This window comes from Coffea eugenioides, unplaced genomic scaffold, assembly GCF_003713205.1.
Source record: "Coffea eugenioides isolate CCC68of unplaced genomic scaffold, Ceug_1.0 ScVebR1_197;HRSCAF=806, whole genome shotgun sequence".
Lineage (NCBI taxonomy): Eukaryota > Viridiplantae > Streptophyta > Magnoliopsida > Gentianales > Rubiaceae > Coffea > Coffea eugenioides.
In genome coordinates this window covers 1-53079 of record NW_020862423.1, presented here as the reverse complement: position 1 = coordinate 53079, position 53079 = coordinate 1, and the positions used below count along the sequence as shown (strand labels likewise).

The 53079-nt window shown below is 39.7% G+C and overlaps 4 protein-coding genes across 4 annotated transcripts; all 4 read right to left on the bottom strand.

Moving 5' to 3' along the window:
- Positions 1-27747: 27747 nt before the first annotated feature.
- On the bottom strand, positions 27748-39247 carry LOC113756101 (protein NYNRIN-like). Its single transcript, XM_027299895.1, has 2 exons — positions 38498-39247; positions 27748-27993 (listed from the first exon to the last, which is right to left on the bottom strand). The coding sequence occupies exons 1-2, from the start codon at positions 39245-39247 to the stop codon at positions 27748-27750; spliced, it is 996 nt and encodes a 331-aa protein (XP_027155696.1).
- Positions 39248-39354: 107 nt separating this feature from the next.
- On the bottom strand, positions 39355-39969 carry LOC113756100. Its single transcript, XM_027299894.1, has one exon. The coding sequence runs from the start codon at positions 39967-39969 to the stop codon at positions 39355-39357; it is 615 nt and encodes a 204-aa protein (XP_027155695.1).
- Positions 39970-42087: 2118 nt separating this feature from the next.
- LOC113756103 lies at positions 42088-43887 on the bottom strand. The gene has a single exon (XM_027299898.1). It carries the CDS (start codon positions 43885-43887, stop codon positions 42088-42090), a length of 1800 nt encoding a protein of 599 aa, XP_027155699.1.
- Positions 43888-46781: 2894 nt separating this feature from the next.
- LOC113756102 (asparagine synthetase [glutamine-hydrolyzing]-like) lies at positions 46782-49888 on the bottom strand. Its single transcript, XM_027299897.1, has 12 exons — positions 49729-49888; positions 49511-49606; positions 49285-49426; positions 48993-49183; positions 48687-48848; positions 48522-48602; positions 48178-48399; positions 47958-48092; positions 47796-47876; positions 47619-47705; positions 47419-47526; positions 46782-47304 (listed from the first exon to the last, which is right to left on the bottom strand). Exons 3-12 carry the CDS (start codon positions 49394-49396, stop codon positions 47059-47061), a joined length of 1425 nt encoding a protein of 474 aa, XP_027155698.1. The 5' UTR covers positions 49397-49426; positions 49511-49606; positions 49729-49888; the 3' UTR covers positions 46782-47058.
- Between the last annotated feature and the right edge of the window lie 3191 nt (positions 49889-53079).

Sequence of the window (53079 nt, the reverse complement as noted above, 5' to 3'; positions counted from 1 at the left end):
TTCCTAGTCGCCCGACCGAGTCCGCTTCTGGCTCGAGATGACCGGTAACAAGGGGCAATGGCCAGTTCAGCCCAAAAGGCTTACATTCATGCGCAAGTAGCGATAAAGTACACACTCGCCTAAAAAACTCGTTTTAACAATCATTGAAAGCAAAATCAATAATAACAAGACACTGATATGCAAGCACGATATGTAAGAAAACAGTTCCAAAAGTAACTTTGAAAACAGTTCAAAAGTAAATAATGCAAGAAATGGTTCATAAATAATTTTAGAAATAGTTTGAGGTCACTCACCTCAATGGCTCAGCAATCATCCATCATACACTCAATGCAATCAAGTCCTTTCAAAGTTCGGACAGCACTTCCCCTGAATTTGCTTACTTTTCCAGCCATCATGGCTTCATTATTTCCTCATTCCATCCCAAAGGTACACACACAACAACAAGGTCATCCAACAGCCATTCAGCAAGCTCCAAGTAGTACCAATCAAGCTAGGGAAAAGTCCGGAAATGAAAGTTAAACGCAAAACCAGAAAAATAGTTTTGACGTCATTTTGCGGTAATGGTGCCAAAAGCACTACGATGGTCGGATGAAGATGCAAGACCCACCGTTTCGAAGCTAAGAGACAGGGCTACAACAATGTAGAAGGCCACTCAGTCCAAATCCTAGCACGACTAGGTCAAATATGCAGAATACCCAAACCAGAACCGTAATTGCAGGTTTGCAAATCACACAATGCTGTAATCAGTACAACTCAGTCTATACAGGTCCAAATGCGTTGATTCCAAAGGCATGCGGTAGCTAAGACATCAAGCTACATTTCATCAGAAGAAATCAACATCCAAATCCAAAGAAATTCCAGTCAAAACAGACGATTACAAGCGCAGTTCGCACATTCTGATCAACCCAGAACAGCAACAGTAAAATCAATATATCTCATTCTACACTACTCCAATTGCCCTGAAATTTTACAGGAACCTCAAACACATCAATACCTACAACTTTCATGTTTTAAGCAAAGGCCAATTCGGCCTCTAACCATATGATCCAAAACCGGACAGAAAGGGGGTTACGAAACCCTAACTTTTCACAAATTCCTTCCAAACCCAAAATTGGTTGCAATTACCAATCATTTACATCCACTAGAGTCATAACCCCTCATTACCAACCATCATAGATAACCACAACCTCATGATCACATTAAACCAGAAAATTCATCAATAAAATAAAAACTTCACCAATTCATTCCAAACCAAGAAATAAACCACAATTTTCAACACTATAGCCACCATTAGGCACAAATTAAACATCATTAGGTGTAAGAGGAAGTGTAATCATCACTTACCTAGTAAACAAGAGAGAGGGAGTTGTAGAACACCTTAGCTTCCTTAAAAAACTTCACCAAACAACTTACTAGGACCTAATGGAAGACTTTTATGGAGTAGAAACTAGTTGATGAAATTGGTTTGGAAGATTGAGCTAAATGGAAGCTTGAAAATTGGAGAAATCTTCTTCCTTCTTGAGCTTAAGAGAGTCGGCCACCAAGGAGTGAAAAATGGTGATTTTTAGTCAATTTTTGAGATATTTAACTGAAGGGTAAAAAGTCAAAAAGTCCAACCAATGAGAAAGTGCCACTTGGCACTCTATTAAATGCATTTCTATCCTTTAAGTCTCTCTCACATCAATCAAATCACCTCCTCTTCTTATCTCTTAACACCCGATAAATTTCACTCAGTATCCGGAACTTAATCTTATTGGCCGAATTTTTCCGAACTTTTCGCACTAGTGGGTCCCACGTCCTTTCTATATCCTTAATTTTTCAAAAACGACCCAATGCTAGAAAAATCATCTAAAAACTATAATTACTCATAAAATCCACCAAGAAAATTTTCCTAAGCCAGAAAATGCAGAAAACATGCCATGAAAGGGGAAAAACCCTAGAAAATATTAGGGGAATTTACGGGTTCTCACACTCATACTTTTCGGGGCGTCACAATCTCCCCTCCTTAAAAGAATGTCGTCCTCGACATTCCATCTTGTACCAATCAAGTCAAGACATCCCGTAAAAATCTCTCAAGAGTCAAATCAAACCCACAGTCCGGCATCCTAAACTTCAAGCCTAGGATATCTCATTCTACACTACTCCAATTGCCCTGAAATTTTACAGGAACCTCAAACACATCAATACCTACAACTTTCATGTTTTAAGCAAAGGCCAATTCTGTGACAGCCCCACCTCCCCCTTAGGCGAACCAGAGGGTTCGGCGGACCGCCTGCCCAGCTCTCGCCGGGACTCAAAATTCAAAACAATAAAACTAGATAAACCCACAAGCGTACTATTCACAATATATCTAACGCCAAAAGAGTTCTAAATTACATCTTCAAAATATCAGCTCTAATATACTATAACCACAACCAGCAGAAGATTTAGACCCTGAAAAGGAGGGTTCATTATACAAATCACCAAAACAAAAACAGTACAAACATCCCAACTGTTGTTACCCAATCAAACGAAAATTTTCCTAGCCAGAAAATGCAGAAAACATGCCATGAAAGGGGAAAAACCCTAGAAAATATTAGGGGCGGAAGGAAAGGGGCGTCATATGCTTAGTAAGTAAACAGGGGCAAAAGCGTACTCCAATTGCCCTGAAATTTTACAGGAACCTCAAACACATCAATACCTACAACTTTCATGTTTTAAGCAAAGGCCAATTCTGTGACAGCCCCACCTCCCCCTTAGGCGAACCAGAGGGTTCGGCGGACCGCCTGCCCAGCTCTCGCCGGGACTCAAAATTCAAAACAATAAAACTAGAACCCACAAGCGTACTATTCACAATATATCTAACGCCAAAAGAGTTCTAATTACATCTTCAAAATATCACTCTAATATACTATAACCACAACCAGCAGAAGATAGACCCTAAGGAGGGTTCTTATACAAACACCAAAACAAAAACAAACAAACATCCCAACTGTCCGACTGTTACAATCAAACCTAACTATGCTAGTGTATGTGCCAAAAGTCCCCGCGTCGGCCCCTTGCTAAGGAAAACAAAAGGAAAGGGGTAAGCTATATGCTTAGTAAGTAAACAGGGGCAAAAGCGTAAATCTCACATATTCACAATTACCCAGTAAGAGTAAAGCAAAAGCAGAAAAATAACATCACATAATAAGGATACGGGTTGCTCCAAAGCCAATTCATGTGCCATGTATGATCTCCTGCCGACACTCCGTCGACCACAAATAATGGTCCGTAAAACTCCACTTGTTCTCCCACCGTACACCTTATCACCCTCTCTGGCCAGTCACCTCACAAACTTGCCCGGGCGAACGAAATCACAAACTTGAGCTTGAGTCACAAGCTCGGGTCACAAACTTGGTCACCTTCTCGGTGAACCGGATTCACAAAATTGGTTCATAACATGAACCTACAAACTTGGTGACCTCAGGCTAAGTTGGACTGACTTCGACCAAGCCCTAACCGGCTCGAATAGTCCAAACAGGTCTTAGATCGGGCCCACGAACTCACAAACTTTGCAAACTTCACAAACTTTACTCGAAAGTCGCCCCGAGCCACAAGCTCAAGGGTTTTGGTTCCAAAAGGTTCATATACATATGCCAAGTACAATTATACATTCAAATTAGGGTTTAGGTCGAGTGCGATAAAGTACACCCTCGGCTAAGTACCCTTTTCACATATCTCAAACACATAGCAAAGAAAACACACCAAACTGGCCTGAATACTTACTCAGAAACTGAAATAGCAAAAGTACGAAGTCGGATCGAAATGAACAGCTAGTAGTGGGCCCCACCAGTTCCGCCCAACTCACCACCGTCTGAAATAGAAGATTTTACCACATTATATCACAAACGGCTACTAACAGATCCAAAACAAGCAAAACGGCAAAAATCGGCACACGCGCTCGCGCGGAACGGCAAACGGAAACGGCCAAATCGGCCATCTCAAGCCGTTTTGATCAAAGGTTAGGCTAGGAATATCGGATCAAGGTGAACGAGACACCGTTTCGAAGCTATGAGGAAGGCCTATGATTTTCATGAAGACGCCTTAAACTAGATCCGAATCAACACAAGTCGAAATCATGGAAAACGGTACCAGAAGTTTGCACTTTGAATGACAGACAGGGTCTGTTTACTGGACCATAACTTCTAGTTCACAAGTCCAAATCAGGAAATTCCAAAGGCATTAGAAAGCTGAGACATAAGGCTAAAACTTTGATGTTTTGGCCAAGACCTGAATCCACTCAGAACAGAACGAAAATTGAGTGCCAAAGTACCCGTCAGAACTGTCCAGATACAAGGCAGTTCTGACGATCAATCTTGTTTTGGTCATAACGGAAGCTACGGAACTCGGATTTCGACGTACTTTATACCGTTTCGAAGCTGAGACCAAGATATACATTTCTTACGAAGGAGTTGACACCCAGATCATACGGGATCAAAACGGAAAACCCACGGTCAGAAGCTGAAATTCAAAACGTACACAAACTAATGTCTAAAACAGGCCTGAGTGTTCTGTCTATAACTCAGAATACGCTAATCCGTTTGACCTGAAATTTTACAGGAATATTCAGGACTTAAGGGGCTACAATGTTGAAGAAGGCAACTTTGTCCAGTTTTGAAGGTAACAAGGTCAAAAATGCAAGACACTATACCAGAATCGCAAAACAGGGTCACAAACCGTATTCTAATACAAACATCATAACTCAGCCTGCACAAGGCCAAATCAAGAAATTCCAAAGCCATCCGAAAGCTTAGAAACAGGGATACATTTCATCAGAAGACCTCAACACCCAAATCCAAAACAATTCCAGGCAAAACAACCCATTTCAGACGCAGTTCTAACATCCTGATGAACCCAGAACAGCAATAGTAATTTCGGCTTATCTCATTCTACACTACTCCGATTGACCTGAAATTTTGTAGGTACCTCTAAAATGTCATTCTCTACAACTTTCATGTTTTAATCCAAGGTAAATTCGGCCTATAACATAGGGCTACAAAACCGGACAGAAAGGGGAACAAAATTTCCAGATTCTGGAATTTTTGGTCTTCAATGAAACTTTCTCAAATTTCTTGTTCCAATCACTACCAAAGCCCCTTATATAACCTTATATACAACATATACTAACTATACAACAAGTTTAGGCAGAAAATTATTAAACCCTAACTTGCATATCTCATCCAATAATCATCACAACTACTTGCACATCTTGAAATCAAGCCAAAACTTACGCTAAATAACATCTTAAAGCAAGATTTAAAAGATCAAGGACCATGATCAGAATTAGTACCTCAAAAACAAAGCTTGGAAGAGTGATACTCCACTTCCTTTGAAAATTTCTAGTTCCTCTAGCTTCCCAACTCACAATTAGCACTATAACCGGTTTGGAAATTTGATTTGTCACTTGGATTGCTAAGATTCAAGAAGAAGAAAGTTGTTCTTGTTCTCTCTTTTCTCTCTCTCTTTGGTCGGCTATGGAGCAGAAATAATGAAGGGAAAGTGCAGAAAATTGGTTTAAGAAGGTTAGTTACTCACTTGGCCAAGAAACTCTAGGATGGCGACAAGTGTCGCCACCTCCACCTTTCATTTTTCTCTTTCTTTCCTTGCTATTTCTAGCCTCTAATTTTCGGTCAAACAAGCTGACAATTAAGAGGATATTTTGCTCAAATATCAATAAACTTGTATGGTAAGAAAGTGGTGGTCAATTGGTGCGTTCAATCGGTAGTGCGTGGGACCCGCCGGTTCGCGCCGTTTTTTTTTAAAAACACACGTACTAGGGTTTTTACTTCCCATTCACTAACTTTATATCATTGCTCCTAATCACATATTATTTCCCACTTAAAAGTCACTTTTAATCACCAAATTTGATCCTTGCTCCATACCGAAAATTCATCCGGCGGAAAATTGCGAAAACCCTAATTTTGCTCCAATCTTGAAAACGAAGAGTGAAACCCTACTTTCTAGGTTTATCTGCACTTATTGTGGAATAATTGGGTAGGAGGATTTAATAAATAACAATTTTCAAATAAAAGGCATTTTTGAGGAAAAACATAAGAAATTTGCGGGTCCTCACAAATTCGGCCTCTAACCATATGATCCAAAACCGGACAGAAAGGGGGTTACGAAACCCTAACTTTTCACAAATTCCTTCCAAACCCAAAATTGGTTGCAATTACCAATCATTTACATCCACTAGAGTCATAACCCCTCATTACCAACCATCATAGATAACCACAACCTCATGATCACATTAAACCAGAAAATTCATCAATAAAATAAAAACTTCACCAATTCATTCCAAACCAAGAAATAAACCACAAATTTCAACACTATAGCCACCATTAGGCACAAATTAAACATCATTAGGTGTAAGAGGAAGTGTAATCATCACTTACCTAGTAAACAAGAGAGAGGGAGTTGTAGAACACCTTAGCTTCCTTAAAAAACTTCACCAAACAACTTACTAGCACCTAATGGAAGACTTTTATGGAGTAGAAACTAGTTGATGAAATTGGTTTGGAAGATTGAGCTAAATGGAAGCTTGAAAATTGGAGAAATCTTCTTCCTTCTTGAGCTTAAGAGAGTCGGCCACCAAGGAGTGAAAAATGGTGATTTTTAGTCAATTTTTGAGATATTTAACTGAAGGGTAAAAAGTCAAAAAGTCCAACCAATGAGAAAGTGCCACTTGGCACTCTATTAAATGCATTTCTATCCTTTAAGTCTCTCTCACATCAATCAAATCACCTCCTCTTCTTATCTCTTAACACCCGATAAATTTCACTCAGTATCCGGAACTTAATCTTATTGGCCGAATTTTTCCGAACTTTTCGCACTAGTGGGTCCCACGTCCTTTCTATATCCTTAATTTTTCAAAAACGACCCAATGCTAGAAAAATCATCTAAAAACTATAATTACTCATAAAATCCACCAAGAAAATTTTCCTAAGCCAGAAAATGCAGAAAACATGCCATGAAAGGGGAAAAACCCTAGAAAATATTAGGGGAATTTACGGGTTCTCACACTCATACTTTTCGGGGCGTCACAATCTCCCCTCCTCAAAAGAATGTCGTCCTCGACATTCCATCTTGTACCAATCAAGTCAAGACATCCCGTAAAAATCTCTCAAGAGTCAAATCAAACCCACAGTCCGGCATCCTAAACTTCAAGCCTAGGATACACTACAGAGATCTGAAGCCTAAGCTCTGATACCAACTGTGACGGCCCCACCTCCCCCTAAGGCGAACCAGAGGGTTCGGCGGGCCGCCTGCCCGGCTCTCGCCGGGACTCAGTCGTTCACTACAGTCCTCTATTAAATACAAGATAAAGTCTCAAATAAAAATCAAATATTCCAACATTTATATATCAAAAGCGAAGCGTCCACGCTTCCGCAGCGCCACTCTGATCCTTGATCACAATTATTATACAGGAGGAAGTCCAAATCTTGACTATTACACATCCAATCAATTCTAAACGTTCAATACAATCCCGATATGAATGATTACACAAAAGGAATCCAAATTCAATCCATACATGAGATAATCCATGAAAAAACACTACAAGCCCTTCCTTCGCCTTGAGCCCTGTGGAGGGGAATAAAACATTTTTGGGGTGAGCTAGAAGCTCAGCGAGTAACCAGTAAAATCAGTTATCAAATCAGTTTCACAATCGTTCATTTCAATAATGTCATTTCAATATCAATAATTCAAGAAACATTTACAATGGAAAGCGATAGTAACATTCATGAAAAGGATACGTTCGTTCTCCTGTCATTTCATTTCATTTGGTTTCATTCGTGCATTCATTCACCCCGTCCCTGGCTTTTGGTCAGGCTCCACCAACCTACAAGGTAATACTCGAGTATACCGAAACGTTCACCCAAGTTCCTAGTCGCCCGACCGAGTCCGCTTCTGGCTCGAGACGACCGGTAACAAGGGGCAATGGCCAGTTCAGCCCAAAAGGCTTACATTCATGCGCAAGTAGCATTTAATCATTAATCATTGAAAATTGAAGGTCGAGTGCGATAAAGTACACACTCGCCTAAAAAACTCGTTTTAACAATCATTGAAAGCAAAATCAATAATAACAAGACACTGATATGCAAGCACGCATGATATGTAAGAAAACAGTTCCAAAAGTAACTTTGAAAACAGTTCAAAAGTAAATAATGCGAGAAATGGTTCATAAATAATTTTAGAAATAGTTTGAGGTCACTCACCTCAATGGCTCAGCAATCATCCATCATACACTCAATGCAATCAAGTCCTTTCAAAGTTCGGACAGCACTTCCCCTGAATTTGCTTACTTTTCCAGCCATCATGGCTTCATTATTTCCTCATTCCATCCCAAAGGTACACACACAACAACAAGGTCATCCAACAGCCATTCAGCAAGCTCCAAGTAGTACCAATCAAGCTAGGGAAAAGTCCGGAAATGAAAGTTAAACGCAAAACCAGAAAAACAGTTTTGACGTCATTTTGCGGTAATGGTGCCAAAAGCACTACGATGGTCGGATGAAGATGCAAGACCCACCGTTTCGAAGCTAAGAGACAGGGCTACAACAATGTAGAAGGCCACTCAGTCCAAATCCTAGCACGACTAGGTCAAATATGCAGAATACCCAAACCAGAACCGTAATTGCAGGTTTGCAAATCACACAATGCTGTAATCAGTACAACTCAGTCTATACAGGTCCAAATGCGTTGATTCCAAAGGCATGCGGTAGCTAAGACATCAAGCTACATTTCATCAGAAGACATCAACATCCAAATCCAAAGAAATTCCAGTCAAAACAGACGATTACAAGCGCAGTTCGCACATTCTGATCAACCCAGAACAGCAACAGTAAAATCAATATATCTCATTCTACACTACTCCAATTGCCCTGAAATTTTACAGGAACCTCAAACACATCAATACCTACAACTTTCATGTTTTACGAAAAGGCCAATTCGGCCTCTAACCATATGATCCAAAACCGGACAGAAAGGGGGTTACGAAACCCTAACTTTTCACAAATTCCTTCCAAACCCAAAATTGGTTGCAATTACCAATCATTTACATCCACTAGAGTCATAACCCCTCATTACCAACCATCATAGATAACCACAACCTCATGATCACATTAAACCAGAAAATTCATCAATAAAATAAAAACTTCACCAATTCATTCCAAACCAAGAAATAAACCACAATTTTCAACACTATAGCCACCATTAGGCACAAATTAAACATCATTAGGTGTAAGAGGAAGTGTAATCATCACTTACCTAGTAAACAAGAGAGAGGGAGTTGTAGAACACCTTAGCTTCCTTAAAAAACTTCACCAAACAACTTACTAGCACCTAATGGAAGACTTTTATGGAGTAGAAACTAGTTGATGAAATTGGTTTGGAAGATTGAGCTAAATGGAAGCTTGAAAATTGGAGAAATCTTCTTCCTTCTTGAGCTTAAGAGAGTCGGCCACCAAGGAGTGAAAATGGTGATTTTTAGTCAATTTTTGAGATATTTAACTGAAGGGTAAAAAGTCAAAAAGTCCAACCAATGAGAAAGTGCCACTTGGCACTCTATTAAATGCATTTCTATCCTTTAAGTCTCTCTCACATCAATCAAATCACCTCCTCTTCTTATCTCTTAACACCCGATAAATTTCACTCAGTATCCGGAACTTAATCTTATTGGCCGAATTTTTCCGAACTTTTCGCACTAGTGGGTCCCACGTCCTTTCTATATCCTTAATTTTTCAAAAACGACCCAATGCTAGAAAAATCATCTAAAAACTATAATTACTCATAAAATCCACCAAGAAAATTTTCCTAAGCCAGAAAATGCAGAAAACATGCCATGAAAGGGGAAAAACCCTAGAAAATATTAGGGGAATTTACGGGTTCTCACACTCATACTTTTCGGGGCGTCACAATCTCCCCTCCTCAAAAGAATGTCGTCCTCGACATTCCATCTTGTACCAATCAAGTCAAGACATCCCGTAAAAATCTCTCAAGAGTCAAATCAAACCCACAGTCGGCATCCTAAACTTCAAGCCTAGGATACACTACAGAGATCTGAAACCTAAGCTCTGATACCAACTGTGACGGCCCCACCTCCCCCTAAGGCGAACCAGAGGGTTCGGCGGGCCGCCTGCCCGGCTCTCGCCGGGACTCAGTCGTTCACTACAGTCCTCTATTAAATACAAGATAAAGTCTCAAATAAAAATCAAATATTCCAACATTTATATATCAAAAGCGAAGCGTCCACGCTTCCGCAGCGCCACTCTGATCCTTGATCACAATTATTATACAGGAGGAAGTCCAAATCTTGACTATTACACATCCAATCAATTCTAAACGTTCAATACAATCCCGATATGAATGATTACACAAAAGGAATCCAAATTCAATCCATACATGAGATAATCCACGAAAAAACACTACAAGCCCTTCCTTCGCCTTGAGCCCTGTGGAGGGGAATAAAACATTTTTGGGGTGAGCTAGAAGCTCAGCGAGTAACCAGTAAAATCAGTTATCAAATCAGTTTCACAATCGTTCATTTCAATAATGTCATTTCAATATCAATAATTCAAGAAACATTTACAATGGAAAGCGATAGTAACATTCATGAAAAGGATACGTTCGTTCTCCTGTCATTTCATTTCATTTGGTTTCATTCGTGCATTCATTCACCCCGTCCCTGGCTTTTGGTCAGGCTCCACCAACCTACAAGGTAATACTCGAGTATACCGAAACGTTCACCCAAGTTCCTAGTCGCCCGACCGAGTCCGCTTCTGGCTCGAGACGACCGGTAACAAGGGGCAATGGCCAGTTCAGCCCAAAAGGCTTACATTCATGCGCAAGTAGCATTTAATCATTAATCATTGAAAATTTCATATTTATTTAGGTCGAGTGCGATAAAGTACACACTCGCCTAAAAAACTCGTTTTAACAATCATTGAAAGCAAAATCAATAATAACAAGACACTGATATGCAAGCACGCATGATATGTAAGAAAACAGTTCCAAAAGTAACTTTGAAAACAGTTCAAAAGTAAATAATGCAAGAAATGGTTCATAAATAATTTTAGAAATAGTTTGAGGTCACTCACCTCAATGGCTCAGCAATCATCCATCATACACTCAATGCAATCAAGTCCTTTCAAAGTTCGGACAGCACTTCCCCTGAATTTGCTTACTTTTCCAGCCATCATGGCTTCATTATTTCCTCATTCCATCCCAAAGGTACACACACAACAACAAGGTCATCCAACAGCCATTCAGCAAGCTCCAAGTAGTACCAATCAAGCTAGGGAAAAGTCCGGAAATGAAAGTTAAACGCAAAACCAGAAAAACAGTTTTGACGTCATTTTGCGGTAATGGTGCCAAAAGCACTACGATGGTCGGATGAAGATGCAAGACCCACCGTTTCGAAGCTAAGAGACAGGGCTACAACAATGTAGAAGGCCACTCAGTCCAAATCCTAGCACGACTAGGTCAAATATGCAGAATACCCAAACCAGAACCGTAATTGCAGGTTTGCAAATCACACAATGCTGTAATCAGTACAACTCAGTCTATACAGGTCCAAATGCATTGATTCCAAAGGCATGCGGTAGCTAAGACATCAAGCTACATTTCATCAGAAGACATCAACATCCAAATCCAAAGAAATTCCAGTCAAAACAGACGATTACAAGCGCAGTTCGCACATTCTGATCAACCCAGAACAGCAACAGTAAAATCAATATATCTCATTCTACACTACTCCAATTGCCCTGAAATTTTACAGGAACCTCAAACACATCAATACCTACAACTTTCATGTTTTAAGCAAAGGCCAATTCGGCCTCTAACCATATGATCCAAAACCGGACAGAAAGGGGGTTACGAAACCCTAACTTTTCACAAATTCCTTCCAAACCCAAAATTGGTTGCAATTACCAATCATTTACATCCACTAGAGTCATAACCCCTCATTACCAACCATCATAGATAACCACAACCTCATGATCACATTAAACCAGAAAATTCATCAATAAAATAAAAACTTCACCAATTCATTCCAAACCAAGAAATAAACCACAATTTTCAACACTATAGCCACCATTAGGCACAAATTAAACATCATTAGGTGTAAGAGGAAGTGTAATCATCACTTACCTAGTAAACAAGAGAGAGGGAGTTGTAGAACACCTTAGCTTCCTTAAAAAACTTCACCAAACAACTTACTAGCACCTAATGGAAGACTTTTATGGAGTAGAAACTAGTTGATGAAATTGGTTTGGAAGATTGAGCTAAATGGAAGCTTGAAAATTGGAGAAATCTTCTTCCTTCTTGAGCTTAAGAGAGTCGGCCACCAAGGAGTGAAAATGGTGATTTTTAGTCAATTTTTGAGATATTTAACTGAAGGGTAAAAAGTCAAAAAGTCCAACCAATGAGAAAGTGCCACTTGGCACTCTATTAAATGCATTTCTATCCTTTAAGTCTCTCTCACATCAATCAAATCACCTCCTCTTCTTATCTCTTAACACCCGATAAATTTCACTCAGTATCCGGAACTTAATCTTATTGGCCGAATTTTTCCGAACTTTTCGCACTAGTGGGTCCCACGTCCTTTCTATATCCTTAATTTTTCAAAAACGACCCAATGCTAGAAAAATCATCTAAAAACTATAATTACTCATAAAATCCACCAAGAAAATTTTCCTAAGCCAGAAAATGCAGAAAACATGCCATGAAAGGGGAAAAACCCTAGAAAATATTAGGGGAATTTACGGGTTCTCACACTCATACTTTTCGGGGCGTCACAATCTCCCCTCCTCAAAAGAATGTCGTCCTCGACATTCCATCTTGTACCAATCAAGTCAAGACATCCCGTAAAAATCTCTCAAGAGTCAAATCAAACCCACAGTCCGGCATCCTAAACTTCAAGCCTAGGATACACTACAGAGATCTGAAGCCTAAGCTCTGATACCAACTGTGACGGCCCCACCTCCCCCTAAGGCGAACCAGAGGGTTCGGCGGGCCGCCTGCCCGGCTCTCGCCGGGACTCAGTCGTTCACTACAGTCCTCTATTAAATACAAGATAAAGTCTCAAATAAAAATCAAATATTCCAACATTTATATATCAAAAGCGAAGCGTCCACGCTTCCGCAGCGCCACTCTGATCCTTGATCACAATTATTATACAGGAGGAAGTCCAAATCTTGACTATTACACATCCAATCAATTCTAAACGTTCAATACAATCCCGATATGAATGATTACACAAAAGGAATCCAAATTCAATCCATACATGAGATAATCCACGAAAAAACACTACAAGCCCTTCCTTCGCCTTGAGCCCTGTGGAGGGGAATAAAACATTTTTGGGGTGAGCTAGAAGCTCAGCGAGTAACCAGTAAAATCAGTTATCAAATCAGTTTCACAATCGTTCATTTCAATAATGTCATTTCAATATCAATAATTCAAGAAACATTTACAATGGAAAGCGATAGTAACATTCATGAAAAGGATACGTTCGTTCTCCTGTCATTTCATTTCATTTGGTTTCATTCGTGCATTCATTCACCCCGTCCCTGGCTTTTGGTCAGGCTCCACCAACCTACAAGGTAATACTCGAGTATACCGAAACGTTCACCCAAGTTCCTAGTCGCCCGACCGAGTCCGCTTCTGGCTCGAGACGACCGGTAACAGGGGGCAATGGCCAGTTCAGCCCAAAAGGCTTACATTCATGCGCAAGTAGCATTTAATCATTAATCATTGAAAATTTCATATTTATTTAGGTCGAGTGCGATAAAGTACACACTCGCCTAAAAAACTCGTTTTAACAATCATTGAAAGCAAAATCAATAATAACAAGACACTGATATGCAAGCACGCATGATATGTAAGAAAACAGTTCCAAAAGTAACTTTGAAAACAGTTCAAAAGTAAATAATGCAAGAAATGGTTCATAAATAATTTTAGAAATAGTTTGAGGTCACTCACCTCAATGGCTCAGCAATCATCCATCATACACTCAATGCAATCAAGTCCTTTCAAAGTTCGGACAGCACTTCCCCTGAATTTGCTTACTTTTCCAGCCATCATGGCTTCATTATTTCCTCATTCCATCCCAAAGGTACACACACAACAACAAGGTCATCCAACAGCCATTCAGCAAGCTCCAAGTAGTACCAATCAAGCTAGGGAAAAGTCCGGAAATGAAAGTTAAACGCAAAACCAGAAAAACAGTTTTGACGTCATTTTGCGGTAATGGTGCCAAAAGCACTACGATGGTCGGATGAAGATGCAAGACCCACCGTTTCGAAGCTAAGAGACAGGGCTACAACAATGTAGAAGGCCACTCAGTCCAAATCCTAGCACGACTAGGTCAAATATGCAGAATACCCAAACCAGAACCGTAATTGCAGGTTTGCAAATCACACAATGCTGTAATCAGTACAACTCAGTCTATACAGGTCCAAATGCATTGATTCCAAAGGCATGCGGTAGCTAAGACATCAAGCTACATTTCATCAGAAGACATCAACATCCAAATCCAAAGAAATTCCAGTCAAAACAGACGATTACAAGCGCAGTTCGCACATTCTGATCAACCCAGAACAGCAACAGTAAAATCAATATATCTCATTCTACACTACTCCAATTGCCCTGAAATTTTATAGGAACCTCAATCACATCAATACCTACAAAATTCATGTTTTAAGAAAAGGCCAATTCGGCCTCTAACCATATGATCCAAAACCGGACAGAAAGGGGGTTACGAAACCCTAACTTTTCACAAATTCCTTCCAAACACAAAATTGGTTGCAATTACCAATCATTTACATCCACTAGAGTCATAACCCCTCATTACCAACCATCATACATAACCACAACCTCATGATCACATTAAACCAGAAAATTCATCAATAAAATAAAAACTTCACCAATTCATTTCAAACCAAGAAATAAACCACAATTTTCAACACTATAGCCACCATTAGGCACAAATTAAACATCATTAGGTGTAAGAGGAAGTGTAATCATCACTTACCTAGTAAACAAGAGAGAGGGAGTTGTAGAACACCTTAGCTTCCTTAAAAAACTTCACCAAACAACTTATTAGCACCTAATGGAAGACTTTTATGGAGTAGAAACTAGTTGATGAAATTGGTTTGGAAGATTGAGCTAAATGGAAGCTTGAAAATTGGAGAAATCTTCTTCCTTCTTGAGCTTAAGAGAGTCGGCCACCAAGGAGTGAAAATGGTGATTTTTAGTCAATTTTTGAGATATTTAACTGAAGGGTAAAAAGTCAAAAAGTCCAACCAATGAGAAAGTGCCACTTGGCACTCTATTAAATGCATTTCTATCCTTTAAGTCTCTCTCACATCAATCAAATCACCTCCTCTTCTTATCTCTTAACACCCGATAAATTTCACTCAGTATCCGGAACTTAATCTTATTGGCCGAATTTTTCCGAACTTTTCGCACTAGTGGGTCCCACTTCCTTTCTATATCCTTAATTTTTCAAAAATGACCCAATGCTAGAAAAATCATCTAGAAACTATAATTACTCATAAAATCCTCCAAGAAAATTTTTCTAAGCCAGAAAATGCAGAAAACATGCCATGAAAGGGGAAAAACCCTAGAAAATATTAGGGGAATTTACGGGTTCTCACACTCATACTTTTCGGGGCGTCACAATCTCCCCTCCTTAAAAGAATGTCGTCCTCGACATTCCATCTTGTACCAATCAAGTCAAGACATCCCGTAAAAATCTCTCAAGAGTCAAATCAAACCCACAGTCCGGCATCCTAAACTTCAAGCCTATGATACACTACAGAGATCTGAAACCTAAGCTCTGATACCAACTGTGACGGCCCCACCTCCCCCTAAGGCGAACCAGAGGGTTCGGCGGGCCGCCTGTCCGGCTCTCGCCGGGACTCAGTCGTTCACTACAGTCCTCTATTAAATACAAGATAAAGTCTCAAATAAAAATCAAATATTCCAACATTTATATATCAAAAGCGAAGCGTCCACGCTTCCGCAGCGCCACTCTGATCCTTGATCACAATTATTATACAGGAGGAAGTCCAAATCTTGACTATTACACATCCAATCAATTCTAAACGTTCAATACAATCCCGATATGAATGATTACACAAAAGGAATCCAAATTTAATCCATACATGAGATAATCCACGAAAAAACACTACAAGCCCTTCCTTCGCCTTGAGCCCTGTGGAGGGGAATAAAACATTTTTGGGGTGAGCTAGAAGCTCAGCGGAGTAACCAGGTAAAATCAGTTATCAAATCAGTTCACAATCGTTCATTTCAATATTGTCATTTCAATATCAATTAATTCAAGAAAACATTTAAATGGAAAGGATAGTAACATTCATGAAAAGGATACGTCGTTTCCTGTCATGTTCATTCTTTGGTTTCATTCGTGCATCATTCACCCCCGTCCCTGGCTTTTGGTCAGGCTTCCACCAACCTACAAGGGTAAATTTACTCGAGATACGAAACGTTTTCACCCAAGCTTTCCTAGTCGCCCGGACCGAGTCCGCTTCTGGCTCGAGACGACCGGTAACAAGGGGCAATGGCCAGTTCAGCCCAAAAGGCTTACATTCATGCGCAAGTAGCATTTAATCATTAATCATTGAAAATTTCATATTTATTTAGGTCGAGTGCGATAAAGTCCACACTCGCCTAAAAAACTCGTTTTAACAATCATTGAAAGCAAAATCAATAATAACAAGACACTGATATGCAAGCACGCATGATATGTAAGAAAACAGTTCCAAAAGTAACTTTGAAAACAGTTCAAAAGTAAATAATGCAAGAAATGGTTCATAAATAATTTTAGAAATAGTTTGAGGTCACTCACCTCAATGGCTCAGCAATCATCCATCATACACTCAATGCAATCAAGTCCTTTCAAAGTTCGGACAGCACTTCCCCTGAATTTGCTTAATTTTCCAGCCATCATGGCTTCATTATTTCCTCATTCCATCCCAAAGGTACACACACAACAACAAGGTCATCCAGCAGCCATTCAGCAAGCTCCAAGTAGTACCAATCAAGCTAGGGAAAAGTCCGGAAATGAAAGTTAAACGAAAAACCAGAAAAATAGTTTTGACGTCATTTTGCGGTAATGGTGCCAAAAGCACTACGATGGTCGGATGAAGATGCAAGACCCACCGTTTCGAAGCTAAGAGACAGGGCTACAACAATGTAGAAGGCCACTCAGTCCAAATCCTAGCACGACTAGGTCAAATATGCAGAATACCCAAACCAGAACCGTAATTGCAGGTTTGCAAATCACACAATGCTGTAATCAGTACAACTCAGTCTATACAGGTCCAAATGCATTGATTCCAAAGGCATGCGGTAGCTAAGACATCAAGCTACATTTATTCAGAAGAAATCAACATCAAAATCCAAAGAAATTCCAGTCAAAACAGACGATTACAAGCGCAAGTTTCGCACATTCTGATCAACCCAGACAGCAACAGTTAAAATCATTATATTCATTCTACACAACTCCAATTGCCCTGAATTTAACAGGAAACCTCAATCACATCAATACCTTTACAAAATTTCATGTTTTAAGAAAAGGCCAATTCGGCCTCTAACCATATGATTCCAAAAACCGGACAGAAAGGGGTTACGAAACCCTAACTTTTCACAAATTCCTTCAAAACCAAAATTGGTTGCAATTACCAATCATTAACATCCACTAGAGTCATAACCTATTACCAAACCATCATAGAGATAACCACAACCTCAATGATCACATTAACCAGAAAATTCATTCAATAAAATAAAAACTTCAACCAATTCATTCCAAACCAGAAATAAACCCACAATTTTCAAACACTATAGCACCATTAGGGCACAAATTAAACATCATTGTGTAAGAGGAAGTGTAATCATTCACTTACCTAGTAAAACAAAGAGAGAGGGGTTGTAGAACACCTTAACTTCTTTAAAAAACTTCACCAAAACAACTTACTAGCACCTAATGGAAAGACTTTTAGGCAGTAGAAAACTAGTTGATGAAATTGGTTGGGAAAGGATTGAGCTAAAATGGAAGCTTGGAAAATTGAAGAAATCTTCTTCCTTCTTGAGCTTAGAGAGTCGGCCACCAAGGAGTGAAAAATGTGATTTTTAGTCCATTTTTGAGATATTTTACTGAAGGGTAAAAAAGTCAAAAAGTCAACCAATGAGAAAGTGCCACTTGGCACTCTATTAAATGCATTTCTATCTTTAAGTCTCTCTCACATCAATCAATCACCTCCTCTTTCTTATCTCTTACACCGATAAATTTCACTCAGTATCCGGAACTTAATCTTATTGGCGAAATTTTCCGAACTTTTCGCACTAGTGGGTCCCACTTCCCTTTCTATTATCCTTATTTTCAAAAAACGACCCAATGCTAGAAAAATCACTAAACTATAATTACTCTAAATCCTCCAAGAAATTTTCTAAGCCAGAAAATGCCAGAAACATGCCATGAAAGGGGAAAAACCCTAGAAAATATTAGGGAATTACGGGTTCTCACACTCATACTTTTCGGGGCGTCACAATCTCCCCTCCTTAAAAGAATGTCGTCCTCGACATTCCATTCTTGTACCAATCAAGTCAAGAACATCCCGTTAAAAAATCTCTCAAGAGTCAAATCAAACCACAGTCGGCATCCTAAACTTCAAGCCTAGGATACACTACAGAGATCTGAAGCCTAAGCTCTGATACCAACTGTGACGGCCCCACCTCCCCCTAAGGCGAACCAGAGGGTTCGGCGGGCCGCCTGCCCGGCTCTCGCCGGGACTCAGTCGTTCACTACAGTCCTCTATTAAATACAAGATAAAGTCTCAAATAAAAATCAAATATTCCAACATTTATATATCAAAAGCGAAGCGTCCACGCTTCCGCAGCGCCACTCTGATCCTTGATCACAATTATTATACAGGAGGAAGTCCAAATCTTGACTATTACACATCCAATCAATTCTAAACGTTCAATACAATCCCGATATGAATGATTACACAAAAGGAATCCAAATTCAATCCATACATGAGATAATCCACGAAAAAACACTACAAGCCCTTCATTCGCCTTGAGCCCTGTGGAGGGGAATAAAACATTTTTGGGGTGAGCTAGAAGCTCAGCGAGTAACCAGTAAAATCAGTTATCAAATCAGTTTCACAATCGTTCATTTCAATAATGTCATTTCAATATCAATAATTCAAGAAACATTTACAATGGAAAGCGATAGTAACATTCATGAAAAGGATACGTTCGTTCTCCTGTCATTTCATTTCATTTGGTTTCATTCGTGCATTCATTCACCCCGTCCCTGGCTTTTGGTCAGGCTCCACCAACCTACAAGGTAATACTCGAGTATACCGAAACGTTCACCCAAGTTCCTAGTCGCCCGACCGAGTCCGCTTCTGGCTCGAGACGACCGGTAACAAGGGGCAATGGCCAGTTCAGCCCAAAAGGCTTACATTCATGCGCAAGTAGCATTTAATCATTAATCATTGAAAATTTCATATTTATTTAGGTCGAGTGCGATAAAGTACACACTCGCCTAAAAAACTCGTTTTAACAATCATTGAAAGCAAAATCAATAATAACAAGACACTGATATGCAAGCACGCATGATATGTAAGAAAACAGTTCCAAAAGTAACTTTGAAAACAGTTCAAAAGTAAATAATGCAAGAAATGGTTCATAAATAATTTTAGAAATAGTTTGAGGTCACTCACCTCAATGGCTCAGCAATCATCCATCATACACTCAATGCAATCAAGTCCTTTCAAAGTTCGGACAGCACTTCCCCTGAATTTGCTTACATTTCCAGCCATCATGGCTTCATTATTTCCTCATTCCATCCCAAAGGTACACACACAACAACAAGGTCATCCAGCAGCCATTCAGCAAGCTCCAAGTAGTACCAATCAAGCTAGGGAAAAGTCCGGAAATGAAAGTTAAACGAAAAACCAGAAAAATAGTTTAGACGTCATTTTGCGGTAATGGTGCCAAAAGCACTACGATGGTCGGATGAAGATGCAAGACCCACCGTTTCGAAGCTAAGAGACAGGGCTACAACAATGTAGAAGGCCACTCAGTCCAAATCCTAGCACGACTAGGTCAAATATGCAGAATACCCAAACCAGAACCGTAATTGCAGGTTTGCAAATCACACAATGCTGTAATCAGTACAACTCAGTCTATACAGGTCCAAATGCATTGATTCCAAAGGCATGCGGTAGCTAAGACATCAAGCTACATTTCATCAGAAGACATCAACATCCAAATCCAAAGAAATTCCAGTCAAAACAGACGATTACAAGCGCAGTTCGCACATTCTGATCAACCCAGAACAGCAACAGTAAAATCAATATATCTCATTCTACACTACTCCAATTGCCCTGAAATTTTACAGGAACCTCAAACACATCAATACCTACAACTTTCATGTTTTAAGAAAAGGCCAATTCGGCCTCTAACCATATGATCCAAAACCGGACAGAAAGGGGGTTACGAAACCCTAACTTTTCACAAATTCCTTCCAAACCCAAAATTGGTTGCAATTACCAATCATTTACATCCACTAGAGTCATAACCCCTCATTACCAACCATCATAGATAACCACAACCTCATGATCACATTAAACCAGAAAATTCATCAATAAAATAAAAACTTCACCAATTCATTCCAAACCAAGAAATAAACCACAATTTTCAACACTATAGCCACCATTAGGCACAAATTAAACATCATTAGGTGTAAGAGGAAGTGTAATCATCACTTACCTAGTAAACAAGAGAGAGGGAGTTGTAGAACACCTTAGCTTCCTTAAAAAACTTCACCAAACAACTTACTAGCACCTAATGGAAGACTTTTATGGAGTAGAAACTAGTTGATGAAATTGGTTTGGAAGATTGAGCTAAATGGAAGCTTGAAAATTGGAGAAATCTTCTTCCTTCTTGAGCTTAAGAGAGTCGGCCACCAAGGAGTGAAAATGGTGATTTTTAGTCAATTTTTGAGATATTTAACTGAAGGGTAAAAAGTCAAAAAGTCCAACCAATGAGAAAGTGCCACTTGGCACTCTATTAAATGCATTTCTATCCTTTAAGTCTCTCTCACATCAATCAAATCACCTCCTCTTCTTATCTCTTAACACCCGATAAATTTCACTCAGTATCCGGAACTTAATCTTATTGGCCGAATTTTTCCGAACTTTTCGCACTAGTGGGTCCCACGTCCTTTCTATATCCTTAATTTTTCAAAAACGACCCAATGCTAGAAAAATCATCTAAAAACTATAATTACTCATAAAATCCACCAAGAAAATTTTCCTAAGCCAGAAAATGCAGAAAACATGCCATGAAAGGGGAAAAACCCTAGAAAATATTAGGGGAATTTACGGGTTCTCACACTCATACTTTTCGGGGCGTCACAATCTCCCCTCCTCAAAAGAATGTCGTCCTCGACATTCCATCTTGTACCAATCAAGTCAAGACATCCCGTAAAAATCTCTCAAGAGTCAAATCAAACCCACAGTCCGGCATCCTAAACTTCAAGCCTAGGATACACTACAGAGATCTGAAGCCTAAGCTCTGATACCAACTGTGACGGCCCCACCTCCCCCTAAGGCGAACCAGAGGGTTCGGCGGGCCGCCTGCCCGGCTCTCGCCGGGACTCAGTCGTTCACTACAGTCCTCTATTAAATACAAGATAAAGTCTCAAATAAAAATCAAATATTCCAACATTTATATATCAAAAGCGAAGCGTCCACGCTTCCGCAGCGCCACTCTGATCCTTGATCACAATTATTATACAGGAGGAAGTCCAAATCTTGACTATTACACATCCAATCAATTCTAAACGTTCAATACAATCCCGATATGAATGATTACACAAAAGGAATCCAAATTCAATCCATACATGAGATAATCCACGAAAAAATACTACAAGCCCTTCCTTCGCCTTGAGCCCTGTGGAGGGGAATAAAACATTTTTGGGGTGAGCTAGAAGCTCAGCGAGTAACCAGTAAAATCAGTTATCAAATCAGTTTCACAATCGTTCATTTCAATAATGTCATTTCAATATCAATAATTCAAGAAACATTTACAATGGAAAGCGATAGTAACATTCATGAAAAGGATACGTTCGTTCTCCTGTCATTTCATTTCATTTGGTTTCATTCGTGCATTCATTCACCCCGTCCCTGGCTTTTGGTCAGGCTCCACCAACCTACAAGGTAATACTCGAGTATACCGAAACGTTCACCCAAGTTCCTAGTCGCCCGACCGAGTCCGCTTCTGGCTCGAGACGACCGGTAACAAGGGGCAATGGCCAGTTCAGCCCAAAAGGCTTACATTCATGCGCAAGTAGCATTTAATCATTAATCATTGAAAATTTCATATTTATTTAGGTCGAGTGCGATAAAGTACACACTCGCCTAAAAAACTCGTTTTAACAATCATTGAAAGCAAAATCAATAATAACAAGACACTGATATGCAAGCACGCATGATATGTAAGAAAACAGTTCCAAAAGTAACTTTGAAAACAGTTCAAAAGTAAATAATGCAAGAAATGGTTCATAAATAATTTTAGAAATAGTTTGAGGTCACTCACCTCAATGGCTCAGCAATCATCCATCATACACTCAATGCAATCAAGTCCTTTCAAAGTTCGGACAGCACTTCCCCTGAATTTGCTTACTTTTCCAGCCATCATGGCTTCATTATTTCCTCATTCCATCCCAAAGGTACACACACAACAACAAGGTCATCCAACAGCCATTCAGCAAGCTCCAAGTAGTACCAATCAAGCTAGGGAAAAGTCCGGAAATGAAAGTTAAACGCAAAACCAGAAAAACAGTTTTGACGTCATTTTGCGGTAATGGTGCCAAAAGCACTACGATGGTCGGATGAAGATGCAAGACCCACCGTTTCGAAGCTAAGAGACAGGGCTACAACAATGTAGAAGGCCACTCAGTCCAAATCCTAGCACGACTAGGTCAAATATGCAGAATACCCAAACCAGAACCGTAATTGCAGGTTTGCAAATCACACAATGCTGTAATCAGTACAACTCAGTCTATACAGGTCCAAATGCATTGATTCCAAAGGCATGCGGTAGCTAAGACATCAAGCTACATTTCATCAGAAGACATCAACATCCAAATCCAAAGAAATTCCAGTCAAAACAGACGATTACAAGCGCAGTTCGCACATTCTGATCAACCCAGAACAGCAACAGTAAAATCAATATATCTCATTCTACACTACTCCAATTGCCCTGAAATTTTACAGGAACCTCAATCACATCAATACCTACAAAATTTCATGTTTTAAGAAAAGGCCAATTCGGCCTCTAACCATATGATCCAAAACCGGACAGAAAGGGGGTTACGAAACCCTAACTTTTCACAAATTCCTTCCAAACCCAAAATTGGTTGCAATTACCAATCATTTACATCCACTAGAGTCATAACCCCTCATTACCAACCATCATAGATAACCACAACCTCATGATCACATTAAACCAGAAAATTCATCAATAAAATAAAAACTTCACCAATTCATTCCAAACCAAGAAATAAACCACAATTTTCAACACTATAGCCACCATTAGGCACAAATTAAACATCATTAGGTGTAAGAGGAAGTGTAATCATCACTTACCTAGTAAACAAGAGAGAGGGAGTTGTAGAACACCTTAGCTTCCTTAAAAAACTTCACCAAACAACTTACTAGCACCTAATGGAAGACTTTTATGGAGTAGAAACTAGTTGATGAAATTGGTTTGGAAGATTGAGCTAAATGGAAGCTTGAAAATTGGAGAAATCTTCTTCCTTCTTGAGCTTAAGAGAGTCGGCCACCAAGGAGTGAAAATGGTGATTTTTAGTCAATTTTTGAGATATTTAACTGAAGGGTAAAAAGTCAAAAAGTCCAACCAATGAGAAAGTGCCACTTGGCACTCTATTAAATGCATTTCTATCCTTTAAGTCTCTCTCACATCAATCAAATCACCTCCTCTTCTTATCTCTTAACACCCGATAAATTTCACTCAGTATCCGGAACTTAATCTTATTGGCCGAATTTTTCCGAACTTTTCGCACTAGTGGGTCCCACTTCCTTTCTATATCCTTAATTTTTCAAAAACGACCCAATGCTAGAAAAATCATCTAAAAACTATAATTACTCATAAAATCCACCAAGAAAATTTTCCTAAGCCAGAAAATGCAGAAAACATGCCATGAAAGGGGAAAAACCCTAGAAAATATTAGGGGAATTTACGGGTTCTCACACTCATACTTTTCGGGGCGTCACAATCTCCCCTCCTCAAAAGAATGTCGTCCTCGACATTCCATCTTGTACCAATCAAGTCAAGACATCCCGTAAAAATCTCTCAAGAGTCAAATCAAACCCACAGTCCGGCATCCTAAACTTCAAGCCTAGGATACACTACAGAGATCTGAAGCCTAAGCTCTGATACCAACTGTGACGGCCCCACCTCCCCCTAAGGCGAACCAGAGGGTTCGGCGGGCCGCCTGCCCGGCTCTCGCCGGGACTCAGTCGTTCACTACAGTCCTCTATTAAATACAAGATAAAGTCTCAAATAAAAATCAAATATTCCAACATTTATTTATCAAAAGCGAAGCGTCCACGCTTCCGCAGCGCCACTCTGATCCTTGATCACAATTATTATACAGGAGGAAGTCCAAATCTTGACTATTACACATCCAATCAATTCTAAACGTTCAATACAATCCCGATATGAATGATTACACAAAAGGAATCCAAATTCAATCCATACATGAGATAATCCACGAAAAAACACTACAAGCCCTTCCTTCGCCTTGAGCCCTGTGGAGGGGAATAAAACATTTTTGGGGTGAGCTAGAAGCTCAGCGAGTAACCAGTAAAATCAGTTATCAAATCAGTTTCACAATCGTTCATTTCAATAATGTCATTTCAATATCAATAATTCAAGAAACATTTACAATGGAAAGCGATAGTAACATTCATGAAAAGGATACGTTCGTTCTCCTGTCATTTCATTTCATTTGGTTTCATTCGTGCATTCATTCACCCCGTCCCTGGCTTTTGGTCAGGCTCCACCAACCTACAAGGTAATACTCGAGTATACCGAAACGTTCACCCAAGTTCCTAGTCGCCCGACCGAGTCCGCTTCTGGCTCGAGACGACCGGTAACAAGGGGCAATGGCCAGTTCAGCCCAAAAGGCTTACATTCATGCGCAAGTAGCATTTAATCATTAATCATTGAAAATTTCATATTTATTTAGGTCGAGTGCGATAAAGTACACACTCGCCTAAAAAACTCGTTTTAACAATCATTGAAAGAAAAATCAATAATAACAAGACACTGATATGCAAGCACGCATGATATGTAAGAAAACAGTTCCAAAAGTAACTTTGAAAACAGTTCAAAAGTAAATAATGCAAGAAATGGTTCATAAATAATTTTCGAAATAGTTTGAGGTCACTCACCTCAATGGCTCAGCAATCATCCATCATACACTCAATGCAATCAAGTCCTTTCAAAGTTCGGACAGCACTTCCCCTGAATTTGCTTACTTTTCTAGCCATCATGGCTTCATTATTTCCTCATTCCATCCCAAAGGTACACACACAACAACAAGGTCATCCAACAGCCATTCAGCAAGCTCCAAGTAGTACCAATCAAGCTAGGGAAAAGTCCGGAAATGAAAGTTAAACGCAAAACCAGAAAAACAGTTTTGACGTCATTTTGCGGTAATGGTGCCAAAAGCACTACGATGGTCGGATGAAGATGCAAGACCCACCGTTTCGAAGCTAAGAGACAGGGCTACAACAATGTAGAAGGCCACTCAGTCCAAATCCTAGCACAACTAGGTCAAATATGCAGAATACCCAAACCAGAACCGTAATTGCAGGTTTGCAAATCACACAATGCTGTAATCAGTACAACTCAGTCTATACAGGTCCAAATGCATTGATTCCAAAGGCATGCGGTAGCTAAGACATCAAGATACATTTCATCAGAAGACATCAACATCCAAATCCAAAGAAATTCCAGTCAAAACAGACGATTACAAGCGCAGTTCGCACATTCTGATCAACCCAGAACAGCAACAGTAAAATCAAAATATCTCATTCTACACTACTCCAATTTCCCTGAAAATTTACAGGAACCTCAAACACATCAATACCTAAAACTTTCATGTTTTAAGCAAACCCCAATTCGGCCTCTAACCATATGATCCAAAACCGGACAGAAAGGGGGTTACGAAACCCTAACTTTTCACAAATTCCTTCCAAACCCAAAATTGGTTGCAATTACCAATCATTTACATCCACTAGAGTCATAACCCCTCATTACCAACCATCATAGATAACCACAACCTCATCATCACATTAAACCAGAAAATTCATCAATAAAATAAAAACTTCACCAATTCATTCCAAACCAAGAAATAAACCACAATTTTCAACACTATAGCCACCATTAGGCACAAATTAAACATCATTAGGTGTAAGAGGAAGTGTAATCATCACTTACCTAGTAAATAAGAGAGAGGGAGTTGTAGAACACCTTAGCTTCCTTAAAAAACTTCACCAAACAACTTACTAGCACCTAATGGAAGACTTTTATGGAGTAGAAACTAGTTGATGAAATTGGTTTGGAAGATTGAGCTAAATGGAAGCTTGAAAATTGGAGAAATCTTCTTCCTTCTTGAGCTTAAGAGAGTCGGCCACCAAGGAGTGAAAATGGTGATTTTTAGTCAATTTTTGAGATATTTAACTGAAGGGTAAAAAGTCAAAAAGTCCAACCAATGAGAAAGTGCCACTTGGCACTCTATTAAATGCATTTCTATCCTTTAAGTCTCTCTCACATCAATCAAATCACCTCCTCTTCTTATCTCTTAACACCCGATAAATTTCACTCAGTATCCGGAACTTAATCTTATTGGCCGAATTTTTCCGAACTTTTCGCACTAGTGGGTCCCACGTCCTTTCTATATCCTTAATTTTTCAAAAACGACCCAATGCTAGAAAAATCATCTAAAAACTATAATTACTCATAAAATCCACCAAGAAAATTTTCCTAAGCCAGAAAATGCAGAAAACATGCCATGAAAGGGGAAAAACCCTGGAAAATATTAAGGGAATTTACGGGTTCTCACACTCATACTTTTCGGGGCGTCACAGGATGTCACACGGATATTTCCAAAGGTTATCTTCTTACGTTCCAACCTAGGATTCCACTCACCAACGGCTCCTCACATTTCCCACTCCTTGACCATTAACCCAGATATTTGAGCCTTCCGACTTAGGGCATCTGCTACTATGTTAGCCTTACCCGGATGGTAGTTGATTGTGTAGTCATTGTCTTCTAAGAATTCCATCCATCGGCGTTGTCTCATATTCAACTCCTTTTGGGAGAAGAGATACTTAAGGCTCTTATGGTCGGAATAGACCTCAAAGGTTACCCCATACAGGTAGTGTTTCCACTTTTTCAGAGCAAAGACAACTGCAGCTAGCTCCAAGTCATGGGTGGGATAGTTTTGCTCGTGGGTTTTCAATTTCCTAGAGGCAAAGGCTATCACATTCTTATTTTGCATCAATACACACTCCAAGCCTTCCCTCGAAGCATCAGTATAAACAGTGAAACTTTCCTTCCCATTAGGCAAGACCAGAATAGGGGCCATGGATAACCTTCGCTTCAATTCCTGAAACTATCCTCACACCGGGCATCCCACAGAAACCGACCACTTTTCTTTGTCAAATTGGTTAAAGGACTGGCAAGTTTCGAGAAATCCTTAATAAACCGACGGTAATAACCTACCAACCCTAAGAAGCTTCGAATCTCGGTGGGACTTTCAGACCTCTTCCACTCAGTCACTGCCTCCACCTTCGCCGGGTCTACAGCAATTCCCTCTTTCGAAATCACATGCCTCGAGAAAGAAGCCTTCTCCAGTAAAAATTCACACTTACTAAATTTGGCATATAACTGATGATCTCTTAGGGTTTGTAAGACCAACTCCAAGTGTTGCACATGCTCCTCTCGAGTTTTTGAGTAGACCAAAATGTCATCGCTAAACACAACGACAAATCGATCTAGATAGGGTTTGAAAACCCGATGCATTAAGTCCATAAAGGCGGCAGGGGCATTGGTCAGTCCAAATGGCATAACGGTAAATTTGAAATGCCCATACCTAGAATTGAAGGCAATTTTAGGCACATATTCCTTCCGGATCAACAATTGGTAGTACCCTTATCGGAGGTCTAGCTTTGAAAATACCATTGCACCTTGCAACTGATCAAACAACTCATCAATGTGGGGTAGTGGGTATTTATTCTTAATTGTCACGTTATTCAATCCTTGATAGTCTATACACAATCTCAAGGTCCTGTCCTTCTTCTTGACAAAGAGAATGGGTGCCCCCCAAGGAGATCCACTCTCACGGATAAACCCTCGCTCCAACAGATCTTGCAACTGCAACCTCAACTCCTTGAGTTCAGCAGGTGCCATTCAATATGGGATTTTAGAGATAGGTGACGTCCCCGGTAATAGGTTAATCTCAAATTCTATCTCTCGCTCCGGAGGTAGATTTACTAATTCGTCAGGAAACACATCCGGATATTCACCCACTACAGGTACATTTTCTATATTCAATTTATTGGTGGGAGTGTTAATAAGGAAAGCTAGGAACCCTTGTGCCCCTTTACTCAATAGTTTCCTAGCTCGAATACCCGAAATTAATGTGGATGAGACTAGACTACCCCTCACATCTAACTTTAAGGTCGCTTCCCTCGGTATACGAAATTTCACTGGTCCCCCGTAGGTGTCGCGCCCCATTTTTTTAAAAAATAAATAAATGGTTTAAAAAGTGAATTTTTGATTTGAAAAATGAATAAAGAGCATGGGTCTAAATGGGACTTGAAAATGCGACGTTTTGACCCAAAATAATAGTTTTAAAAAGGGTTTTTGAAATAAAAATCGGAGTCGCCACTTGGTATTGAGTTAAGGTGTACCAAGTCATCTAAAAAATGAAATTTTTAAAGAAAAAATAGAAAAACCCTTTTTAAACGACTCCAAATCTATGAAAATCAGAGAAAAAGATTCGGGAGTCACATTTGAAGAAAGGGAAGGCAAGGATAAAAATCCAAGGCACCCTTTCAACCTAGCCAAGGCTAGTTGCGTGTTTTAGTCAAAGATTTTCTTATTTTAGCCTAAAGATTTATCACATTTTGATGTACTATATGAATGCAAGCCCTAGACCTAGGAGGGTGTCGGGGGGTCGAAATGTATCTTCAAAGCTTATTTGGTACCAATCACATTAATTGTGACGCCCAATGAAGACTCTTCGAAGAAGCCACGAATAATGCAAAAATATGAGACTCTAAGAAAAGAAAAGAAATAAAATAATTATACAAATATACATGTCTTAAAGGAGTGCATCGGGTATGGGGGACTAATGTTCGTGACTCAATTTTCCCTTTAATAGAGGGAATACGAGCGTGCTAAGGTTAGGAAGCCAAACTTGTCCATATCCCATTTTCAAGGGGTTATCCCTAATCTAATCAAACAAATGTACTATCCTAATTCTAATTCTTAAATGAAATGCAAATCTAATGTTATGTTTCATACAAAAGGGGCAAGTAAGATACATATAAGAAAAAATACGGGATAGGGGATATAAATAGAAGAGAATATGGGGATAAAGGATAAGAAAGTGTCATGCAATATGGTAAAAACCCTACAAGGTGAAAGACATGCATGAAATGTAGTGATTCACACAAACATGATCTAACGCGTAGACGGTCCCTAAAGGTCTAGCATTGGACTAGCCCATGTCCATGAATTCCTACTAGCATTGGACTAGTGGAAATCGAGAAAAGGGTCTCAACTAGCGTTGGACTAGCGAGAAATCGTAAAAGGGACCACGACTAGCGTTGGACTAGTGTGGTGACGACATGTATTTATTATAGTCTAATAAATCAGATAAAGCATAATGAGGCAAATAACACATAAATCACATAAAGCACATAGCACATAGCACATAGGCATGATATCTAGATGCAAGACCCTAAGAAAGCGAGTAACACGTAACACATGGGCATGCAAAAACACACAAGGCAAATAAAGCAAATAAAGCCCTAACTATTACATTTGGGGGGCCCCTACTACAATCTAACGGGGGTAAATGAAAATAAACCTAACTATTACAACTTGGCATTTAAATGCCTTTTAAATAATCAAAATGAACTAAAATAAATATACGAAATTAAGATGACTAAAGCGAATAAATAAATAAAAAAAATGAAAACATTCAAAAGGCATGCAATTAAACACATAAATCACATAAGTACACATAGGGTCAAATAAAGTAAAAATAAGGGATAGAGTGTACCTCCCTTGCGTTGGGGCCCTAATGGAGTGAAATTACTTATTTACCCTCCAAAAAAAGAAGAAAAGGGTCAAGGCATCACTTTGATTAACAAATAATCACATAACTATGAAACTTGACCATTAAAAGCATTTAAATAAACCAAACAGTCCATATTCACAAAATGGGGATCCAATTGAAAGGAAAAGGAAGGTTTTGAGGGATCAATTTGATTAATCTTTTCAATTGCTTGGGCCATAGTGGAACAAGGGGAGACTTGAGGGCTGAGGTGTAGTTTTGAAAAGCTTTTCCATGCATGCAAACAACGAAGAAATGAAAAGAGTTTCTGCACCATTCTAGCAATAACCTTCTTTCCCTTTTCATCGTGCACGCGAATTCACCAAAACCAGAATTCTACCTATCCATCATCGACTAAACATGCAACTTCATTGCAGGATTGAAACAAAGAATCGGAGCTGACCATCAGGGGTAAAAAAAATTAAACAGCAAAAGAAGGAAGGAGAAAAAGTGCCGCAAGGCTTCTGCAATCAGCTTCCTATGCTTTGAAGCTTCGGCAACCGAGGGGGAGTTGGGTATTTTTTCAACCAAACATCAAAGCTTTGGGCTACATAGCTACCATAATCCAAACAAGCAACAACATAGAAAGAACTATGCAAACTCTTAAAACTTTCATGCAAGCTTACGGATGAAGTGGCTGCAACCAAAAAAAACTTGCTGCACTTTCCGTCTCCAACGCAGATTTCTTAATTACAACTTTGATTAGATATTTTTCAAAACCAACCCTACAACTTTAGGCTAAGCAACTACATAAACACCACCATCCAAACAAGCAGAAAACTTAGGAAGAGATCATGCAAAAATTCTGGAAAAATATACAAAAAAAGTTCGGCAATTTGATTGTTCATTTTCCAGCAAGTGTTCGAACATGATTCAAGTGTTTTAAACATGCAAACTCAACTCACTCATCCAATTTTCTCTCATCAAGTAGATGAGGAGACCCACTTGGTGGGATGTTACGGAAGAGGAGACAGCAAAACAGGAGCATGAAATGCAACTTTTCTCATTTTTCAAACAAGAATTCCAGATTTCCATTTTAACAACATCCAATGATAAAGCATTGTATGGGCAAGATTGAGGCAAATAAAGATGACTTAAAGCTCAATGTTATAGCTTTCTACCCGTGTTGTTAATTATCATCCAAATGCAATGGTCTACACCCAACAAACTCACCCATACGACTGGACAACATGAAGACAGCTTGGGGTGAATGCATACACGGTATACCTATCAAGCTACAAGCGAACCAATGAATTTTTGGTTGTGCGCCTTCTGGGCATAACTCACATCCATCCAAAGGATTCTAACAGTCAACAGGTGAGTTAAAGAAAACATGGAGCAAAATGAACCCACGAAATGATAGCAACAAACAAAGGAATCAGCGCAAGCAAGACTGCATTTTCCTAAACAATTTGAACTGGACATTTCCAGACTACAGAACCATAAGCATGAAAGTTAGTCTTCCCTAAACCCATTGCCAAAATACCAGATTGAGCATGCACAACAAAAGGTAAATTTTGAGTTAGGAATAAGCGACTTGCAGATCCGGATGCATTAATGAACTTTCTACTGAGTTCGTTTCTAACTAAGAGAAAAGCAATATAATCTGTACAGAAAAAGGTCCTATGGTCCACAATGACACAAGACTCGGATGCGGTGGTATGAAACCAAGATCTGAAACAACGAACATGAAAAAGAAAGAGCCGAAGGAAACGGGAGATGAAAACAGAAACCAAATACTGAAGCATATAATTCTGGGTATGTGTAAGCAGAGAAAGATGAAAAGAAAAATGGTTACCTTGAAGATCTTAACTTGAGGAAAATGGAGACCCGCGAGCTTGGAAGATGATCACTTCTCATGGAAATCAAAAGGAACCTGCTACTGGTTCTGATGGAGGCAACGCAAAATCTGGAATTTTTCTGGTTTTTTTAGTAGCTTCCTTTGCCCAGATTTTCCCTTTTTTCTCCCGAAATTTTTTTCCAAATCCCCCTCTTGCTCTCCGCTTTTCTCTCTACCACCGTTCTCTCGTTTCTCTCTCGCTCGCCTCCCAGAAATTTTTCCCTTGCCGTTCCTCTTTCCAGCCGTTCTCCCCTTTTTTATCAGTCGTCCCCTCCTTTCCAAGAAAACGCCCCGTAGCCTTCTGTTTTTTTTTTCTCAACTCCCCAGCCGCCAACTAGCCTCCCCCTCTCTCTTTCTTGCCATCTGTTTTCTTTCACTACTCCCCTAGATCCTTACGTGCTCCTTCCTCCCCTTTGTTTCTCAGCCGTTATTCTTTTTCTCCTCCCTTGAACGTAGCTCTCTGTCTTTTTTTCTTTTCGTCTATCCCCTCATTTTCAACCCTAGCCACCACACCCTTGCCTTTTCTTTTTGTTTTTCTTTTCCTTTAAATCTTAGGCCTCCAAGTGTCTAACATCTAATCCCTTAAGTGCTTAATTGTCCAATACATAAAGGGGACACTTGTCCTAATGCATGCCCCCCACTTGCCATTTTTATTATCTTTCTTTTTTCCTTTTTTCCTTTTTGTTCCTATTTTCTTTTTTTTTCGAAAATTTAGTGCAAAAAAACTCTTAACTCAATTAAAATAAAACAAGAGACACGAATCAAAAAATAAAATAAAATAAAATAAAATAAAAACCTAAAATCGAAACAACTAAAATAAAATAAAATTAATTAAATGAATAAAGTTTGAAATCAAAATTTGGTGTCTACAGTTTGCCCCTCTTTGTCTGAGTTTTGGAAAAACTTGAGACAAAGAAGTAGACACCAAAATACTTACCTGTGTTATTTGGCTGCGAACGTCTCGAACGATGGACGCTTTAGAAATGGGGACTGACCCTTTTGACAAAATTTTGAAATGGGACTGTCCCAAACAAGAAATTTAAAACGGGACTGACCCGAATGAGAAATTTAAAATCGGGACTGACCCGAACAGGAAATTTAAAATCGGGACTGAACCGAAACAGGAAATTTAAACGGGACTGACCCGAATTTAAAATCGGGACTGACCCGAATTTTAAAATCGGATGACCCGAATGAGAAATTTAAAATCGGGATTCACCCGGGACAGAAAATTTAAAATCGGGACTGACCCGAGGCGGGAAATTTAAAATCGGGACTGACCCGAACAGAAAATTTAAAAACGGGACTGACCCGAGACAGGAAATTTAAAAATCGGGAATTACCCGAGACAAGAAATTTAAAATCGGGACGGACCCGAGACAGGAAATTTAAAATCGGAAAAATCGGGACTGACCCAAGACAAAGAAATTTAAAATCGAGACTGACCCGAGATAAGAAATTTAAAATCGGGATTGACCCGAGACAAAGAAATTTAAAATCGGGACTGACCCGAACAAGAAATTTAAAATCGGGACTGACTCGAGACAGGAAATTTAAAATCGAGAAATTCCAGTGTACTTACCTTTTAATCAAATTTGCTTGCAACATTTTCGATCCGCCTTTGTCCACTGGCGAACTCTTTTCGACACCGATTCCAGTGCAAGGTGTGATTGCTTTCATCTGTGCATGCAATTTTTCTGCAAAAGAAAAGAAACAAAGAAATTGCCACCATCATTTGATCCGTTTCCCTTTCAGAATCGTGTAAACATGAGTTATTTGATGCCTTCATCAACTTTGGCTGTGGTATCTGATTTAGTTGGGTTTATTACTTCAAAGACTTTCTGATTTTTTCTAGACTGACCAGGTATGCCTTTAGCCATATTATGAGATCTGTGCAACGGGCCCTGCTGAATCACGACCATTTCCAAAAGATGACTGAATCCAAGGTATGCTTTGCACAAATCACGGGGATTGTCATTTATTAAAATTCAATGATTAAAATCACGGGGATTGTCACGGGGATTGTCATTTGCCACCATCATTTGATCCGTTTCCCTTTCAGAATCGTGTAAACATGAGTTATTTGATGCCTTCATCAACTTTGGTTGTGGTATCTGATTTAGTTGGGTTTATTATTTCAAAGACTTTCTGATTTTTCCCAGACTGACCAGGTATGCCTTTAGCCATATTATGAGATCTGTGCAACGGGCCCTGCTGAATCACGACCATTTCCAAAAGATGACTGAATCCAAGGTATGCTTTGCACAAATCACGGGGATTGTCATTTATTAAAATTCAATGATTAAAAAAAATGATGTATGTAAGATAAATTCACATGTCATGTGTGAGAACCCGTAAAACCCTAATTATTTTCCTAGGGTTTATTTCCCCTTAATTGCATGTTTTCTGCATTTTCTGGCTTAGAAATATTTTCTTAGTGGATTTTATGAGCAGTTATAGTTTTAAGATGATTTTTCTAGCATTGGTGAATTTTTAGAAAATTAAGAATCTATATTGGACGTGGGACCCACTAGTGCGAAAAGTTCGGAAAAATTCGGCCAATTAGGTTAAGTTTCGGATACTGTGAAAAATTTATCGGGTGTTAAGAGATAAGTAGTGTGTGTGAAGTGATTGATGTGAGAGAGAAAAGAAAGATAGGAATGCATTTAATGAGTGTGACAAGTGTCACAATCTCATTGGTTGGACTTTAAGAATTACTATTCCCTTTCTTGACTTTTTTTGACCAAAGGATTAAATATCAAAAATTCACAAAATTTCCTCATTTTTCTTTCTCCTTGGCCGGCTCTCTCTCACTCTTTTGCAAGAAGAAGAACTCTTCAATCTTCAAGCTTTCTACTAGCAAATCATCTAAATCAACCGAATAAACAAGATTCCACTCCATAAAATCCTATCTTCTAGTGCTAGTAAGGGTTGTAGTGAAGTTGTTTTGAAGAGCAAAGGTGTCCACAATCTCTCTTTCCCTTGTTTCTTGGTAAGTGATGCTACAACCTCTCCCCTAAACCTAATGATGGTTATATTATGCTTAATGGTGGCATGAGTGAAGGAATATATGATTTATTTCTTGATTTGAAGAGTTTTGGTGAATTTTTTATTTTATTGGGAATTTTTCTGGTTTAATATGAATGGGATGTTGTGGCCTTGTATGATGAATGGTAATGGCTGATAATGGCTCTATGAGGTGTATTGGATAAGAAAATGTAATCAATTTTGGATTTGGATGGAAAATGAAAAGTTAGGGTTCATATTTTTCCCAATTCTGTCCGGTTTTGGATCATAGGGTTAGAGGCCGAATTGGACTTTGTTCAAAACATGAAAGTTGTAGGTATTGATGAGTAGGAGGTTCCTGCAAAATTTCAGGGCATTTGGATGAGTGTAGAGTGAGTTATGACGAAATTACTGTAGCTGTTCTGCTTTGATCAGAATGCGAAAACTGAGTTTGTATTTGGCTATTTTGACTGGAATTGGTTTGGATTTTGAAGTTGGTGTCTTCTGATGAAATGTATCTGAATGTCTTAGCTAACTTATGCCTTTGGAATTTCGGAATTTGGACTTGTATGGACTGAGATATACCGAGTACAGTTTTCTGCGTTTTGCAAACCTGTTTTGGGAATTCTGGTATAGTATTTCGTATATTTGACCTAGTTGTGTTAGGAACTGGATTGAGTGACCTTCTACATTATTGTAGTTCTGTTTCTTGGATTCGAAATGGTGGGTCTTACACCCTCATCCGATAATTGTAGTGAGAGTTGTGCCATTACCGCATTATGAGGTCAAATCCGGTTTTCATATCAAGGCCTTAGTTAAAGCCCTTTCTTAATTTCTGGTTTCCTCTATTGTTTGTAAATGTTTATGGAACCTTATTGGGGTCATGTTTGGCCTTGGTTTATGACTCGTTATCGAGTTTCATTGTATTTGTTTGCATGTTTTTAGGGCGTGACGGTGGTGCACAACGTTCTTTTGACTAAAGTGTTTGAAACCACATTGTGCTAGCTTGGTGAGTGTACTACTCACTTATGTGCTATTACATGGCTTTGATCTTTGTACTTGAGATGTTGAATGTTGATTGATCCAGGTGAGAGTGTACTTTATCACTTTCACATATTGTTCCGCATGTTATTGGAAAGTTATATGAAATGTTATATGAAATGAAATACATGACTTCAAATATTATCCATGAGCTCAACCCCATTGGTTATTGATTGAATCGAGCCGGCGAGGGCTTGGTCGTGCCAATTAATGTGCCTTGGGGCAACATCATAGGGAATCTTGTAGTATGAGAGACTCTTGATTCCGGTTTACTCGAGTAATACCACAATGCAAGTGTTTGGATTTCGGGCCCGGTTGAGGAATGTTAGGAGAAAGGGAATGGAAGTTAAGAGGAGTCTACGGTTGGTTACCTTTCAGACATTGACGGAGAGTCAATGAGACCTGATCAAGAATTCAAACGAGGAAAAGGGCTCTTGAGAGCCACCCGTATCCTTTTATCCTCATTATTAATGTGTGGCTTTATTTATTTTGGTAAATTGGACTGTTAAGCTTGATGTATCCATGAACTTGGTTGCTTGAGTTGTATTCTCACTGGGCAATTAGCTCACCCCGTTCCTTTTGTTTTCCTTACAGGAATATGACTCTTTTGGAATGAATTTTGATAAATGGTTGCCAAATGAACTAGATGAATGACTCTTTTGTATTGTATATAAAATGGGACCCTAAATGTATCATTAGGGCCGTTTTCACTTTTGTTTTGGCAAACCATATATGTAGCGACTTTTGTATCACTTTTAAATGTCATTTTGGTTTGTAAAGGCTAAATGTTATGGGGTATATGTAATTCGATGTTTGGTTGGGTTCGGACGAGTCGGTTACTATTCATGGCCGACTCCGGATTTCATTTTCTTTTATTTTGGGTTATTTTGCCCTTTTGCCTTATTTGCGCGCGTTATAAGTTCCGGAACGTGAAAGATCGCTCTATACTGCACCGTTAGTCCTGGCGAGAGCTGGGCAGGCAGTCCGCTAACCTCTTTGGTTCGCCTTAGGGGAAAGTGGGGCTGTCACATCATGCAAAAGAATGCAGACACAACCAATCATGCTTAAACCCATAAAAATGTCATGAGGAAAAATGAACTTCATAGGAATGTATTTGCAAAAGAATATCTATTCAAAGTGAGACACAGCTTTTGGCCAACAGATGTCACATTCGAGTCTCTGGATATCTTTGTTCCGGAATCCAATATTGACAGAAGTGTTACAAAACGAAGAGAAATCCAAATGAACCAAGTCACCAGCTGTTCCTCCTCGTGCTCGCTCATTGCAGAACCCTACCTTGGCGCCCTTTCGAGTTTTCACCAAGGTTGCCCCCGCCCTTTTTGCTTCTTGTTTTGTTTTGTTTTCTTCTTTTTTTTTTGTTTTTTTTTTGAGGTGCCCTTTCGGGTTTTCACCTAAAGAACGATGGGAAAGTTCGGCCATGATCAACTCAAGAATGTGAGTTGAAGATCGCTGGCATCAGTAAAATGCGCTTCCCTTATAAGCTTAGGCGAAGGCATTGTGGACATCACTTGCCAGTTGATTAGCGAACTTCCTAATAGAAATACAGCAAGTGACGAAAGCCAGGACTTTGGGCTTTTGTAATGAGGTCAGGTGGGGTGTTTTCAAGAAAGTTGAGGCTTGAAAGCAAAGATTTTTTAATGAAAAGTGTGAAATAATCTGAGATTGCATCATTTTGAGATCATTTCCAATTTTGAACGAAAACTGAGGAAAATTTTGCCCCTAGTTTGATTGGATTTTCTCTCTTTGCATTTTTCATTGCATTTTCCTTACTTTTGCATTTTTCTTCAGAAAATTAAATTTGCCCCAGTGTGGGGTTTTTTCTTTTTCTCACAATAAATTTGCCCCAGTGTGGGGTTTGCAATCCTCAGGGGTTGCCAAATGAAAATTATTAGTCTGATAGCTCAAAAGGGACGAGTAGGGATTGAATGTTTCAAGTGGAAAAGAAGATGGCCCGACTTTTGTCTCGTCGCTAGCGTAACTTCTAAAAGAAATTTGCATAATCAAACAAAGAACTTCTTACACATGTCTGAGTTGATAGGTTGAGGGAATGTTTGTCCATCCATCTCTGCTAAAACAAGCGCTCCACCAGGTAGTACCTTTTGAACAATGAATGGCCCTTGCCAATTTGGAGCGAATTTGCCTTTTGCCTCATCCTGTACTGGCAAAATTCGTTTTAGTACTTGGTCACCTTCCTCAAATGTACGCCGATGGACTTTCTTGTTGTAGGCCCGGGCCACGCGTTTTTGATAACATTGGTCGTGACAAATAGCATTAAGTCGTTTCTCATCAATCAAGGACAGTTGTTCATAACGCTGCTTTATCCAATCAGCCTCTTCCAACTTGGTCTCCATTAGAATACGCAATGAAGGGATTTCGACCTCGGCAGGTAGCACAGCTTCCATTCCATACATGAGCGAGTAGGGTGTTGTCCTAGTTGATGTTCGGATAGAAGTGCGATACGCCATTAGTGCATAAGGGAGCTTTTCATGCCAGTCACGATGCTTTTCAGTCATCTTGCGAATGATCTTCTTCAAATTCTTGTTTGCGGCTTCTACAGTTCCATTCATCTGCGGCCTATAGATGGCAGAGTTGCGATGTCTGATTTTGAACTGTTCGCATAGCCCGTCCACCATATCATTGTTGAGATTCTTGGCATTGTCTGTAATCAATGTTTCCGGCACCCTAAATCGGCATATGATGTGATCTCTTAAGAAATTCGCCACCACCTTCTTTGTCACGTGCTTGAATGATTCCGCTTCGACCCATTTGGTGAAGTACTCAATTGCCACCAATATAAATCGATGCCCATTTGAAGCAGGAGGGTCAATTGTGCCAATCACATCCATACCCCACATCGAGCAGGGCCATGGGGCAATCATACTGTGCAATTCGGTGGGAGGAGCGCGTATGATGTCGCCATGCACTTGACATTTAATACATCTCCGGACAAAATCTATGCAATCGCGTTCCATTGTAAGCCAAAATACCCGGTTCTCATAATTTTCTTTGCCAACAAATGTCCATTCATGTGAGGTCCGCAGACACCGCTATGCACCTCTTTCATCATGTATTGAGCTTCATCTTCATCGATGCATCTTAAGAGGTTCAAATCTAAGGTCTTTTTGTATAATACCTCTCCATTTAAGAAAAACTTCGAGGCCATTCTGCACAGGAAACCCTTGTCATTTGCACTAGCTTCTGGAGGGTAAGACCCGGTTTTGATGAATTCCTTAATATCATTGTACCAAGGGCTTTTGTCAGATGTCTTGACTACTACCCAACAATGAGCAGGCTTGTCTTGGAGTTGAATTTGGATAGGCTCGATTCCTAATTCGTCTGGATATTGTATCATAGAAGATAAGGTGGCCAAGGCATCTGCAAATGCATTTCGGGCTTGTGGGAGATGTCTGAATTCCAAAATTTGAAATTGTTTAGCCAGATTGAGCAAATTACAGTGGTATGGCAAGATTTTTGAATCTTTGGTTATCCATTGCTTCAATGTTTGGTGCACGAGTAAATCTGAATCACTGAAGGCTATTAACTCCTTAACTTCCATTTCCAAAGCCATTTTAAGACCAAAAATACATGCTTCATACTCGGCCATATTATTTATTCAGGCAAATTGCAATTTAGTAGCTCCAGGGTAATGCTTCCCCTCCGGGGATACAAGAACTGCTCCTATTCCGACTCCAAAAGAATTAGCTGCACCATCGAAAAACAATCTCCATTTAGGGCACTGCTCGCTCATATCTTCCACGGTACCAACAAATAAAACCTTTTCATCAGGGAAATAGGTATGGAGCGGTTGATAATCATCGTCCTTTGGATTTTCTGCCAAATGATCGGCTATAGCTTGTCCCTTGACGGCCTTTTGCGAAGCGAAAACAATATCAAACTCTGAAAGAATCATCTGCCATTTGGCTAGGCGCCCAGTTGGCATCGGCTTCTCCAAGAGGTATTTCAGAGGATCGGAGCAGGAGATGAGATAGGTAGTATGACTTAGCAGGTAGTGCCTTAACTTTTGAGCTGTCCAGGCCAAAGCACAGCAGCTTTTCTCAATAAACGAATAATTAGCCCAATACTGCGTGAATTTCTTGCTAAGATAGTAGATGGCTTGCTCTTTCCTTCCCGAGTTGTCGTGCTACCCCAGAACACACCCTACTGCTCCGTCGAGCACAGATAAGTACATGATCAAAGGCCGGCCCAGTTTGGGTGGCACTAGAACCGGAGGCTGTAGCAAATAATCTTTAATCTTGTTGAAAGCTTGTTGCCACTCCTCATTCCAATGCAACGGCACATTCTTTTTTAACAACTTGAACATTGACTCGCACGTGGCGGTTAATTGGGCAATGAATCTCCCAATGAAATTAATCTTCCCCAAAAAACTTTTCACATCTTTCTGCGTCTTTGGCACTGGCATGTCTCGAATTGCCTTGATCTTTACCGGGTCTATCTCTATGCCCTTTTTGCTGACAATGAAGCCTAACAATTTACCAGCTGGTGCTCCAAAGGCGCATTTTGCAGGATTTAACTTCAAATTGTACCTTCACAACCTTTCAAACAACTTTCTTAAATCAATCAAATGGTCCTCGACTTTCTTGGATTTAATTATAATGTCATCCACGTAGACCTCCATCTCCTTGTGAATCATGTCATGAAACAAAGTAGTCATAGTCCTTTGATAAGTAGCTCCAGCATTCTTTAAACCAAACGGCATTATTCGATAGAAAAAGGTGCCCCAAGGGGCGATAAAAGCAGTCTTTTCTCTATCCTCCTCAGCCATTAAGATCTGATGATATCCAGCAAAACAATCACAAAAAGATTCAATTTCATGTCCGGCAGTATTGTCCAGAATGATATGGATATTTGGCAAAGGAAAGTCATCTTTAGGGCTGGCCTTATTAAGGTCCCTATAATCAACACAAACTCGCACTTCTCCATTTTTCTTTGGAACAGGGACTGGATTCGAGAGCCAAACAGGGTAATGGGATACAATGATAATATTAGTCTTAAGCTGCTTTTCATTTTGCTCTTTTATTTTGAGGCTCATATCTGGTTTGAATTTACGGGGTTTTTACTTCACTGGTGGAAAAGCTGGGTTTGTGGGTAATCTGTGCACCACTACATCAGTCGAAATGCCAGTCATATCGTCATAAGACCATGCAAACACATCTTGAAACATAGACAAAAATTCGATCATCTCCTCTTTCTGCTTTTTATTCAAATGAATGCTGATTTGTATCTCCTTAACCTCAGTCTAAGTGCCAATGTTAACAACTTCTGTTTCTTCTACGTTCGGTTTAGATTTCTCCTCATATTGTTCAAGATCTTTTGAAAAAGAATCAAATACTTCCTTATTATCACTCTCGCTTTGAAATTCGAATTCCATAACTTCCAAGTCGTGAGTGATATAGAGATTGTCATCATCAGATTCCAGAACAGTGATATCTAAAGGGTCAAATAATTTTATTTTTGGCCATCTGAAAGAATTAAGAAATTCGAGACAATAAGAAAATAAATACATAAACGAACAACATGATAAAAATAAACTATGCACTTTCATAAAACTTCAAATCAAAGCGGAAACAAGCTAAGAGCATAAATGCAAAAGATGCTTTTATTGAACTATTTACATATGCAAGAAAAAGTTTTCATGAACTTTAGTAAACGACAACCCCCTTTAGATTTACCGAAACTCCTTTCGTACGGGGAGGTACTCGGCAGTCCAATTGTGTATAGCTCCTTCGGGGATGTTTGGAAATTCCGCATCAGCTGATGGTCCATCTTCGGATATTGCTCCCACAAACAATTGAGTCAGACTTGTTTCCACTTCATCAATTGGACTAAATTCAGATGTAACCACTTCAGTCGGCCTTGGAAAGGTATAGCGTAGTGGCGGAATGTCTAAAGCACCTTGCTTGCCTTCTTTTTCTGCCCTTTTGCGTGCTTTCATCTCTTGTATATCTCTGGCAGTCGGACGGAATCCCAAACCAAATAGGTCCTTCTTTTCGATGAGTTCCACGGGCTTCAGAATGCCTTGTAGATTGCGTCCCAATCCCTTATCAAATTCATATCCTCCGCGAATCATCTCCTTGGCCATCATAACACTGGCCGCTGACAAAACTATTTCATCTTTTGAGTCCTCACTCGTTATCCAACTCACAGAGACAATATCAGCCGTACGGTAAGAAGACACTGAAGCGTTTCGGTTACCATCCTCCTCAGACTCAGAATCGGCCATTACAATGCAATCTTCTTCAGCAAAAATGGTTATCAGCTGGTCATTCACCATAAATTTCAATACTTGATGCAAGGAAGAGGGCACAGCGCCAGAGCTATGAATCCATGGCTGCCCGAGTAAAACATTATAGACACTGGGAAAGTGCATAACTTGACAGGCTATCTGAAATCGAGCGGGCCCCATTTCGACCACCAAATTTACTTCTCCTATGGACTCCCTTTGGGCTCCATCGAATCCTCGAACTACGGTCTCTGAAGGTTTTAATTTGACATCTTGCAACCCTAACTTCACCAACGTTCTCCAAGGACAAATATTGAGGGCAGACCCATTGTCGATCAGTACTTTAGGCAACATTTTCCTAGTGCACCTCACAGCTACATATAAGGCTTTGTTATGACCAGTTCCTTCCGCAGGCAGCTCTTCATCAGAAAAAGTGATTTGTTTAGCAGTCAATACATTTTCGACTATGTGCGAGAAATTGTCAACCGAAATATCTTTAGGAATCCGAGCCTGAGTCAAAGCTTCAAGTAACGCATCCCTGTGCAAGTCGGAGGAGAAAAGCAAGTCTAAAATGGAAATTTGGGCAGGCATTTTGTTCAGCTGTTCAACCACATTGTATTCGCTTCTCTTAAGCCTCTTGAGAAAATCCCATGCTTCTCTTTCGGTCACTGCGGGTTTCGGAGTCGGTTCATGGTTGCTTAATTTGATTGGGGTGCTGGCAGTGGATGAACTTGCAATCTTTCCTGATCTCGTAACAGCAGACACTTCTTCCTTTAAAATTTGTTTACCCCCGATTTGCAAAACGGGCTCACTATAATTCCACGGCACTTGTCGTAAACTTAAAACCGACACTTGTTCTGGGAATTCAATTACCACAGGTTCTAAAGCCGCACTTTCAGATGGGGTTAGGTCTAAAATGAAGGGCCTTTTGTCTTCCTCATACGATGCTTCCTCTATCACAAAAGGTTGATCCATTATCCCAAACGCTTCTGTCTTATTTGACATACTTCGGACAAGCTCTTCGAATTCCTCATTATCCATGATAACTTCAACAGTATCGGCGTGCTCCGGCAAGGGATTCTTGCTCACATTCGGTCCTTGCTCTTCTCTTTTCTTAATCACGATTTCCCCTGCTTCTAACATGTATTGAATTTTATGCTTGAGGAGTCGGCAATTGGCAGTGGAGTGACCAGGTGCTCCTGAATGATAAGCACAAATAGCATGTGGATTGTACCCAACCGGCATGCCATAAGGATAAGATGGAGGGGGAATCACGCCTATTTTGCCGGCAGCCTTCAATTGCTCATACAATTGGTCCAAAGGCCTGCCTAGGTTGGTGAATATTCGGGTATGGTTTTGATTGTAGGTGTCAGTAGGTTGGGGATAGTTATAGGTGGGTCTGTTTGGTGGGGGAAACCTCGGACTGTAAGTAGGACGTGGACGAGTTTGTGGAAAATTTGGTTGAGATATTTGAAAAGGGGCCGTAGGCGGGTTGGCGTAATTTGGGCGAGGTCGGGGGTAAGAGATATTGGTATTATAGACAGGGTGAGAACTTGGATGGTAGGGATAAGGTGGTGAATATGTTGGTTTATGTTGAAATCTGGGTCTTGTTGTAGGGTTTTGGTCCCAGATGAAGGCAGCTTCCCCCTCTTTCTTTTTAAATTGTGGCTTTTTCCCACTACTCCCTTGTCCTTGCAAAGCATCCAACTGCGATTTGAGGGCAGAGACATTAACAATCTTCCCAACTCTTACAAAGTCGTCGTACTCCTCAAGCTTATTGACAATAGTGGCGAACGAGCATCCAGTCATGCGGAAAATTTCCTCAAAGTACGGCGGATCATGTGCTTTAATGAAAGTGCGTATGATTTCGTCCTCAGTCATTGGTGGCTCGACCTTTGCAGCTATTTTTCTCCATCTCTTGGCATAAGTCTTGTGGTCCTCAGAGGGTTTTCTCTTTGTTCCTTCCAACGTGGTTCAGGCCGGAGCCAGCTCGCAGTTATACTCGTACTGCCTCACAAAAGCATTGGACAAGTCAAGCCAGGTCTTTACTTCTTCGGGTTTCAGATTGGAATACCAGTCGAGTGCATCCCTCTCCAAACTTTCCGGGAACAACCTTAGAGGCAGATTCTCATCATCTACGGGCTTTCCCAACTTGTTAGCAAACAGTCGGAGGTGTGTTTTGGGATTACCCGTCCCATCATACTTGTTAAATTTAGGGGTTTTGAACCCCTCAGGCAACTGCACATTCGAAAAAGGCAAAACTCATCGTAATCCAGGACTCCTTGCTTGTTCAACCCCTGAATTTTTCTCATAAATTCATCGAAACGGTCTAGGCGCTTGAGCAGCTTCATATCAACGGGAGCAGAAGATTCTCCCATCTCTGGCTTGGTTTGAACAGTATGGTCTGGCAGGAAGGGCTCAGCAGTAGTGTGATAAAAGGTATGTGGCTCAGGTGGCATATTTGAAGTGACTTGGGGTTGTGGACCTCGCATGTGAGTAGGGAAAAATGAAGGATTAGGAGGGTAAGTGTATGGCAAATTTGTGGTGGCATAGGTGAAAGTTTCTTCGGGTGGAATAGGGAATGATGGAGTAAAGGTAGCTTGAGTCGAAGGTATGACAAATGGTTCTTGTTCAGGTTGTCTGACGGGTACGGGCTCGGGTTGAACTCCGCTGCTGATAAGCTCATCAATCAATTTCCTTTGGGCCGCCATCTCGGTAGCCATCTCACCAAACTTAGTAAGCATCTCGGTTAGCTGAACCCCTAAACTCGTAGTCTCAGGTTGAGCGATAGTAGCAGACCTATCCGTTGGTTCCGGTTGTGAACTCATGTTTACACGACTCCTCTGGGCTTGACTACGGGATCGTGTTATGATGGGGCTTCGATGGGAAGCTATGTTTAAATATTACCTGAAAATTTTGAAAGGAATCGCCTTTAGATTTAGCCCTTGCTTAGCTTTTCCAACAAAAAGTACAAAGAAAAGGAAAAAGACAAGAGTTAGTAAATATCCAAAAAATTCGGATGCATGTCCTATTGGGGGACCCTTTTTGTGCCAAGGGTAGGCCTAGCATGATGTGACACCTTCGGGGTAAAATCCCAATTTCGAACCTGTAAGTGAATATAAAAGCAGGAATTCTCATTAAATATGGATAAACTCAATCCTTCTTTACAATCTCATTGATGGTTCGACTGACCATTCTTACAAAATCTTTATGTCTAGCTAGTTTAGTGTGTTGGGATTCCCTAGAACTCCCGATACTCATCAATTCAGTGGCTATTATACCTTCAGTTCCTGTTTTGAAGTTTGAAAAAACACCACCTTAATCTGCGATCAACTTTTCAACTTCATACAGTACCAAACCCGTTAATGAGCTGGTTTCTGTATTCAAAAGTTAACATTGAATAGATTTTGTAAAACTGCTTTATATGCTCCTTAAACATGACAGTGAATTTGTTTTCACTGTCCATTCATCTGCATAAGCTAATTTCAAAATCAAAAGAACATGAAGAGAGGTTTATATTATTCCAAAGTAGTACTCATTAGAAAACGATACTCTTGAAAAAGCACTCGAGCAACATAAAAATGTTGTGTCGAATTCATTTATTACTCCTGCAAGGATGGAGTGAAGTCCAAGTTCGGATAGACTTGAACCAGCCACTGTCTGAGATACAATACAAGCACAAGGAGCTCTTCTTTTCCATGCTTATATTTTGCTCCTTCTTTTCCATGCTTATATTTTGCTCCCTCCCCTTTTGTACTAGACCGTACTTTTCATTTTGAAATGTCCTGAAATGCGTGTCATTTTACTAAGTCAAAGTTATTTTTTATCTCTTTTTTCAATGTTATTCCCACCTTTATTTATATCTAATACTAAATTCAAATTTAAAATTTAAATTTTTGAGGATATTTTTGAAAATAAATCCGCTAACATCACTATAAATTCACTATTTTTAAAAAGTTGAAATCCCGAAATGCTTCGAAGGGAGTACTACTTTCTCTAGCCTCATTAGGTTGAGCTGTGCGGGAGGGGGAGGAGGGAGTTGCACACTACTTTCCTGCGTTTGAATGTCTACAATAATGTAGAACAAAGTACAAACAAAATGGGGGAAAAAAAAAAGAAAAGAAAAGTAGAAGTGCGGGTAGCCAAAACAGAAGAAATAGATTACAAAACATAAGGTTACAACACAAAACTTGCTGCTTGAACCATCGCACCACAGCTCCGTGCACAACTTAAAAGCTATCCCCTAAACTGTTGCGCCACAGGACTGTATCAAGATTTTCATAGTGCCAAATGGCTTTATTCAACTTTACAATCCTAATAGTAATAGTAACTTCTTTCATACAGCAGGGCACTAAAAACTCATCCTGCATATTCTAACACGACCACAAACAAGCAGTTATATTCTTATTCGAAATGTTAGCTCTGGATTGTGAGCTCCTTTGCGGGTATTCCAACCATGCGTGGAACGTCGTCAATCATCGTAGGTGCCAAATTTCCATTAGCAACTGATGGAAGAAGCTTCTCGTAAGCTGAATTATGCACCCCGACAGCAGCCCTGCCCGAAGGATCAAGGTTCTCTGACCATGAAGCATCCCATTCAATAGCTTTTGCTGTACTGCATGCCACACTTGGCCCGCCAGGAACAGTAAGGCTTGCTGAATTCTGCACAAAATGGAACAGAGGAAAGACGCAGAGTTTAAGTTCATTTCTGTATCAAAATGACTAGTTACTCTTCAAAGCTCCTTTTTTTTTTTTTTTTTTAATCTGAAAAGCTACCTGGGGGAAGGACCTCTCAAAAATTGTTCGGTAGTAGTATGCTTCCTTTGTGGTTGGGGTATTGTGGGGGAAGATGTGTTCAGCATTAAGCATCATCTTGTCGGTAACCTGAATGCACAATAGCCCACTAAATTAACCACTAGACCTGGACATAAACCAATTTCATACTGGACAAGCCAAAAGGCAAGCGCACTACATACGTGCAGCTCAGCATGGGCTTTAAGGCCATCAATCCAACTATAACCTACGCCATCACTGAATTGCTCTTTCTGCCTGTACAGAATATGCTGCAGTAGATAAAAATAGCCTAGGTGAGTGGGAGGTAAACATTGGTGAGAATCCACGGACAAAATATTGGAAAATTGTAAACTTTAGACCTTGGGGAGATAGGGGTGCTCCTCATCATCAAAAGCTCTCCTAAGAATCCACTTCTCAATACGCCCCTCCCCTAGTTTAATCTGAAGTGGAAGGACAAATTCAGAAAGGCATTTAATTAAATTAAAACCAGTATCCAAGATGCTCATTATTTGTTGTCATACCATCTTCGACTCAGGGTCGATGCTCATGGCGACATTAATGAATTCTTTGTCCAGGAATGGAACACGAGCTTCTACACCCCAAGCAGATGTTGCCTTGTTTGCCCTCAAGCAATCATACTGGTGAAGGGCCTTAATCTGAACACATGCAGAAGTGAACAATTACTTCTATTTGCTTTGATTCAAAACTTTAGGCAGCTGGCAAGCAAATATGTGGTCGTACCTTGCGACATGTCTCTCGGTGGAACTCTTCCTTGTTTGGTGCTTTATGAAAGTACAGATAACCACCAAATATCTCATCAGAGCCTTCACCAGATATGACCATCTTAACTCCCAGAGACTTAATCTTCCGCGACATAAGGAACATAGGCGTGCTTGCTCTGATTGTGGTCACATCATAAGTCTCGACGTGGTGAATAACATCTTCAATTGCATCGATACCATCCTTTACGGTGACAGGAAGCATGTCATCAATTAAAGCAGGAAATGAGGATAAATTGTTTCATGAAGAGAAACAGACAGCAAAGTTGAGCGCGGGTCAAAATGCAATATTTGTTGTATAAGTACCTGAACAGTGAAGTGAAATTCATGATGTACAGTACCCAAATAATCAGAAACTTCTTTTGCAGCCTTCAAATCTGGAGATCCCTGTTTAATAAAGCAAGAATGATTTTCGACCATCAAGGACTAAAAGTATTGAGATTTTCCCTTAATGGAAGTGCGGGAGCTGACCTCGAGACCAACACAGAAGGAATGAAGCTGTGCTCCCCATTGCTTGGCGGCCTTTGTACCAGCCAAGTAACGAGCAGTGATAGCAGCGACCAATGACGAATCAAGCCCTCCAGACAGCAGAACCCCAAAAGGCACATCAGTCATCAATCTTTTTATCACGGCCTGCATTCATTTCCGTAGCAAGGGATATCATGCTTGATCGTTTTACGCGTTCAAGACAGTCCATGAGGGAAATTTTTCTGATATTACTTTGATTAAGCATGTACTTCTCAAACGAGGAACAAATATACTACAGTCAAATCTTACATTTTCAAATGCACGCCTCAGAACGAGGGGCTCATAAGGAGTTGATGGAATAGCCTCAGAAAACCACGGAGGATTGTACCATCTTCGGAGGCCACCATTCTTGCTGGAATACAAGTGCCCTGGTGGAAAGACCTCAAAATGTTCGCAATCATCATGCAAACCTTTCAATTCTGATGAAATCCAAACAGAACCTGAAGACAAACAGAAAAAAAAATCTCTCATCTGTATAAGTAATTCCAAAAGTAGGCTAATCTATAGCTGATAATTCATTCAAGAAGCTACCCAAACTTACCGTCAAGCCCCCAGCCAATGTACAGGGAAGTGATTCCAATGGCATCCCGGGCAACAATAAAGCTGTTGTCACGGGTATCCAGCAGAACAAAAGAAAACATTCCATCCAGCATGTCCACAAAATTTTCTCCATGCTCTTCATACTGACCGAAAAAAAAAATTTTTTTTTTGAGTCAACGGTTTTAACATCAGAAGGAAAACAACAAAACCAAAATATTGATGCTTACAAGATGTGCAATAACATCACAATCGCTGCCAGTTCTGAACTTGTGATTAGGCAAACTCTTCCGCAGCTGCTCGTGATTGTAGATCTCTCCATTCACCTGAATTTTTATACACGTGACATGCCCCCAGTGTTAAATGAATCTCTTATGCTAATTTCAAAACAAAAAAGAAAAAAGAATATAGAGAATAATTAATCAGAAACCTGAAGCAATTAACTCACAGTTACAACGATCCTTTTGTCTTCATTGAACAGAGGTTGATCACCCGAGGCGGGATCAATGATTGCTAGGCGCTGGTGAGCCAGATAAAAGTCACCGTGCTGATATAATCCACTCCAATCAGGACCCCGATGCTTCAGTCTGTTTTTAGTGTCACGATTGCAGTTAAAATTTCAAGGGTCCTCCAGGAAATCAAATGAAACTAAATTTTCATCTCGATTAATCCATGAAGCGAGTTCTTCATTAAATTGACAGGACAGAAGGTAAAATACTAATCATGATTTGGGATTTTATTTAAGAGAATTGGAGCCCGGATGGATGCTAGTTACTTCAGGTAAAGCGTACAAGAAAAATAACCACGCTCGCTGATTAGTCACACGACAACCAAATGCAACAACGAAACAGACAAAAGGCTAGCGGATGGTTCGAGCAAATAAATAAAGTTAGGTCCCACGTTGGAAAATTATAAAAGATTAACCAATCATAATGAACTAGGAGCACCCTGTGTCTGGTTTTCACATCCCCAGTTGACGGGGTCGGAGATTCCCATGATTACGACGTCTCCTCCATTTACATCCGCAGTTAAGGTCAGTCTAACATCGCTCAGTAGTCGCACGCATTTTTATGATCAACTCAGTATTAAAATTTAAAACACGATACCGTTGAAAGGAAAACTGTGACACATAAAAGCTTAACGTCAAAATTAAAGGGGGGAAATAAAAAAAAAAAAAAAAAAAAAAGAGGAAAAGAATTGCCTGCGAGAAGAGCTCGAGACGCGACCCTTTTGGCTGAGAATCATCAGAACAACCCAAAACTGCTAATATTCCGCACATTGATTTTTAGTGATCATGCAGTCCTCTTTTTTTTTTTTTTTTCCCTGTTTCTGTTTATTTGCTGAGTTTTAGTGGAAGGATAAGTCTATAACCAGGACTAGCTGAAAATTAAAAGTTGAACTGGCAATATAGATAGATGGATGGGTGCAGGGGATAGATTCTGAGGGTGGATAATGTCAGGAAATTGGATAAAAATACAAAAAGTAGCAGTGTTAAAAGAAAGAAAGAAAGAAAGATGAAAAAGGAGAGATATTTAGGGAGGTGTAACGTGAAACGAGCAGAGAAAGTTTATGAAGTGAGAATGGCGGAGAGGGAAAAATGAGTTTTAACTTTAAACTTGGAACGAGTTTTCTGTGAAGAACCCCCGTTAGAATAGCGTACGTATTTATAGCAGTTTGGAGGCTCAAGTTGACGATCGCAGATAGATAAATAAATTTTTTTTTTAAGAAATAAAAAATAAAAAAAAACGTATGCGGCGACGTTTCATCGCTAGTCTCTAACAGATGTAGAATCTCAAAAGCTCGAGCACCTCGGGTATATTCTGGGACCACGCTGATCTCGCCACGTGCATTGTCATCCTTCGTCGATGATATCCCTTTCCTTTTTTTTTTTTTTTTTTTTCCATTTCCTTCTTTTTTGTGTTTTTTAAGTTTGAGGGAAGGGTTTATCCCATAGTTGTCAAAATCGCGATCCGAATCGTATTCAGAGTCGCAAATCATATTAATCTATGTAAGATCGTATCAGGATCGGTAGGATCGTGTAGAATCGTAGGATCTTACACTTTTTTATAAATTTGTGAAATACGAAACTCCATTTTGCAAGTAAATGAAAATATTTGTGATATATTTGTAATTTATCAAAGAATTGCAACCTTTAATTGTAATTAGGAGCTCCTACGATCCGATTCTGTGAAACTAAAATCGATCCTACGTAGGATCCCGATTTTACAAACCTTCGTTTATCCGCTTAGAATTCTACGGATCGCTGAGTCAGCAACAATTATTTTGTTACTTTCTCCCGCTAGAAATCAGAAATGGACTGCGCCATTAATCAATAATCTATCTGTATCAGTATCAGCCATTAGGTTAAGACAAGCCAAAAGTCTTGTGTAAATTATACGGTGATCTTCTTCGAATGGAGGGCGGGTTTACGTGGCGACGACGAAGACGTTGGGAGTCTAAAACAAGGCAAAGGTTTTCATTGGCTAGTTGGGGGCTTGTCAATGCTGTCATGTGCATCGCGTATAATCCAAAGTCCAGCGATGAATTTGCAATGGTGGCATCCGATTAATTACCAAAGCCCCAAGATTAAAATTTTAAAAAAAAAAAAAAAGTGGCCATTGATGGTACACCCACTTTGAAAACAAATTTTTTTTTTGTTCGGAACTTTGAAAACATTTTTAAGTCTTCATTTTGCCTGTTCCTTGTTAGTGTCTTTCTTATGTCACTTGGTTATATCTTCTGCCACAATGATCGAAATGACATCGAAGCACTTGTGTAGCAATGGATGACGAAAACATAGCACTAACCTTTGTGTTTTGCATTGAGCATTTGTTGCCTCCAATTGAGCTACTTATTGGCGTCCGTCTAGATTTCCAACAGCCGTTCTCTTTTCAATACCTTATTCGTTTTGGTGATTCCCAAGCGTTAATCTTTGTTGTTCTCTTCTCCATCTTAAAATTGTCTAGTCCATTACTGGGGTGCCATTTGAATAGAGTTAAAATCGAATAGTGTACTTCTCTGAATTTGAACTTGATCTCGTTAAGCTTTCAGAAGTCGAGTTCGACTTCAATTTACATTCCTCGAGTTTGAGTTCAATCAATGTGTTAATAGAGTATAATTGAGTTCACCTAATAAACATCAATATTTTGCATATAATTCAAACAAAATATGTAATCAACACTCCCAATTCTCAACAATAAACATAAAAGATTATATATATATATATATATGGGTTTAGAAATATAATACTCGACCTCGGTTCATAAGTATTTTTGAGTAGTTCAGATTCGACTCGAACTCGGTAAATATCTAGTTCGAGTCAAGTAATTGATGGAGCTACTTGCAAGTTCGAGTCAAGTAGTTCGGTCAACTTGTAGTCCTAAACCAGCCTATATACTACAGAGTGTGATCTCGATCAATATGATTGACAAGTGGAATGCTTTTATGAAAAGAAAAAATGGTTGAATTTCCGTGAGCAAAATAGGAATGCGAGACACCTTACGAACCGCTCTTTAGCAACTAATTTGTGTAAATCGAGGGTTATTTTATCTCTTTATCTGTATATCTTAACTTAAGTAGTTGTACTACTTGATTTTTAAACGCCTTCGCATGGCAGATGCAGTGATTTGAACAATCCTTTCCGGGAATTCCAACTAGAAGAAAATATTTCAGCATCAATCTTTCTCTTTTGTATCACTTTGTCTACTTTCTTAAATCTACGACAAGTAGTAGGCGACATTTGCCAATTGCCATGAAAAGTACGGTAACGTACATCATTCGCTAATCCGGTGAAAATGCC

Bases quoted from the DNA above. Each gene is read 5' to 3' on its own strand.
- LOC113756103 (XM_027299898.1), bottom strand. From the start codon at position 43,887: ATGCCGGTTGGGTACAATCCACATGCTATTTGTGCTTATCATTCAGGA.
- LOC113756100 (XM_027299894.1), bottom strand. From the start codon at position 39,969: ATGGCTTTGGAAATGGAAGTTAAGGAGTTAATAGCCTTCAGTGATTCA.
- LOC113756101 (XM_027299895.1), bottom strand. From the start codon at position 39,247: ATGGATGTGATTGGCACAATTGACCCTCCTGCTTCAAATGGGCATCGA. The intron at 27,994-38,497 runs GTACTACCTGGT...TTACTGGAGAAG, and splicing joins GGCCATTCATTGTTCAAAAG to GCTTCTTTCTCGAGGCATGT.
- LOC113756102 (XM_027299897.1), bottom strand. From the start codon at position 49,396: ATGCTGGATGGAATGTTTTCTTTTGTTCTGCTGGATACCCGTGACAAC. The intron at 48,093-48,177 runs GTACGACCACAT...GCATGTGTTCAG, and splicing joins ACCGAGAGACATGTCGCAAG to ATTAAGGCCCTTCACCAGTA. The intron at 47,706-47,795 runs GTCTAAAGTTTA...TATCTACTGCAG, and splicing joins AGCACCCCTATCTCCCCAAG to CATATTCTGTACAGGCAGAA.